General features: G+C 37.7%; 1 protein-coding gene across 2 annotated transcripts; it reads right to left on the minus strand.

Moving 5' to 3' along the window:
- Positions 1-14,026: 14,026 nt before the first annotated feature.
- ALCAM (activated leukocyte cell adhesion molecule) lies at positions 14,027-47,618 on the minus strand. Of its 2 annotated transcripts, XM_053454989.1 has the most exons (16): positions 47,066-47,618; positions 30,830-30,930; positions 28,777-28,996; positions 27,141-27,205; positions 26,581-26,668; positions 25,394-25,576; positions 24,393-24,520; positions 23,013-23,142; positions 22,395-22,507; positions 21,488-21,620; positions 20,839-20,972; positions 20,202-20,334; positions 19,683-19,721; positions 18,988-19,093; positions 16,559-16,675; positions 14,027-15,817 (listed from the first exon to the last, which is right to left on the minus strand). In XM_053454989.1, exons 1-15 carry the CDS (start codon positions 47,127-47,129, stop codon positions 16,588-16,590), a joined length of 1,725 nt encoding a protein of 574 aa, XP_053310964.1. In that variant the 5' UTR covers positions 47,130-47,618; the 3' UTR covers positions 14,027-15,817; positions 16,559-16,587. The 2 variants fall into 2 exon arrangements, with proteins under 2 accessions (XP_053310964.1, XP_053310965.1); XM_053454990.1 differs by lacking the exon at positions 19,683-19,721.
- Between the last annotated feature and the right edge of the window lie 24,471 nt (positions 47,619-72,089).

Genomic DNA, 72,089 nt, shown 5'->3' on the forward strand with positions numbered 1-72,089 from the left:
TGGTCACTGTCATCCAGTGCTGATAATCAATTTGTATGTAGAAAACCATCAATGTTAATGCAGTTTTATATTCTGCAGAATCATAACCATAATCATAACTTCCAATCTCATGCCCACACCAGATACCACATGGTATTGGGCGTACCTTTTCTGCTTAATCCTGTGTTGGTACTTGGCAGGGTGACCACATCGGCCATGTTTTCCAGGCCACCGATACGTATTTCATATTGCTGACCAGCAAAGTACTTCCCAGCAGTATGTATAAAGCAATGGAAGGGAACTAATTAGTCAGTTATACATCCACCATACTGCAGGGCAGCACTTTATCTGGGCTTGTCTGCAATATGTAAAAATTATATGCATCCTGGAAAACATGGCTGATGTGGTCGCCCTAGTACTTAGTACACCACAATATAATAACCATTGAGAAAGCTTGTTGTTTATTGTCCTCCTTTAACTCCACATAATAAGCAAAATAAGTGTGAAAGCCACAGTTGTATGCAAAACTTTGTCCGACGGTATCATGTTAGACATTTTGTGGAGAACAGGACGCGACAACAATCTATTAAGTTGTTTTCTGGCTAATTAAGATCAAACGTGTTATTTTTAGCTTAGGTTTGAAAAAACACAAGTATTATGTGCTGTCACTATGTGCAAAGGCATGTCACTTGTCACTGAACAACTTAGACATCCAAATAACTTTCATACACAGACCTCAACAAAAGCTGGATGTCTTCGACATAAGTCCATCATTAATGTCATGTAAAACCGATTTATTTTTCAAGACAACTATTGTTTTTTTCCTAGCCAGTTAATTTCGTGTTTTTGATCCACGCTGTAAATTACGTACAGGTTATTTCACTGTGAATAGGGAGTTGCTTCTATCTTTTTGCAGCAAAATAGAGACAAATAACCAAGAATGGTGTCCTCTGTCATATCCTGCACAGACCTGTATTTTGTCACTCTAGAAAACTGACAAATGAGATTTTTATAGAAGATGGGAAATGTAAGCTTGTACCTAGCAGTCTACTTTGGTAAATGTGGGGTTTTTCTGCCTCTGCAGACAACTTATTCTCTCTACCTGATGCACAGTGTGAATTATAAGCAGCTGACATTTTTAATTTACAGATTTCACTGTGTATTATGAAGGGGAAATTCTTGAAAGAAGGAGCTTAATTGTCCCCTGTGACCTATTCTAAACACTGGAGAAGCAGGGCCAGCTGCGGCAGTCCAGTCCACCACAGATGAGGACTGCAGTGGTGAGAGCATGAAGTCTCTGTCTCACTGCTCCCTCGCAGCGCAGGCAATTGTTGCTGAGCGCCGTAATATGAAGTCATATTGACTGAAGGCCAGACTCGCCCATCAAACTGCCAGACAGAGAAGCGTGATTCGTCACTTCACAGAACACATTTCCAATGCTTTTGAGTCCAGTGGTTTACAGCATTCGATCTGACTCTTGGCATTGTACTTGGTGATGTGAGGCTTGTACGCTGCTTTTCAGCCATGGAAACACATTCCATGAATCTCCTGCTGCACAGTTTCTGTGCTGATTTTAATGCCAGTGGAAGTTTGGAACTCTTCAGCTATGGTAGCTGCAGAGTGTTGGCAACTTTTGCGCACCATGTGCCTCAGCACTCAGTGACCCTGCTTTGTGGCTGACTTGCTGCTGTTCCTGAGTTGCTGCTGTGTGTGTGTGTTTGCATATAGTGTTGGAATGTATGAGCCAGGGAGGTGGTACAGACATCAGAGTACTGAACAGAGAACAAGCTGTATAGAGTAGGGGGCAGAGCAATTATTTCCTGTGCTGAGGTGTGATGCACCCTGTGAACCTGGCTCAGTTGCATTAAAATTGTAGAGCTTTTTCAGTGCCCAATCCTGCTTGGCTTTAAAAACATTTCCATCTATGTAAAAGAATGTGGGTGCAAGGGAATATTCCTGCCTGTGGTGCAACTTGGTCTAGGACCAGCCCTGGGCACCACTTAAACGAAGGCCACCAAAACAAAGTTGAATCCAGGTGTATGTAAGGTTGATTGTAGAGCGGCTACACTGAAGAATGTAGGTTATGTTAATGTAGACATATGTTATCTTAGTTAGTGTATGTGTGGGGTTTGTGAGTGTGTGTCTGGGTATGTTATTGTGTGTGTGTTTGACAGGCTTTTGATCCGTTCCTGTCTGCAAAGCCATCACGTGATGTCTCATGACCACGAGGTTGGCGTTGTCAGGAGCCTTAGACGGTGCCTTCAAGAATCATAGATATTTACGTTATATATATAAAATGGTTCATGGCAATGGAAAGTCCTGTAGGTACCATGGCATGTCCTGTGGGAGTGCAATAGCAAGTCACTGGGTGCAGGGGCAGGTCTTGCGGTTGTAATGGCAAGTAAGTTTGTGAACTTGGTGATAAAATCTGCACCATAATAACTAGGTGGATCAAACAAATTATGTGGGTTTGGCAGAGTGGGTGTGGAAAATTTTCAAGTAAGTGTTTGATAGCTGTTTTGCAAAATGTCCCTGGATTATTTTTTTTCCAAATGTTGGCAACTATGTAACTCTTTTTCACACGACTGTAGGTTTGTTGAAATGAAGTACACCCTCTTTGAATTTGTTATATGATATAATAGCAATCATCTGTTCCTTAGCAGGTCTAAAATGTAGGTAAATACAACCTTAGATGAACAACAACACAGTGTCATGATTTTTTCAACAAAAATAAAGCCAAAATGGAAAAGCAACCAAAGAAAAACTAAATACACTTTATGATTCCTTACATCATAGAACCACCTTTAGCACCAAGTAATCATTTCTGTATGTCTTTATTAGTCTCTTACATTATTATTGTCCCACTTTTTTACAATGTTGCTTTAGTTCATTGAGGTTTTAAGGCATTTGTTTATACACAGCTCTTTTAACCCCTTCAATCCCAGGGGTTTTTGGTACCTCAGTGCCCGGAGCAATTTTGCCATTTTTGCTCTGTCGGTTCAGAGATGATTCCAAAGGACATTGTTCCAGAAGTCTTGTGGATTGTTCAGATGAACTATAACATTTAACATGCTAACCGAGGCCTGTAGAGTCTGAGACGGAACTCTTGGATTTTTGCACGTTTGGGGTGAATTTGCTGGGACGTCCACTCTTGGGAACATTGGCAACTGTCTTTGAATAATCTTTCTCACTGTAGCATGATTGACTCTCAGTTTATTAGAAATGGCCTTATAACCCTTCACAGATTATTATTATTATTTATTGTTTTATATAGCGCCATCAAATTCTGTAGCGCTGTACAATGGGTAGACAGGACATAACAACTAGCATGTAATATAACAAACTGACTAACAGAGACAACAGGTGAGGAGGACAGCAACAATTGCTTCTCTAAGATCATTGCTGATGTCTTTCTTCCTTGACATTGTGTTAACACACACATGAATGCTCCAGACTATCAAACTGCTAAACGTTTGGATTTTATAGAGGTGGCCACATTTGCTGATGATCAATTAATCAAGGAGATTTGGTTAGCAGCACCTGTCTGCTACTAAGCATCTTTAGTCCTATGGAAGCGGTAAGGGTATACTTAGTTTTTCACACGTCTTTTCCATTTTGGCTTTAGTTTTGTGGAATAAATCATGACACGGTGTAATACGTCATGTGTTGTTGTTCATCAGATAATTGTATTTAATTTTTAGACCTGCTAAGGAACAGATGATTGTTATGTCCTGATGCGTAAAAATTCAAAGAGGGTGTGTGTTTTTCCCCACACGTATATATGCAGACAGCTTAGAAGACTAAACTGCAAAATGTAGATAACAATATATCATCTATTCACTGCTCACAATCACAATGTGGGTATGCTATCATATCAATGTACTCATTTCATATTTTTATTTAGTACACATTCCATACTTCAATTTTTTAAAATTCAGATATTTAGTGGGAGGTTCTTTACAACCTTTTACACTGTACCAAAGAAATACTTCTGGTTGTTGCAAAATGTAATAGTTTTTGTTTTTTATCACTATAGCATATTTGTTTCTATAGGTCTGTGTATGATGTTTTTTTTCTAGAAGAATACCCATTTAACAAGGTGTGCTGATCTGTCACTCTGATACTGCAAAATTGGAGAAATATGCAGGTTTGTTGGAAGACAGGCAGAGCAGGGTCTCGGTTCAGTAATGCAGTTGATGGAATGAAAGGCAATAACTTTTTATACCTTCGTGCACAGCACCTACCCAAGGGAGCCAGAGTTCTTCTACACTCCTGAACCTAGGTGAAAAGTGGCAAAAATTCTGATTGCCAAGCAGTCAGTCCTAATCTTTTCTTACTTAGAGTTTGCAGCATGTCTAATGCACCGAGCTGGAAAACTGTAAATGTTACAGCAAGCTATTAACCTTACTAGTCAACCACAACCTTTCGTTTCCTATGATACTCTGCTTTTTCTTTCTTTGAAAATAATCTGTTCCCATATTTTTCCCTTTGGAGCAATTTTAGTGGAACAGGAGAGCTTTACAGATTTTAAGTGTTTACTAAAAAGCTGAAGTCATCTCCCTCTTTCCTGAGACTTTGAGAATGCTATAAACATGTTTGCGTATAATAATAATTACTACAAGTACTCAAGTTATTTGAACTTTAAATACTTTATGGCTCAATTAAACAGAAGTACAGGTACCAGCGACATTTACAAATATATGTGTGGCTTTGTGAAAATGAATTCAACTAAATATGTACTTTGGTGTATTATAAAATACACGCCACTTATATAACACACCGAATGTTCTGCAGTCAGTTTCAATTATAGTAAGCCAGCTTGTCTAATTCAATATTATTAAAGTCATCAACATTATGCTAATGTTACCATTTGAACACTAACATTGAATGCTTTCATTTCTGCACAGCGACTCTAGGGTTTTTAAAGAAGCTTGTAGTGTACAGTAAAATGTAGAGTTACATAAGCTTTTAAGACCTTAGAGATGTGTTCCTCCCAAACTTTCTCTATAAAAACTGGGAGTCTGAAGTGGACAGCCATATTGAAAAACTAATAATAAACTGTCATACTCTTATAAGCTGACATAGACTTTCATGGATTTGTGGTCTGTAAGGTATTACTGCTTCCTTCTGCTAGACCATCAACTTGATGCCAACAATCCTTTATAGTCTCTTGGCCTGGTTTAAGCTGGATCCTTGTGATTACCATTGTTCTGCTAATACAGACACTAGGGATCTGAGTCTTCCATAGACCCTAATTTCAAAAGCCGCAAGCACTAGAAATGCTGTACTCATAGGTTTCTACTCCTTATAAATAACTGCACAATTTATAAGGAAGAAAATACACAGGGGTTCAAATACATGTCAAGGCATGCAATGTAGTAAGCCAAAAGTATGACTAGCATAGTCATTATGCAGCAGTGGTAGGGGTCTACCTAACAGCCTGCTTTATTCTAGATGGGAAATACTATTTAGAATTACACTTTTGGTAGTTTGATGTTCTGGCCTCACAGGTAAACTTTTTAACCAACAAATACTTTTTCTTACTAGCTGTTTGTAAGTAGGTAAATGACTTGAGACAGTTATCTAGCAGCCATGACAGATGCACCCTAGATGTCTGGACCAGCCCCACCCAACCAATTTAACTAATGAACTAATAATAATAGTTAATACTTAACACGGCACCAATAGTGGGGTTGAAAAGGCCACAGCCAATGTATTTATTTAACCAAGCTGTTGCCACACAACCTAAACCAAAACTAGGTGCATTAACAGGGCAATGACTACCAAACTGAACACAATAAATAACATAAATAATTAACATGAAAAACCAAAAACACCCATAAGCTAACCAGGTACCAGCAACACAGGGTAGGACATACCTGGATGCCCAACAACAATCACCACGAGCTAGGAACCTACCACCAAAATGACACCAAATGCCCTCCCCCACAGCATTCACCCCTAGATGCCTGGTAAGCTTCCACCCCTGACAGTGACAAAATTAACCGCCCAACCAACATCACAAACAAACTATACGAGGTAGGGTCACACACAAAATGGCCCCTAACCTAATGACACCTACCCTTAAATAACATCCCAAAACTTAAAAAAATGCTGTCAGGCCTAGCCCTACTCGGCATCAATATGTTTTGTGCTATTTTGTGTTTCCAGTGTGACATGGCAGGCTGTATATAAACAACATGTAGTACGTTTTAGTACGGTCCTTTATTGTGTATCTGTGCAAGGGGTTATAGAGATGAGTAGTAGGGAAAATAGGGTTGACTGTTTTAACATATGAATCTGTATTGTAACCATGTTTAAGCAAGGGCCTACTTAATATGTCCTGTTTATCCTTATGTAAAGTTGTGGCCTGCCTTACCCTGCTAAAAAGTTTGTTTTTGTTCTGTCAGCAACAGACCACAGGCCATGAAGACCAGAACCTGATTAGTTTTTTTTAGATACCCCACCATGAGCACCAGCAGCTCATTTCAAATAGTTTTAACTGATTACATAATTTGTGTTCACACCAACCTATGACTAACCTAAATCAATTTTTCTTTTGTAGCTCTTGAAGCCTAGAGTCTGACACTACTGGACTACACAATGTATTATAGGAGTAGCAGGCTTTGCAGTCAGGGTCCCAACTTTTATATTCCACAATTATCCAATGAAAATGGCTTAGCTGGTCCTGTATAATGCATAATGCAATAGTGGAGGATAGTTCACTGACGATGGTTCTTCATAATGTATAGTGACATCAAAATGGTCAAACTCAACTCTCTTTTTAGTCACGTTTTCATTGTGTTCTGAGAGCTTTGGTTAACCATGAGACAGACAATGGCGTTAGACAAATTTTTTGGTTACCAAGGGGCTTCATCTGCTGTTTGCTAATATGTTAATATTATTAATTTAGGAATTTTTGGTGTTTTAGTTATAATTGAGACAGGTAAGAAACAATGATTGTTTCACTTTAAAATAGCATGGATTACAACTAGATAAAATAAAACCAAATTTAGGATGTGTGTTGGTTGATATCCCTTGTGGACTGTGCATGGTAATTTTGCTTTTTGTCAGTGAACTCATGTCATTTTGCAATGCAATGCTCACGGTTGGCACAGGAGACCAGTATTGCAATATGTAAGAAAAAAAGAGGAATTCTAATTTGTTTCTCTGTCTACCCGAAAGTTCCTCTTAAAGGGATAGAAATGTGGGGGGAAATTAAAATTAAATAATTATACAAAATTTTTGTGTTTATTTGAAACGTTTCAGTTTTGTTTTCTCAGCTTAGTCTAACTCTTCTAATTCTAAACATATAGAAACCAAAACCTGTCACAATTTGTAGCAAAGGTGTCCCTTAACAATGTTTCATAAATAAGCACTGAAGTGTATATGCTAGGGAATAAGAAAAGTAAAACACAAGACGTTATTAAAATAAACAAGTCTGTAAAGGATTTAAATGCAATAAATCACAAATCTAAAGCTTTAGTTGAAAATGAATCTCTAAACTAGTATAAAGAATTTTGCAAACATAATAAAATTGCTAGAAAAGTCTGAAAATTAAGGGGGATTACAAAGAAAGATAAGTAAATTTTCAAGTCCCCCATTTTTGGCAAATGCCAAGTAATATAATTGCCCTTGCTTTCCCACATTTTGAAATCAAATTGCAAGTTTATCCAGGGCAAAAGAGGGTTCTCTCTTGCCTTGCTTGTTTACTTCAATGGGTTTCAACTAGGAGTGGCTAGCTGAGTTTGAAGATGGCCACATAGACCTGGAGTTCTAGCTCTCGTCTCTCATAGCCCTCATTCTCTCTTTACTCCTCTCACAGTCCTTAATATCCCTGTCTCATTTCTCCTCTCACAGTTCTCATTCTCCCTATTTCCTTCCACCTCTCACAGTCTACATTCTCCCTATATCTCTCTCCCTTTCATATTCCTCATTCTCACTGTCTCTCACCCTTAACCTTTAGCACCCATCATTATCCCTACCTTGCTTCCTCAAAGCCCTCATTCTCCCTATCTCTCTCTCCCTCACTCTCTTACATCCCTTATTTTCCATATATATCTCCCCCTCTCACAGTCCTCATTCTTCTTATTTCTCGCTTTATGTCTCTCCCCTTTGCACAACCTTTACTCTCCCTCCTTCCTAATTCATGACAGATATTGTGAGAGCTTGTGAGAGTGGATACTAATTCATACAAATTGAGGATTTTAACAAAATAAATTAAAACTTGTAGGAATCTGAATGCACAAGTATATTAAACACTGAAGAATTCCATTGGGACCTGGAAAAACCTGGTAGCCTCCCCTACACTACAGAGAGTAATGGTGGAGAATGGATCCTGCGTTGTTACCTCCTATTAGTTACCGGCCTGTCCTGTTGTGTGTGTTTGGGTGTCGGTGTGGCGGAGCCTGTCCTGGTGTGTGTGTGTGTGTGTGTTTGGGTGTCGGTGTGGCAGAGCCTCTCCTGGAGTGTGTATTTGGTCATCTGTTTCTTGGCACTTTACTTACTGTAGTAATAAATTGAACTATTTAATTTTTACTTATCCAGAGATAAAACATCCTCCTGAATTTGTAATCACATCAGAGGACACAACTGTCTAGGCCCAGAAATCAGTGAGAGGAAAAGTATTATGTGTTATTTAATCTATTTCAATCCGCATATTTTATTAGAAGGGATCAGTAGCACTAAATTGTGGCTTTAGGTGTCCCATGTATGATGACTTTTTTTAGTGTACTGATGTAATCCCAATCTCTTTAGGTCCCTTTATAGTGTACTATCTGTATTTATTTCCATTAAAAGGCCAACCAAAATCCTCAGCACCAGGCCCATGATGCTCTTAATCCGTTCCCTGGAGATGACACTTTCACTCAATAGATAAAATCATGCATTTAGCATTTCAACCAAGTCAAAATACATGCATAATAATCAGCAATGAAAGAGGAATGAAACAGATTATGCTTGCATCCCTTTTTGCACTGGGAGACCCTCAAAGCTATATATTGTTTCACAGTGTGAAGTGGGCTGTGAGGCTAAACGCTAGGCATCACAAACTGATCTGTGGCATAGTCTCTTAATTGCTGGAAGGATCCCACTTTAATATCTCGAAGAAATACGTACAAGCCTATGTAAATATCTGTCTACGTGATCATGATCATTCACTATTGGTTACCAATTTTGTGGTTAGTTAAAGAACAGGATTCTTATGCCATACTCCCTATCCTATTCTCAAGCTCCCAACGTCCCAGGTTCAAGGACATGTTCAACCCTTATACCAATATGACTCAAACTATTACCCCCCCCTTTGCATCACAATTCTTTTACACACACTACACACATGGTTGACACCAAAAAGGTTAAAAGCATTACTTGGTGCTGTGGTTTAAGACAGATCTGGGTACAGCTGGTTAGAGAACAAGTATTTTGGTAGCCTCATCCTGGGGTATAATGTTTTCAAATCTTTCAAAATCTGACTCAGACCTACTCTTAGTGACAAAGTCCCTCAGGTTAGTATTTTAAACTTCTATGGAGAATGTGTTCTCAAATCTCTCCTCTTCTTCTCACTTCTTGTCTTTTTGCACTTCAGAATGTTCTTGTTCTTTAAACTCTATTTCGGCTTCCCGATCATGCTGTGCTCCTTTCTTATCCTGCAATCTTCCTGTTCGGTGAGCACAGCAGCAAGTATTGTAGTTACCACGATGAATAGAGTATAAAATAGAACTGTGAAGTACACTCAAAAAATAATTTATTAGAAAAAGCCAATAAAATGCTAACATTTAAAACATTTTAACATGTTTTCATCAAAATGTATCTAGCTTGCTTTCACCACAGATGGCTGGCGTTAACAAAGTTTTACTTTCCTACGGGATTCTCAAAATGAATTTGTTAACTCACTTCATTAAACCTTTAAAGTCCTATTGAAATAAAATCTTTTAAATTATACCTTCTAAGTTGTTCTAAATAATAATAATTTACCTGTTAATAATAGTAATAAAATATAGCACAATAAGCTATTTAATATCTTAACCCTGAAATTCAGAACTTAATCTACTTGTTTTAACCTTTGTTGAGTTCCTTAGATGTTTAGTCACCTTAGGGAGAGTTGACAGTAGAGTCTGCAGGAGAGTTCCTTCACTAGTGAACAATAGTGAGCTTTTTTTTTTGCAGGAGGAGCCTAGTTGGCCCTATATAATGTATGGCTAAAGAAGTGAGATTATACATTGAATTATGAATTATACAGGGCCAGGTATGCCCTTCATACTGGAGATACTTGCTAGATATGGCTCTTAATTAATAGTGATGTGTTTTAAAAACACAACTAATCCCTTTGCGTCACTGCAGGTACTTCATGTAAATTGCAAGCTGACAGTTTGCTAGAACCTTTTACCTAAAGTAAAATGACCGATCTAATGTGACATCACCCATCTCAGGAAATATTTGATGATACAAGTGTCCATCTATAAACTGTATGTCCTACTACGCATTCCAGTGCATAGAATTTTGCTCATTCAATTAAGCAATGTTATCCAGATTGTGCTACTAAATCGTCTGGATGAAAAAAGATGAAGAACAGAAGCCTGAAAGTTTTGGCCCTGTATGAATCTGCTCTTCATGAATTGTTGCTGTTCCCCATGTATAAGACGCACCTTAATTTTGGGGCCCGAAATGTGAAAAAAAATTTATTACATGGTTATTGAACTCAAGTTTTATTTATCATAAAATTCATACTCATCATCCTCATCACTCCCATACATTAACTGCCCCTTAATTAACCATAAAAACCCCATCAACCATAACGGCCCTTAAATTAACCCTAAAGACCCCATCAACCATAATGACCCCTAAAGACCCCATCAACCATAATGGCCCCTAAATTAACCCTAAACACCCCATTAACCATAACTGCCCCTAAATTAACCCTAAACACATCCCCTAACTTTCAGCAGCCCAAATATTATTTATTTTTTTTACTTACTGTTAGATGAGCTGCTGGGCCATGTGGATGCTATCAGGAAAGGGGCGGGTCCGATTTTTTAGTTCTCCAGACCCTTTTTAAATTGTTATATTTTGTATCATGTAATCACAGCTAATATGAGAATTTGTGTGTACGAAACAGATTTTTTAAACTTAAATCTAAGTTTGCTTGTAGCGTCAAAAAGCTCTCCAGCGGTTTGCTGAATTACCACTCCCTTTATCCTTAGAAGTTAAAAAGAAAAACACTGAACACTCTTTGTTGCTCCAAATTAAAAAAAAATTGTTGGTGGATTGTAAAAGAAAATGAAATAAAAGCTTTAGTAAGCTCCTTTGAGCATGGTACTTATCGCCTTTTAAGTCAATCGTTAGCAATGTGTTATTTCTTAAGCCCTTTTTAACCACTGTATAGTGCTGTAGAACATGATGGAGCTTTATAAACCAATTTATAAAACAATATAAAGGGAAAACATTGGCAAAGCAACTAGCTCAAAATCCACAGAGCAAACTAAGCCTCACAGCGCAGGACATTTTCCTGAACCCAGAGTGTATTAGGAGGTTACGTTTGGAATGGATATAAATAGAGGGGGAAAAAAAATATTGCTTGAGATGCCATCAAGTATTTTTCAACCGGCTTGAAGTAACACTATATTACAATACAACAATAAAATGCACTCATGTATGAAAGTGAAAAGAGGAGGACTTTAAAAAAACATTGATGTCCCCATGACATTATAACATCTAGTTACAAGTAGGGCTGCAACAACTAATCGATAAAATCGATTAGTTGAATCAATTTTATCGAATATAAGATGAGGGTTTTTTCAGAGCAAATGCCAGACAGGAGGATCCGCCGCAGTGCTGCAGGGGACCTGGATCCTCCTCTCTGGCAGCCGATGGGCTTCACATGACCTTCCGGTGCTCAGTCATAGAAGCTACCGCGAAAGTGCCGGCCAGCAGCAGAGGTTGTCTACGCACATCACGCAGACTAAATCGGCCAACTAATCGATCATGAAAATAATAGTTAGTTGCAGCCCTAGTTACAAGTGAAATCCTTGAGGTCAATAAAGACCCCAAAGTGATTCAAAACCAAAAAAGAACCCCCAATAAAATAAAAAGGGGCAAAAATGTAAAAAAAAAAAGAAAAAAAAGGCTAGTATATGTTTTTCATATGGAGTATTATTCTACCTCGGGGATGTTGCTGATCCTATATAAGTTTGTTTTTTTCTTCCTCAACAGTGACACCTAACTTGTGGAAGCAACCCCAAGAAAGATTGCAAAAATGTTTATGTTCTGCTTCAATTTTTACTATTTCACATGAACTATACATAAACAAATAGCATCAATTAAAGTCCCTTGGGTCACTGGAAAACAACGTATAATATATGTGGCCACGGTAAACATACAAAAGGTGTGGTCTTTAGCAGTAGGTTGGGGAAATCCTGACCACAACAGGGTTAATACACATTGTTCATTAATGGGGTTGTGTGAGAGACTAAACAGTGCCTATAAGGTACTACCATTCAATAAGCATCTGTTTAGAGAGCTTGAAAATCAAACATCTTCCTGCATAATTGAAGAGGCTGCTGATTAGGAGGCTACATTCAATTACAAAGTTTACACTTAAAGTGAAACCTATCATGCCTTTCGTTGATTAGTAGGGTTTCCAGAAAAAAATATCAAATTTTAAATTGCAAAACCTGAAACGCTCCTTTAACTGCAAAAATTAATGTTTTAATTAGCATAACTCTTTAGTTGCACAGGTCAAAGGAAGGAAATTGTCGTTTTAGTTGCTGTTAGTGTTCAGGTTTATTAAAAAAAAAAATAGATTTGAAAAATGTAGTTCTGTATGATATAATATTTGGGAAAAGAAAGTTAAATATTTACATAAAATGAACTAAGCAAAGCAAATAACTGTTTTTTCATTTTAACGTGTTTAAATGTATTCTTTAACCATGTCTAGCATTGATGATACAAAGACTGCTTAAATTTAACAGATCATACCATTATAATGCAGTGGAAAATGTCATTTGTTTAATCCATGTCAGTACTCTGCAGTGGGTTGATATTAAAAAAATCTGTAATTACTGCCCAGACACTACAGCATTCACACATTTCTAAGTAACAGTTTTTTAACCACTTCAGTAATATTGGTAGCTGTAATTTGCACCACACTTAGAATTAATTTAGTAGGAGTGATTTTCTCTCATTTCTCTGTAACAGAGACAGTGAAGGCAAAATTATACAGGCAAACACCCATTATTCCAGCATCTGATTAGACTCAAATGTGAAAACATTTTTATATGCGCTCTTTTTCATGATATATTAACCGTGTAGCTACAACACAAATATGGCTGAACATGGACTTGGGCATTCCCTTCTTTGATACGGATTTAACAAATCTCTTTATTTCAGCATAACCTGGAGAGGGTGATTTGCAAGCTTCTGGATTTTTGTTTCCTTAGTTTCTTTTTGCAGCTTCACAATTCTTTTCTAGCTTAAACTCTTTTTAGAGCATGTTGATAGTCGGCTATGACCAGATACATACCACAAAACGTTGCAGAGCAGGAATCAACAGCTCTTAGCTCTAACCTTCCAAACCACTTTAGCATTAGAATGTTAAACCCCGGTGGCCCAATAGATACTCTTAAATTCAACAAACCTTTTGTTATCCTACATATACACACCGGTGGCCCAATAGATACTCTTAAATTCAACAAACCTTTTGTTATTCTACATATACACACACACACATATATATCTATAATATATATATATATATATATATATATATATATATATATATATATATATTCCACAGTAAGGACAGCAGGTTTTACCTGAATTGACTCCATTGCAAACACACACACACACATATATATATACATATAGACACATGCATACACACACACACACACACACACACACACACTGCTGCCTACACTTTTAGTGACAGTTCATTTTAAATAGCTAAAAGTGCACGTTGTGTTTTGTAATGTTCATCACCTAAATCACTAAATGTACAATACACATAAAAAGCAGTAACATTGAAATAAAAACGCAGTTGCAAAAGAGAAAATTCTTTTTTTTTGTTTGTTTTTAAATCCAAAAAGTAATCTGTGACAATCGTTCAACATTTCTGCTTTGCATTTCCTGAGACCACCACACACGCGCACACATTGACTTTTTTTTTTTTGCAGTAAATACATATTTTACATTCTTTGAAAACAAAGTGGATTTGCAAGAACTAATAAACCTCACAATACTGTATTTACTCATGATGCTGTTGCCAAGCACTTGTAATACCAAGTTTAGGCATATGGAATCTATATTTTATAAAGTTACAAATTTCAAATATAACAAAAAATACTTCGGTATTTTATTGTTTGTTTCATGGTCGATAAATTATGTACCAATTAACACAAAATGTTGTGAAGGTGCATACATTATCTGTAGTGGTTAATACAAAAAATTAAATAAAATAAAACTTCATTCTTGCTACGCACTGCGAAGCAGATGCCACAATAATGAAAGTGGTTAAGGTCAGAGTGTTTAACTGTTTTGTGCTGCCAGTTGTTAACATGTATTTATTTACATGGGCTTATGGAAGCAGCTGAAAAACAGCCCAACAGTCTTCTCTAGGGAGTCAGAATGCATTCTATTGCCTCCAATAAGGGGATGTAGATAAAACTAGATATACTTTCTAGGGGTGCTGAAATATTCATATTTAATGACCCAATGCTTCCTACTAAATTCCTGAATATGAAGGAATGTGGTGCCCAGATAAACATGTTGCTGCCCATGGATTTCTAGATGCACCACTTAGTTTTAATTTATAGGTAAACATATGGGCAACACAGGTCTTTATAGCAGCAACGTAACTTGCAGACTATTACAAATCATTTATAGCATAAGCGTTCAGCTACAAAACAACTTTACTACTGCCTTTTTTTTTTTTTTTTTTTACACAAATACTTATTTGTGATTTGGCCAATTACTGTTGTAGATTGTCATGGAGACTTTCAATTAGTGATTTTGCCATATTTTTAGAAAATATGAAATACAAAGACAAAACAATTAAAGATAAAGAATGGAAAATGACATTCACTTAATTTACCCTTAAAATATAATTTTATGTAAATAACTTTCAATGTACCATTTACTGATGACAAGGAAATAATGAGGGTAATAAATTAGACGGGAAAAGCTGCAAAGGCTATAGGACAAAATGTTACTTTTGTAGTTATGTGTATATTTTTGCAATTGATATCTGCCAAACAATGTCTCTGTAAGGCAGTAGGAAAAAACCCAAAAGGCAAAAACCTAATGGTTTCATCTGGTTCTAGGAACCCACTTCTAATTAACTTGATTAACTGAAGCTTAGATTTTAGTAAATGCAATTAAAAGCGTCCCTTCAATGATCACAAAACAACATTTTTTTTATACATTGCAACTCATTCCCTTTGCAAAGTTTTACTGGTAGCAAACAGAATTAGAAATGTATCTGCATATTGAACAGCATCATAAAAAATAATAACATTATGCTATACATTAGAGTAACAGCATCTCTCAGAACAAAGCCTTACAGTGTATAAAAATAGCTACGTAAAAAAAAAAAAATACATAAAAGGCAAACAAAACAAATCCTCAGTGCAGACATTTACATAAAAAATAACAGAACACAACATGGTAAGCTATCATGGCTGTTGGAACAGTTTTTGTTGATCCATTACGGAGATATTTTTCCTTGTAATCCTGTGATGACTTGGTACAAATATATATATTACTCGAACCATGGATAGTCCCAGCTTCTTCCTATAATCCATAATTACAATCCACATTCATGCTTCAAACTGGTCATTATGGTTCCCTGCAAAACATAATATTTTTAACAGACATATTATTTCAGTTATAGGAGGCTTACAACAGCCGTGCAAATCATTTGTAAAGTTGCCTATTTAAAAATCATACCATATGGTTAGCAAAAATAAAGGAAATTTCCACTGATTAGTAAAATAACTCATTTATTTTTACACTTCACAGCACATCTTGGTCATATCTACATCAAAACAGAATTTTGTGCACACTGCCCATATTGAATATGGGCAGCAACTAGGCCTTACTTAGAAGGCCAGCGAGTTTTCAAAAATACTGGGCATACTGCTTCGTGTTAAATACCAGTTTGGTATTTGGAGAAATGAAAACTGTGGCAGGTTTAGAGCCCTTGGGAATAAATTTCACACTGTGAACCATTGAAATATTATACATATGTATACTGCTATATTTGTACATGTATGCCAAATCTGGTTTAGCCACACACCTTATCAGAGCCACAATCTTAACAGAGAAACCAAACAGCAAGACTGGAAATTTTCAGCAATCTTGTGATTTTTTAACAAATTCTTTTACCATTAGAAGTTAAATTGTTTGCCCCTACATGCAAAAAAAGCAATAACCCCACAAATGCATCCAAGTTAAAAACAATGTTTAAATGCTGAGGTATGTCTTGGTTGTGGATTTTCACGATCACCCCGGTTGTCTGGCATGTAAAGTTTGCCATTACGTACTACGAAGATGTCTGGATAGCAGCAACTTGACAATGCAAACTCACCTTCGGTACTTCACAACTGACGCTATATCTTAGGCTTCCGATTTGTGATTGTTTTCTTCCAGCTTTTTGTTTTCTTCAGTGTTACCAAGTTCTTTTCCTACATGTTTTGAAGCCGAGCTAAACAAAAAAATTGCAATGATCAGGATAAAGGGGAAAAAAAAAAACACACAGACTTGTAAAGCAAATCAATTTAACCCAGAAGCGAGATAAACATTCCCTCATGACTCCATTGGCAGTCATAATAATCCCACATCATTCCAATGTAAAACATGACGCTTTAGCGACAAGGAAAAGTTCTCTTTATACATTCATCAATATCAACATCCCTCTATAGCTACCTCTCTGTCATTGTTTCGGGCATAGAAACCGCAGTATAAGCAGGTGACAAATACGGCAAACATATAGGAACAAATCTTTTAAATGTGATGACAGATCAATAATCCACACTTCCACGCAATTTGAAGGAAAGAGGTTTGCTCCAACGAGGTAGGCCATGCTTTATTAAGTCATCACATACTATAAGCAATCTACAGTGTTTGAACGAATAAAAAGTAGATTTTCATGCGTTCATTTTTATTTGCTAAACACTTTATCACTTCTGAATTCAAGCTTTACATAAAAGAAACCATTAAAACCGTGCATGCTGACAGCGGGAGGGTTTTTAGTAGACATATGTTATTAAAAGTCAAGAAGGTAATTGCTTTGAATCAATGTGTGCTGCTGGCTTTGGCAAGGTTCAGCACTATTCCTAGGACGCTTGCCTACTGCTATGCGATTCTTTTTATAGGCTACCATACATAGAGCTAAGAAGGACTTTAGCCAAGCCAGCAGTTGGTCTCGGAAAAGGGCTACTGTGTTATCGATGGGACTCTAAACCATTTGTGTTAACACCTCCCTCAAAATTGACCGTGCAGTCCAAAAACTACTGAAGATCAGTGTATATTCAAGTATTCATGCCAGATTAAAAAAAAATGCAGGCACAGAATAAAAGGCATCATTTCAAGAATATTAGACAAAAGGATACCATTGAGAGAATGTGATGAAAATTCCACACTCCAATGTTTCTTTTTGGCTTGAGAGAGCATGAAAAAACGGTATTGTTTTGAACATGAAATTTTACTTGGCATGTGCATAAAATACAAGCAAGACACCACGTAATAATGTGTCCCATGGGGCAGAAAATGAGAAAGCCTGCTACAAGTATATGACAAAAGCTCTAAAACACTCCAACAGGCAACTGAAAGGTAACAGCTAATGCATGGAAGTGATTTTAACAAAGGGCAACATACATTTTCTACAATTGTTCTTGCTTTTTTGGCTGCCTATTAGGACTTTAGCAGAGTGTACTAGTAATGATAAAAGCAACTATATATTCAGTATAAACCCCGTCAGTAACAAAAAGGTGCACAATGCAATCGTTGCAAATGCCAAAGACCTTGAAGCAGCCAGAAATCATCAAGCCAGGAATGTCTGAAGTGCTGCTTGGAATTTCAGGTTCAACAGGAAAATCTGCTTTGCTGTACATTATACAGACATTAAACGTTAAATTGTATTTAATTGTGCCATCTTGTTCCAGTTTAGATATAGCAAACTAGTGTTAATCACATGTTAAGTGATTTTATATACCGTAACATCTAGACTGAGGATAGTCTTTAAATTAGCCAAGTAGAGCACTTGAGGTCCATTATTGCCCTCAGGAATGAAATCACATATGTTGGATCAGTACACAAAAACAAGGCAGCCCCACGAACAATACAACAGATGCATTTTTCCAGCAGTAAAGTATTAAAAGGGACACATTATACATGTTGTATTGTCAGCGTGATTCTTGAAAGGGAAAGAGAGCTGACTATGTATTAATACATTTTCTTCTACCTGATGGGATTTCTAATCTGGTTATTGTCCTACTGTAATACAATTTATCCTCACAATGATCAAGATTTCCAAACTAGAACTGACCCAGATTCAAAATAATTTTAATACAAATACCAATTGATATAAAAACCATTACGTTCCTCTTGTAAGTGACAGACATGTAATACTAGCATATAAACATCCACCTTCTCCCAACATCAAATACTTAACGCAGTAAGGGAAATTGAACATGCATGTGATATACGTACAGCGATCCTGAATCTAAAGTAAGACCAAAGACTGATTGCGGTTTCAGTCTTTACCTAGGAAAAATGGGCAGACTAGATTGCTCATATAGTTCTTATCTGCTGTAAAATTCTATGTTTCAAACCATCACCTCCATTATAAAATAGATTTTCCCTCTTGACCCCGTGAACAAAGATGTTAGCGATCTGTTGATCTTTTCTTTTTTCCTACTGCCCTCACTTTGGTTGCCTAGTGTTAATTCAAGCACAAATTTCTACTGAACAAAAGAAAAATCCTAATTTAAAACATCAAACTGAATTTCAATTTACCTTGATCTCTTCATGTAAAGCCAATAAGCTAATCCAGCCACAAGTGCAGCCAGCAGCAGGCCAACGACAATTCCCACAATGAGTTTTGCATGGTCGTTATTGTCTTCTATAAAACAAATGTTTTTGTAAGTAATAAACCTATAGACGCCGTGGATTCCTTTGCATTTATCACATACATAATGGCTTGTACATTACTTCAACACATATGCGCAACCGAAATGAATGAAATGAGATGAGGAGGACTGACATTTGCTTCATGTCACTATTGCATACAGTTGATTCCCTATGACTTCTCAATATTGTAAGCCACCAATTAGAAATAATATTGGAATCAAAGCAATCTTAGCCCCAAGTTCTCTAGGTTTTAGGTTTCTTTTTTGTTTTTTGCTTCTGGGCCAAAGATGCCACAGCTGTTTTGCAGAAAAGCTTGGTTTAGACATGGCTCCTTCTGTTACATTTTAACTTCCAAACATTGGTTTCTTCAGTTTAAGAGATGTAATAGTATTTTGCTTAAGCTTCCAAAGATGGTATTGCATAAACATAATAGCTAATAAATTATGTATTGCTTAAGACAACCCTAAATCATAATGTTCTTCATAAGATTCCTGTTGTTCCCAGGGGAAAACCCATAGAAAAATTGCTTAGAGGAAAAGAGAGCTGGAGAGGCCAGTTGAAAACCTTACTCTACTACTTACCACTTCTACCATTAGGCTCATCTCGATCTACGATGTTGACTGAAATGAAAAATTGAAAATGGAAATTAAACACTATTTTTGGTGATGTGTGCATTAGAAAATCCTTCACCGTATACCTCAGAGCAAAGGTGGAATTTAGAGTTTTGGTCTAATTTTGGATTATGTATATTAAGGTTTGCTTTCCCTAAATTACCACAACACCTAAAAATGTTCACCACCAGGCAAATCAATAAAAACCTCTCCAGTATCCATAGCCTGGGGTAAGGCAGTATGCAAGTAGTTACTGTGCGACAGTGAATGAAGCATTGCCTTCCTACAGCTCTACGACGCTGAGGCAGGACAACGTTTGACAAAAGCACCAATGGAACTGCGTATGGGGCAACGGCAAAAATACAGACAAAGGAGCACAGCACAATTTGCAAGGTAAAATACAGGGCGTAGTGGTTTCAGTGATATATCCATGATATGATGAACACGTATTATGGTTTCAGACCAGACCTCTGTGTATAATTCACTTACTAGCTGAGACATTCAAAAAGCGGACTTCTTTTCCAAGCTTGTTTTCTGCACTGCAAACTACAGTTACATTCTCCTCTGGTGAGATGATAATTTTGGCCGAATACTTCCCGTTACTCAAAGTTGTTTCTTCTGTCTATCGGAGATGAGAAATTGAGAAATACATTTTGTATGCCATCTTGTATTACTCCTGTTCAAAAAATACTCAAGTGCTTTTGCCTCGTTAGTACTTTCTACATATATAATTACAACACACAGCCGGTTTTTGCCGTCCTTTATACCACAAAAGAGAAAAACATTTCAAACTGAGAAATCCGTAGGGTTATAACCAATTTTTTCTATACTTGCCACAGAAATGGACAGAATAGCAAAGCAAAACATGCATGCAAAACACAATTTACATGTCCCTGTAAACTGCCACTAAACTAGCTATGCTTGTACAATACAGAAACACTTTTCCCTATGCAAAGCAGACAATTGCGATTGCAAGATTACAACTGTAGAACCTTTGTGCTCTAGTAGCTTGTGGCTTTGTTGAGTGGAAAGCCTAAAGATTATTCCAACAGCTATGTATAACTTGGCAAAGAGTAAAAGGAAAATACATGTTTTTCTAGGACACATATATAAGAAAGGAACTTACTTTGTTTAAGAAGCCTCCGTTGCCATTACTGGTACACTGCACTTCTGGTTTTGGAAAGCCTTCTACCTCGTATGTGATAGTTTTAGTCTTCCCATCAGAGTTGGCTTTCTTTGACAATTTAAGACGTGGATTTCCTTAAAAGGAAAAAAAAATATGTCAATATGAACTGTTTGAAGTTTCTACGAGTTCCAGTCCTCACTGATTTTGGACAGCACTCTGCTACGTGATAGAGGATGAAATCAAGTAGAGGGGCAATAAAGCTGTTGTGCTGTGAGTCTAATAAAAGGTTAAGAGACTTCAGAAATGTTTGATGTTGAATAAGGAATGGATGTGGAACTCTTATAAATGCTTGAAAATAAACCGAACATGTTCAATGCTTTTTGGTTATGCTAAAGTTTGAAGTATAATTAAAGAGATTACTGCACAAAATAAATTATTATTGTATAGCCCAACAGGACTATTGTCAGATTATAGTTTTTGAAGTAATATTGAAAAAATATTTGGATAATCCTCTTGTGCAGATGGGGCTTGCGCTTCATCACCATATGCAAAAATAGCTAGGACTAACAGCAACATATACCATAAGCCTTAACACTGAAAAATGGAGTGTGTAAAAACTAAAATACGGTAGATCAAGGACATTGCTCACCTTCAACAGTAAGTCTGAGGGTCTCTTTTTTCCTAAGACCATCAACTTCCAAAAGGTACGTTTCACATTCATACAACCCAGAATCTTGATACTGCAAGTTTTTAAATGACGGCTGAGGGAGGATTTTGTGATTCTGTTAAAAAGTAGCAAGGAAAAGAAGAGACGGGTTAAATAGTGATAAAATATTGTAAATACTATGTTGTGTGTCATTTTACATTACATTGGACACTTTGAACTAAACAAATTAAGCGGTAGTCACAGATACGAGGCTGGATTAAAGACCAAAGAGAAATCCCATGCAAATAACAATCCTCCCAAAATCTGGAATGGAATAAATTAGACGTAATAAAGATTAGCTAATTTACAGTAAGATTTATAACCTTTTTTTTTCATTGCAATTTACAGCAGATTTATCGCATTGAATCTAGCCCACTGCATAATTGTACAAAAGTGGCATGAAATGCAGCGCTTATAAATGCCAAAGAATCAAAAATAGAAATATAATTTCCCTGATATAAAAGTGTCTGCTTAGTAAGTAACAGATTGCCAGGAAAGTTGCACTTGTAGCTCACTGACTTCAAGATACATTAGGAAAAGCCAAGTCTAGTGATTTTCTCCTGCAAGAACATCTTGCCTGACCCTGCCTAAGACATGGTTACACCAGGGTGATTAAGTTAAATCACCAACTGAACTATGCATTATAGTTGAACAACTTGAACACTCTCCCTGACAACTTTGCTTTAGTAAATAAACCCCCGGGTGATTTTATACCTGAAAATGTATATTTAATATTTGTAAAAACCATGAAAGTGTTTAGGCGGACATATTTTTAGTAACAGACAACCATTTTTCAGAAATGTCATTTTCAGATCAACAGAACTTGGAAAAGGGCTAGTCAAACACTTACCTTCAACCAGGTGACAGAAACATTTTTGCTAGCAGATGGGATACACGATACAGAAAGTGCCTCTCCAACCTTTTTGGTGACCTCACCACTGGGTGTCAAAGACAAATCTAGATCTGGAAGGTAAAATACAGTATGTCAGGATTAGAAAAAGTAAAGATTTTTTGGCACATCAAAGGCTTTGAAAAAGCAGAAATCAGACAATAGTTAAGTAGTTAGACAGCAGATTTTTTTTTTCCTGTAAAAAATTTCTGTGACAATTGTTCCCGGCAAAAATTATGAACTAGACAAATTTTCCAAAATGAAGGAATTATTTCTGGGAGACATTTGGGCATTCATCGGTACTAGTGACTGTATTTCTAATGCTGCATTCGTTACCAGAAAAGTGTTAACCTTAGCAGATGTAAGTAGGGCTACTACTAATTAATCATATTGTTAAACCAAAGAGTGTTAAGCTGATACCACCTGAAGGTTGGCACCAATGTGAAAAGTGTTCCTTTTCATTATTTTCTTGACAGACTGAAATACATGCAATTAAATATACAGACAGCACATCATTAAGATTGAGAAAAGAGTGGATTGTATAGCAAGCCTCGTCAGAAACAATTGAAAGTTACTTACAGTGCACAGTTACTGTTGTTGATGCAATCATATTTTTATTTAACAAGGAACATTTATAATCCCCTGATGCATTTCTTCTTATGTCTATTATAGGGTACGCACTTGAACCAATTATTCCTTCATCATGGCCCTTTGTATGAGAAAAATACAAACATGGAAATAAGATAACATGGCATGAGACATAAAACTCAAACAGCTACGGATCCTTGGATAAAAACAGCTGGCAAAAATAAGCATAATTACTGTATTTGCTCAATTATAAGACAAGGTATTTTTAAGAGCAAATGCTCTGGTAGAAGTCTAGGGAAACACTGGTAAGTCAGGGGGAGGGTAAGAGTGGCATTTGCGGGGTATAAGGGCTTTCTGGAGGCAGAGTGGCATATAGGGGGTTAAAAGGAATACAAGGGAGGAGCGTGCCATATAGAGGGTTAAAAGGAATACCAGGGAGGCAGAGTGGCATATAGGGGGTATAAGGCATTGCGGGGGGGGCAGAATGGCATATAAGGGAGTAAAAGGCATATCTGGGGGGCTATGTGCATAACTGGGGGCAGGTTGGCAAATAAAAGGAAATAAAAAAATGCATTTTTCTCAATCATAGTTTTTATTAAATATGAAAAAATAGTTTACATGTGAATTAATATTTACTAGTAAAACTTTTTTTCTTATAGGGTAGTCTTATATTCAGGGTCTTTTTTTCCTAAATTAATATTCCAATTTTTTTTTTGGGGGGGGTCATCTTATAATCAGGGTCGCAGTTATGCATTTCAAATAACGTACAGATCACCAAGGGTGATGAAAGAGGACGCATTGTAAGTTAATTTGGTCATCCTACTTATATAGGTATTGTGTAACCATTGTGGGACCCACACGTATTGGTTCACAGACCTGGAAAACTATCTCCAACAAGTAGAAAAAGTTACCATAGAAGAAATTGTGCTATTCAAATTAAAACATTGAATTAAAGTACTCAATGCCCTCATTTAATTAATGCTAAATAGTCTGTTGCATAAAGGAACAGCACGTGCCTCCACTTCACTTACACTGGCACCCTAGGTAAAAGGCAAATGTCGATACCATGCACTTCTGACTTTGGTTCATTCACTGAAATAATGCCGTCAGGAATCAGCTGACTGGTAACCAATGAATGTTTCCCAAAGAATTCTAGTTTGAATCAAGGACTGCTGAGATAATAAAGCTGATAACTGCCGAAACAAGTACAGGAGGTCTGCAACATGTTGGAGTAGTCCTCAGATGTTTATAATGATCCTTAACACACCTAATAGAACTTATTTGGTGCATAAGGCAGCAATATTTTACAATTCATTGGGCACTGGCTCTTTGCAAGTAATGTATAAATGCACAACAATGCTTTAGACTTACAGGAGGGTAAAACAAAAACTCTTGCGGAGGAGGATTGCCATTTCCTATACATTTCAGAGTGATGTTATCACCTTCCTTTACTGTGTTTCTTGGCGAATGTACTTGAATTGTCACCTTCTCTGTAGGGTCTGTAAAAAGAATGGGGGGGGGGCAAAAAAAAAGTCAATTACACACTTATCTTGCACATACTATACAATTTAAACCAGTGAATTATACATGTTTTCACATTAAGTGGGGCAAGATAATTGCCTTAATGCATCCTTTATACATAGGTTGCAGTTAATGGGTGCTTACTATACCGAGAACTGTTCCTAATTAAAAGTGCTACAAAATAAACTCTATAATATAAAACCATATAACTTCAGCAAAATGTTTTAACGGAACATTTTCATCCAAACAGCAGAACCCATTACTATTTTCACTACAAAGGACCAGTAGGAACAATTAAACGGTGGGAGTTTCATCAAGCAGGATTTTAACAGCATTACTTTATATATAGATTAAAACCATCTACTGTTTACAGAACAAAAAAATACAAATAGACCACCATAGGGTCTTCAGGGCATGAACCTGCTTTCCTAATGGATTCTTACATGTTATGCCCTATGATGAACGTATGACTGCTGTAGTTACTGTAGATAGAACTGGACAACAATGCTTCAATGGGTACTTTACATGTGCGTTCAATTACAAAGGTGTCTAATACAGAAGAAAAAACGTCAAAAAAACAACAGCTCTAAGATAATTTTTTATCTAGGCTGTTACATTGCAAACAAAGTAATGATCCTGCCGAACAACTGCCCACAGTTAACATTGATACAAGCAGTAAACAATTAGAAAGACAAATAGACAAAAGCACAAAACAAAAGACATTTTAAATTAAAAAAATATCTGCATTTTGATGAAAAAAAGAACGTAAATTGTCTCAAATGAAACATGCTGAGCACACGTTGGATATTGCTTAGCTTTGTTGAAGTTACATAAATCAGTGTGTCACTTACAATAGATATCGAAAATTGCCAAGTCAGATTCAGTAGATATTTGTCCGTTTGGCATGTGATAGGTGACTGCACAGGTAAACTCTGCATCAATGTCGTCCTTTGTTGCCATGTACTGGAGTGATGACTGCACACTATGAAGTCCACTTGTTGCATTTCTCTCTTTTGTTGACTGTATAACCACAACTGATGGAAAAAAGAGGTTATTATAAGGTTGTTTTTTCCCCTTTTATTCATTAGTACACGTTTCATACAAAATTAGCCCTTTAAGGACAAGCTTTTTTTTTTTTTTTTTTTTTCACTCTTCGTGACCATGTCTGTTTTAACATTTTTGCAGTGCTCGTGGTGGAATTTTTTGTGTGTTTCCCCCCCCACACACATTCTGCTTTAGGTATGAGTTTACAGCTCTTGGTATAAGTCACTGGCAAACAAAACCCCAATACGTGTTCATCTCCTGAGTACAGTGATGCGACATGCATAGATTTGTTGAGTTGTTTGGGGGCTAAAAGGTAACGTTTGGGAGCTGCGCATTTTGTGTTTTTAAATTTTGACAGTTGGTCAGTCTGCACTAATGTCCTATTTTACATAACATTTTTATTTTTCTTTCAACTTTTTTTATATATATATTTTACTAATTGCATTGTGATTAGTAAGCTGGGCTCTATTGACCTGCATGATTGAATGCAGAGAACAGACCCTCTTGCATTTTAAATGCACAAAATTGTTAATCCTTGGCTTGCAGGAGATGTGTTCAACCAAATATGTCTCATGATTACTACTGCGCATTCATGGTGCATTCCTTGCCAGCTAGCAACATCTCTTGCAAACATGATACACCGCCTTATTCACACATGCAGAAAGCTTATCTTTTGATTTCAATGGGAGTGTTTTTCTGCCAGATTTAAGTAGCCAAAACTGATGCAAAACACTTAAGACAGCAGGTGCTTATTTTAAAGGGAAACTCCAAAAGCCCATACTTAATGTTAAATTACACAAAACAAGTATTCGCCAGTTTGTATGTATGTATCTATGTATGCATTATCAAAACCATAAACATGCTTTTTACAGGCTTTATAATATATATCTGAAGAGGGATATAGACTGATGCAAATAATGAAAAATAAGAATTATTAAAGAAGCTTGGGTAATTGACAAAAATGGGACAAAATGCTTAAAATCAATAACACTACCTCCATCCCGTGGTTCAAGGACTTTGCCATTTCTGTACCACGTAATATTGCCATCTGGATAGCTATCTTTTGAAACACATTCTCCAACCTGCAATACAAAAGAAATGTTTGTTTGGTATTCAGTGTATATTATAAGGATTCGGGTCTTGACCTGGAGAATGGGGCAAGCGGTGCTTCACCCGGAGATCTCCGGGTCAAACCCAGAGAGTTCACAGATATGAAAATATAGTATTACACAACTTATTCTTACATGCAATACATCTATAACAAATTTTCAGTTTTTCAATTTTAAGACTGTTTGCCATTAAATAAATTGGTATTAATTTTAGGCCTTTTACTTTATTGGCCTAAATATGCCCCTTGCCACAATGATTTATCATTAATAAAACAAATGGATGGTATAGGCAAACTTCACTGAAATCGGTGTAAAGCAGACCTTTACTTTAATTTGAGTGACTTCATTAAATATTTATTATAGATTCAAAAAATGTGGGCAGGAGCACCAACATTTCAATTGACAGATTTGTTTTTAGGGAAACTATTTAGTCCACTTGACTGACCTTGTTCAGTTTTCCTGTTTCCAAAAATATTGGTTGGTTTAGAATTTCAGGTTTGGAAGAAGGTTCTGTAAGAATGAAAAAGTAGAAAAGTTTCACATCATTCCTTACAGTACAGTATGAGTTTGTACACTGGGAATCACACCAATAGTTATTTTAGTTTATTTTAATGCACATTATATAGTAAACAGATCTACAGTGCTGTGAAAAAAAATTTGCCCTTTCCGGATTTCTCCTGTTTTTGCTAGTCGAATGTTTCAGATAAACGAATTTTAATATAAGACAAGGAGAACATGAGTAAACACAAAATGCAGCTTTTAAACGATGATTTCATTTATTGAAGACAAAACCTATATAACCCATGTAAAGTAGTAGCTGCCCCCTAAACATAACAACTGGTTGTGCCACCCTTGACGGGCAACAACTGCAATCAAAACTTTTTGTGTTTTTTTTTATTTTTTTTTTTTTGGTCAGTCGTGGTTCTTGCCTTTCAAATCTCCCATGGGTACCTTTTTCACATAGTGGAATGGTGAACACTGGGCTTAACTGAGGCCTGCAGTTCTTTACATGTTAGTCTGTGCTCTTTTGTGACCTCCTGGATGAGTCATTGACTGGTAGGCCAGCCACTCCTGTGAAGGTTCATCACTGTTTCAAGTTCATTTGTGGTTCACTGGAGTCCCAGAACCTTAGAACCCTTTGTAACCCTTTCCAGACTGATAGATATCAATGACTTGGTTTCTCATCTGTTGATTTTCTTTAGATTGTAGCATCATACACTGATTTTTGAGACCTTTTAGCCTTCCTTTACTTTGCAAGTTCTATATAACCGATGCTTAGATTCTACAGGGCTGGCAGTAATCACGCGTATAGTAAAATTTAACCCAATTATCAATTACATTTAGATAATTGGTTGATTTTTTTTTTTTACATAGGGCCAAGTAGGGTTGGGTTGCTATTTTTTCCTTCTATACATTAAATCATTTCGTGTTGACTCAGGTTATCTTTGCCTAATATTAAAATGAGTTTGATTATTTGAATCACTTAAGCGGGACAAATATTCAAGAATAGAAGAAATTGAGAAGGGGCAAATACATTTTCGTAGCACTTGACATTTTAGACATTGGATATATACTACTATAGCTAACAAGAACCAGCATCAACCTTTCAGTTTTAAACATTTTCTTTTTAACATTGCAAAATTTTCCACCAATCGACATTGGCATTTATTATGTAAAACACTAAACAGTGGGTAATATGAAAACCTCATGGTGTGTACCATGCAGTACAAAAGACAACCTTCATAAACGGCCCTTTTTCTGCTTTTGTCAATGCGAACTATTTCATTGACACAATTCACCCCATTGTCCCTGATGTACTATGAGAAACAAGCACTTGCATGTAGTTGAATACTAAAATAAATTGAAGATCTCTAACAGGATCTCTCAAAGTATTATAAAGTCATATAAAGTAACAGCTAATGAAATGGTTTGAATGATTCATTTTTGTAATTATGTGCCGGCATAATATATTTTACTATTTAGTAGGTTATGCTACTTAAGCAATGGTTCTTTAACATACAGCTGCACATGTAGTTAAGCTTTGAATAAAGAATCATAAATTTGGCATAATATATACTCACTGAATACTTTGACTACTGTTGGCTCTTCAAAAACATTGTCGGCTGTTATAAGCATGCATACAAATCTCTTTTCGTCACTGATTCTGGCACCAGAGATGAACAAGGTATAGTTCTCAGACAAGTTTAGACGTCCGTTGTACTCTGGAACATCATCAAAACTAAACTTGTTTTTTACAGCAGACCGAGAAGCTACAAATACAGCTGTTCCATCGTTTTTTTCCTAAAAAAACCCCAAATCAAACAAAAAAGGTTATTTTACAGAACACAGATTTAAGCTAGCTAGCTTTAACTAAACTAAACTCATAATAGCTCTAGGTCTGCTGAACTCTGTTGTGATAGCTACATTTTTATACGTTGCATTAAACAAATATTCTAGTTTCTTAGTCCACTAAATTTTGAAAGCTCTGAAAGTGGTGTGTGTCTTTTCCCCAAAATATAACATTTTACAGTTGAAATACTTTGCGACTGCGTGAAAAGTAGGAGATTGATGATTTTGAAGTAGCCTTGGTTCAGAAACACACTTTTGCCGATTGGTTTTGGAACACTAAAAACAGCTAAAAATCCCATATGTTGTGCTTGATACACAGGTGTGAGTGTGTGTGTGTGTGTATATATACACACATACATATGCACACACAGCAACTGACACTTACATTAACACTCAGTACATATTCAATACAAATGTTTCTTCAGTATCCATCTAAATCATAAAATGTCATACATAATGATGGAATCAGTAGTACGTTGTTCAAATCGGTGGAGTTGTTTTAATGTTGTTAAATATAGCATATAACTGCCACTGATGCTGGGCATGCGCTATTTATTTAACAATGTCAATCCCAAAGTATATACAACCCCCCGCCAAATAGGTCACATTGCCTTCCAGGATCACAAGTTTAAATAACCAACACAAGTTAAACAACCAAATTCTATGTAGATAAATTATATCTAAAATTTACAAAAAAAAATTACCACCAAGGGGATATTTGTTTCTTTATAAGACCACTAATCAACTGTGTTCACAGTTTAACCCAATTAAGTCAGATTATGGACTGTGTTATTTTCATTTTAAAGAAGTCCAAGCTTACTTCATGGCGCAGCCGGGCTGTATCCCTGTCTCTGTCCCGTCCCTGTATAGGTACTGCTTTTAAACCAAAAAACCTAAGGGAAGCTGGTGAAGCGGTGGCATTATTTTTCGCCTTGTCTCTGTCTATTTTTAACACATTATGTAAAAATTTGCACAAGAACACAAGCGTATATACAACAAAAGCCATGGAACAATTAATACATTTGTATAAGTCGCTCTTTCTATCTAACTACGAATGGTTAACCCATTTTGAAGCCAAGTTTCCTTTGGAGGCAAGGTTCTGTGATCACTGTGGAATAGCTGATCTCACAAATTAGTTTGTCTTTTAAATGCTTGACTAGGGCATAAAGGTAAATATTTTTGTTTTAGTTCTTCAGCATTACGCATACTGGCTTATGCGAGGGTTAGTTCGTGTTTATTATTACTTTGTTGCTCACCTATTTCTATATATAAACGTACAGAACTGCTTTCAGTATAAAAAAAAAGCCAACATGCTTAAGGGGTTAATGATTATTTCTGATTTGTTTGTTTGTTTTACTAGCATTAGTCCTCCTTGGTTACAAAAAGCAAAGATGCGCATTGTCATGCCTAGCTGAGCTCGGTTAAGCGTTACATTAGAAAGTTCCATAATCTGACTTAATTTTTGGTGCAGTCACAAAGGATTGCAGAATAATGCTAGCATGCCGAACGAAAGATACAATCAGAATGTTTTTCCAGCGCAGTTTGAATTCAATTTATCACAAAAGAAAAAAAAAGTGTCTGCGCAAAAATACCCTCCAAATGTATATGCCGACAACAGGGCAACGCTCAGTTAACATTGTACCTCTAAAGACAAAAAACAATGATAATCATGTAAAACAATATGAATAAGGTGTATGAATTGGGCTGTTGCAATTTATGCATTGGCTGTTTTACACCCAAAGGAAAATGTTAACGCGTGGATAAAAAAAAAAACCCAGTACTTACGTATTTCCATTTTCCAAACAGAAGACCTTCAACTATGTCTTGTCCGCAAGGTATAGCAATAGTTTCTCCATAAACCGCACTTGCCGTATGCAAGCCAAAACCTAAAAGACAAAACAATATAGAACATAAATGATAAAATACAAAAGCTCTTAGAGTACAACTGGTGAGTTGACTAAGGACGTTCTTTCATGCGTTTATCGTGATGCATATTAAAGTTTTACGTGTTTTCCTTTTGAAAACTAATATGAATTGTACATGCTGAAGGGCCCATCTGTAAGGCATCACTGAAGAAGTTCTATCAATACGGTTCTGAACATGTGAAATAGTCAATTTGGAAACCAAGTGTGCTGTAAGTGCTGCATTGTTAAATTCTCTTGGTGAATTCTAAGAAGGGCAATTGGTTTGATAAATGCTTCCCGCCATAAAGTGCCATGGCTGAAAGGGGAGATCATACTCAACTTTAGGGGAAGCTGCAGCTCCGGAGCTGCCCTCTCCATTTAAAACCAATGCACATGCTTTCTGCACATGGGTCTCAATAAACCCCCTGGAACCCTGGAGTGTTGCTTTAAATATTAGATTTTATTTTTGTTTGAACTTAATAAACCTTTAAAGATGTATCTGCAGATTGAAATAAATACACACTATGCCTATATTAATTATATATTTATTTCAACTTCTTCACGAACATTACCGAGCACCACCGTTTGACAAGCATTACTGTATTCGTGAATTGCGTGAGGAAAATACTATATTTAGTATATATATGTCCCAAAAAACTAGAGTTCTCCTGTCAAAACGCCTGTCTACATTTTGGTAATCACTATTCACTTGTCTGGGTTGAATTGTCAATGACAATAAGGTGCAGAAAAAAAAAATGTATAATAATGTATTTCTAAGCCTGTGATTAACTTAAATTTATTCAGATATTAGAAAATAATTATTTCTTGATCACGTAAATTCTTTAATTCATGCATATTTTGCCCCTAATTCTTGTACATTGCATAAAGTAAACACAACTACCACAGCGGTACAACTGAAATGCATGACCGATATGACCAGACACCTGATACACGGATATATACATATATACATACTAGGCCTAAGGTATAAATAAAATGATCTGAAGGATGTGGCAACCAAAACAATATTCAAATTGGCACCAACATAAAGAACTCATATATATATATGTATACGACGCGTAAACGCGACAAAGCTTGTTCCATATCCAGAAAATCAGCAAATCTTATTATTCCGTTCACTTTTTGTTCTATTAACTACGATGCATCCTTGCAACAATCCAGATAAACATTTTTTCTTGGCCACAGATCTACTTTTTTTTGGTTTCTTTTATGTCAAAAGTACGTAAAAGTAGGCATATAACACCGTTTATGTGTAAACTGATTGTAAAAGTAAATTCTTTTAGCATCAATGGCAACATTTCAAACATTGCACAAACACATTCATAATGATTTCAGATCACATTAAGTAAATGGGAAAAGCCAAAGAACAATTAATGGTCTAGTCACGTTATATCGGCACAACAATCTTTCAGTAAGGCAGGTGCTACTAAAACTTCATACCTGAAGGCAACCTTTTTAGTTAGCATCAAACTTCTAATTATAAGTTATTATAAATAAAAAAAAAAAAATCCTTCAAGTAATTTAGGGTTCGAGGTGTAAAGGCCTTCACTATAATCTGCATCAAACGAGACAAAACCATTAAACATGTATATACGCTGATCCAAGGGGTTTGTTTGCAAGTTAAAAGTCAGTCCTGTAATAAGGGTATACGGACTAGTTGTAGCTCCCAAGATATAAATACAACATATAAACTTTACACGTAAACAGAAGCTGCTTAACCCCTTCCGTACCGGGACGTACCTGGTACTTCCTGGTTAACAGTCACCGGTAGACCGGGACGTACCAGGTACGTCTCCTCCAAAAAACGCCCCCACATCACCACAATCGCGGTGATCGCGGGGGCGCTGCTGCTGCCGTCTGCCCAGGAGTCCTGGGCAGACAGCACAGCCTGTCTAAGCCCTCCCCCAAGCCTACGATCACTCCCACGGAGTGATTCTCTAGGCAGAAACAGCGATTGCAGACAAATCTGCAATCGCTGTTTCAGCTGCCACAGGCAGCTTCAGGGAAGGGGTGGGGGTGTTGAATGGGTCCCCACACAAGTGTGGGGGCCTGATCCAACACCCCCCTGCTGCCTGATCGCTCCATGAGAGCATCAGTGCAGCGTTAACCCCTTCAATGCCGCGATCGCTGCATTCAATGCCGCGATCGCGGCATTGAAGGGGTTAATTCCCGTTTTTTAGGGGGTTCTGCTACTGGTGGTCTGCCTGGAAGCCCAGGCAGACCTCCAGCAGCAAAAACGAACCCCCAGAAGTCCTCTGATCAGCCCTGTAGGGCTGATCAGAGAGACTCCTCTCCCACAATCTCCAGTCCACTGGAGATTGTGTCCCAGCTGCCAGAGGCAGCTTCAGGGACAGGGAGACAGGGCTCTTTGGTCTCCACATTAGTGTGGAGACCAGCCCCCCCACCCCCACCCCCCATAGTTAACCCCTACCCCCCCTCTTCCTCAATTAACCCCTTCAATGCTGCGATTGTTTATGACCCCCATCGCAGCATTGCAGGGGTTAATATTAGTCCCCACAAGCTTGTGGGGACTAAATATCAATCAATGCTGTGCTTCAATGGAGCATCAGCATTGAAAGAGTTAAAAAAAAAAAAAATTAAAAAATAATTTTTTTTAAAAAAAATAATAAAAAAAATAATAAAAAAAATAATAAAAAAAATACCAGCACTGACCTGAAAGTCCAGGGTGCTTCCAGGTCAAATGCTGGGCTGATCAGATCGCTCCTGGCCAATAGGAGTGATCGGATCATTATGGCAGCCCACGGATGACCCTGCTCTACAAAGAGAGAGGGGTCATCTAGGGTAATTATGAAAAAACACAAATTATTAATAAATGAAATAATCATAATTATTACCTGATCACTTGTCGGTGACATTTTAAGTCGCTGATTATTGATCGGTCTCCCTGATTGATGTCAGCGGCCTAAACCTGTCACTTACAAGCAATCTGATAAAAAAAATATTTAAAAAAATGTAAATGCACATGTTCCAGTTTTGCCCTCATAGCTTCCTCAAAAAATGCATGAACCATGCATGTGAGGTCTTGTTGGAATCAGGGGATCTTGGTGAACAAAATGTGGTGTTTTCTTCCACTGTTGCACTTATGGTGTGCAAGAAATTCAGTGCAACATTGAAATGTATGCGTTAAAAACGCAATAAAATAATTTCCCTGTGAAGTTTGGCAGAAACGAGTGAAGAAATGGCTAGCTGAAAACTGTCAAAACTACCCTAGTTGAACACCTTGACTTGTCTACTGTTCATAAATATATACTTTTATGGGGTAATTTACAGCGGGGGGCTTCCAAAATGTCCCAAATGGGATATGGGCCCAGGAAACCAATTTCTGAAAATTCCAAATGTGAAAACGAAAATGCGCATGTTCCAGTTTTGCCCTCATAGCTTCCTCAAAAAATGCATGAACCATGCATGTGAGGCCTTGTTGGAACCGGGGGATGTTGGTGAACACAATTTGGTGTTTTTTTCTGCAGTTGCACAAATTCTATACAAAATATAATATAAAATCTAAAGCAACATTGCAACATATGCAAAAAAACCCAAAAAAATATAAAAATACCTCAAAATTTGGCAGCAACTGGCGATAAAATCCCTGTTTGAAAAGTGTCAAAATGACCCTAGTTGTACACCTTGACTTATCTACTTTTCATAAACATATAATTTTGGGGGGATAATCAGTATCTGTGACAACTATTGCAGTTATTAGACTACCATGCCAAATTTGCAAAAAATTACATTTCAAAAACACGATGCATGCCTAGCAATATTTGCCCTATACTGGTCAAAATAGATGAAAATCCTGGCCATGTTGGGTGGTTTCCAAATCAGGACAACTCAATGAATATATTTGGGATAATTTTTTCCCATTGATTCAATGTGTGTACAATTTGTATGTATACAAAACTGTAAAAAAATGCGTTTTTTTCATTTTTTCACCACTTTTTCCAGTTTATTTCAAACAAAACAATGTACTACCCAGCTTAATATGGTTTCAAATGAAAGCCCTACTTGTCCTAAAAAAAACAATATATGATTTGTGTGGGTGCACCAATTAATAAGAGAGAAATTACAGTTGAAGAAAGACATGGCAAAAACACAAAAACGGCTCCGGTCCTTTAGCGACACGTTAGTATCAAAATCCCGGTCCTGAAGGGGTTAATACAACTCATAGCATATCTGTTTTGTAATATAGCTCGTTCTCTTATTCAAGAATATTTGGGAACGTTATCAATACACCGTTAGTAGAAGTGCCCCCTGCAAGATTTCCTTATTACAGCAAATACTATGATTTTAATGCCTTAAGGTTTTAATTGGCATGAAAACATGTTTACGTAGAGTTACATGTTACACATGCAGTTAACTGAATATGTAAGATTATCAAGAGATGTAATATTTGCAATAAATTACCATGTTTTATGAAATCTACCACAAGAACAAGCACATAGGGATTTTTATTAAAACCCTTAGCTCATGTCATGCGTATCCTATTATCAGGATATTATTATAGCATTTCTCTCCATTAATTGTTTGCAGTCATAGCTTTTGCTTCCAACTAAAGTTTGTATGTTTTCCCAATTACCAAAACTTTTAAGAAATCTGTTTACAAAAATTAACTGACCTTATGCATAATTATTTTTCCCTATATTGATGTTTTCTCCATTCGTCTTACAAAAGCTGCCTGAACCAATTAGAAACCTACCCAGCTGACACCCTTTGGACTGCTGTTCCTTGCATTTAGTAAAATATAATACATGATGCAGACAAATTTAAGATGAATGCCACCTGCTGGTCCAGCAACTCGAAGGGGACACTTTGTCTAGATTCTGAAATGTTAACACACATGCATAAGAGTATTGTCTCCTTAGAAATGCATTCTTTAGGGCATCAGTCTTGTTACTGTAGTTGTAAAACTCTGAATGCAGTGGGTTTTTTTTTATTATTATCACCTTCTGTATTTGTTGGCAGTGAGTTTAATTGGGGGAAAAGGGTCTTTCTGTTTACAGAAATTTCTGTTACAGAGTAGGAGATTAGGAAACCATTGTCTGTGCTTCTTTACCACGATGAGGCGATAGCTTAAAAAAAACAAAATGAGCATGTTCTTCCAAACATATATTTCTATGCTGATGTACAGTTTGTATAGTGCATAAGACAAGATGAGGTAAATTCCACATATTATCAGCATGTAAAAAGAGCCCCACAAAGCTTGAGGATATGATGATAGAGAAGAGTTGCAAATCAAGGACCAAGAACGTTGAGTGGTTCAGTACCTGGAGACAATTAAGAAGATGTAAGGGATGCAGTGTTGAGGGATCTGGAAGCTAGGGTTGGATGTTTGAATTCTGTGGTTAAAGGGGAACTATCACACTACAGCTTTTAGCATAGCTCGATGTATTAACGTTTATGGATTAGGTTGTTTTTTGTACGTTTGTTAATGCATTAGGTTTAAAACGGGGGATTTTACTTTATATAACATACTATATAAGTAAAGAGGTGGCAAATTAGCATAACAATGTACCGTCATTTATCTTGCTTCCCTAGCTCTTCAGCACAAAGTTGGCTTGAACCATTTTACAACCCTCAGCAACGACAGGACAGAGACAAACTCAGTGGGTAGGGGTAACCAGACATAAGACTTACACAGATTTTTTTTTAACCATAATGAACTACAACATTTCACATGTGACAAAAATAACAAATGCTTTACATAAAGTGGCACTCTTATGATTTAGGAAAAGATTATTTATATTATTCATCTGCACACTTAAAACAACCTTTTACTTGTCACAAGCACAATTGTGTGGAGTTTGAAGGAAAGACCTCTAGATAGTCTCTAAATGAAATGCTGAGGCAGATAAGTATAGTGGCTCTGAAGAAATTTATTTTGTCTTCCCAATTGGAAAACCATCGACTGTTTATCAACTGAAATTTATAAAACTGTAAAAAAAAAAAAAAAAAAAAAATGCTTCAAGTTATCACACATTGACAAAAAATATAAATCACTCTCTTACTTTCCAGTCAACCACAACAACTCTATCAACCCCCTCCGTGCCCAGCTTTCTTTTCCATTATAATATAAATAAGCTATTGGTATGGCGGGTGCCCAGTCTCTATGGGGCATATATTACTGTGCGGGAAAACGACTCGTCAAGGACAAACATTTTAGAAAATTCAATACCAGCTCCTAACCGTCAAATCATTTTTGCCGTATCCAATTTCAAACTGTATAATGTTCCCATCCACGATATTCTCACTGCTGTGGATAAATCAAATACTAAGTGTGTCTTAGAGTTCATTACTTTGTATCTGTTTAATTTCATCAGGAGTGAGTCAATGTTCTTGTCTCAAAATTCAACAGCAGCAGTGATTCAGCAGCGTGCTACACTGGAGATTGTCTATATACACGCTGACCAAATTATATATCAACATGGAAAGTGGTTGTGGGGAAAACTATCTGCCCCTGCGGTTTTTCTGCATTTTTACACAATGCTTTTGGTCGGATTATTTGGGGGTTTGCAGTAAAATAGAGAGAGTCTCAGAGAACAAAGCTTGTGCCCTTTGCTTGATGTGCCCCCTATAAGGGGAAGAGGTTTGAAGACCTTGCTAAACAATCAGGCCTGATTTGGGACATCACTGAATTTACAGTAAACCTGACTAATGATTGTCAAACCATTAGAACGAAGTTGTCAGTGCACAAGGCTCCAAACCCACACTATGCCACTTTCAAAAGACATTTTGAACACCTCTGTGAGATTGTGGATGCATTTCAGTGTGGGAAGGATTGCAAAGCCATTTCTAATTCTCTGGGGTGACATCAAAACCCCTGTCAAAGCAAACATTGACCAGATTGGGAAGATTTGGGAAAACACCTGATAAGAATCTCTAACAGCAAGGTATTAAATCATCCAGAAGTCATCCAGATCTGCAGACATCCCCCGCGTCATCTTTTTACAACTCCACCGCTAAGAAGATACTCGGCAAACACTGGATTCATGGCAGAACATCTTGAATGCTCAATCCAAAAAAAATTGTATTCTGGATTAATGTTTTATTGACAAAAGTACATTTTAGCATGGACAAATATTTAATTTTATGTGTTAAAATGATAATTTGTGCAGGTTACAGGAACATGGAAAGGAGGCATTAACAGCTGAGCAAACATATGGTAAAGAGAAAAAAGCCCTATATCCTGAAATAGCTTTAAGCCTGAAAACCAAAAAAGGGAAGGGAAGAGGTTAAGCAGTTCTCCATGGAGAAGTGGGCCAAATTGTCTCCATAATGCCACGAGAGTTATTGCTGCTAAGGATAAAAACTGCTTTAATTTGAAATTAAGCTAGCGTTGTTGTATAGTGCATAGAAAAATTAACAGCACCATTTAACACCGCCCATGCCTTTGGAATACAATTTCATTTAAAAATGCCATGAACATTTATGTCAAACACTTCTATTTCCGCTAGAAAACAACAATCAAATTTCATTAAGGTCCTCAAATATAAATTATGGAGGAACTATTAAAATAAATTCAAAATTCAAACAAAACCTGGCTATAGATTATGATTTTGTTTAGTACGAGGGGGTTCCATTACAGAGAAAACATGGCTATGTAACTCCCATGAGTGGCATTCCATTCATAACCCCGAGTAGCAGACTGCTTGGATACACACCAGCATCCACAGACTAGCCAGTATCTCACTTATCGTTAATAACACACAAGCACTTTACAAGAGACACGTAATGGAAGGCTGAGCACTTTACAAATGGCAAGGTGCAACTGGTAGTGCCTTTGGGGAAAAGGAAAAGAAAAGAAAAAAAGAACGTAATCACTCATAGAAGCAAGGTATATTTAAGTGCCCCTAGCCCATATACATTAGTTGAACATATGAAGCAACCGAAGCTTACACCTGAACTGCTTATCCTACATTTACAGTTTTAGATAAACCTATGGAATAGTGCAGATTAAAATGATAATAAAAAAACGATGCATTATAAATCTTTTGTGTATACCATGGGACCACAAATATCTGCATCATTACTTCGCCCCATTGTTATCCACCCCATCTACGCTGCTGTATTTAACCCTTTGATAACCAAACGCACCATTAGAAACATCATTCCTAGTTCTGTTAATGGCATGCGCTAATTGGATGTTGACATAGAAACTGAAAAGGTTTCTTGAAACATTTGTGTTGCTTTTAAGAATAAACAAAAGTTTGGTTGGACCAAACCACTTTCTTTAAGGAACATGTTTATATCCTGAAACTTCAGTTCTCGGGCAGCTCTGAGCAGACTAGGAAACACACCAGCGTTAGCTCACACCGAATCATCATTGTACCCAGACTCGGCCAAGTCTGAGGGGGTTTGTAGCATTGGCTTCAGTCAGCCATTGCTCAGAATTTTGAGTTGGATTGCAATTTTCATTATGACTTCTATAATTCAAACACCCCACAGTTAACACTATTATATATTAAGTAAAATAATCAATACAAATCAGACTCATTAAAAGGCAACCTTTCCAAGCATAGCTTCCTCATATATGTTTAAGGCACACACTTGATTTGTATTTCAGCTTCTTTCTTACCCCAGGTTATATGACTAATCATACCTTGCATCTAGGACAAACATTGAGGCATGAGAGAGAGAAAGCACTGTGGTGCCAAAAGAACACAAATCTCCTGAAAACCTCTTCGATTATTTGTTCCTTACCTTGGGTAAACACTGAAATTACATTATGAAACTGACATGCGAACAAAAGTAAATACGTAGACAGCGAAACCTACGATCAGACTAAGGGGGAGTCATAACACCCTCCCCCCTCAAAATCACATACGTTACTAATGCTAGATATGATTTATTTGTCCACAAAGGATTTACAAATAAGGTATAGCTCTTTTGTATGGAGTTAACAATGCATCCTTTACAAAACTGGAATATTTGGGAACAGACAAAGGTCAGCGGTGACCAGTATAGCAAAACAATGAAAGCATAAGCCAGGTCACCTATGAGTAGACGGGACTGTGTGTGGTACAGCCGTGGTAGGGCATTGTAGAGCTATGCTTTTTCCTTCCCAATATAAACCAGCTGTTTCTCTAGCAAACTGTATAAGTTATACTGTAAATGTCACCTGCTCCCTTTTTGCATCCATTTTTATTCTCTCTCTTAACTACCTGAGCCAGATAAAAACATTCAGCAAAACGAAGGGCAAACACAACAAAAAAGATCAGTTATATTTCTAACAGTTTTTTGAGCATTTTGCCTTTTTTTTTTTTAAACCCAAATGCTAGAGATCCCCTAAGGCTCTATCTCATAACTAAATGGTACCACCGATGATGTCATGGTGACACCTCTGGGTTCCTTAAAATATTTGTGTGTGATCAGCAGCAAAGAGATCATCGGAGAACCCAGCCGGTCTACCAACATCTTTTGCATGTCTTACTACAGCTTACTATACACCGTGACATAACGTTTAAAAATGTGGTTAATACAGAATTGTAGCATCATTAAGGTTACAAAACTCAAATACAGCTCATTTAACTGTGTCAAGTAAACATTCCAATTACTCATTTAATTATGGATGTTAAGGACCACAGAATCGTGTTAACTGCTTAAGAAGAGCAGCCTTTAATGTCTCCTCAGTTCCATGGCATCATAGCAGCACTATACATAATATGAAGCAGCTGTCAAGTCAACAAGTAAAACTAAATGAGATCTATTTATCACATTCAGTACTAGCACGACAGATATACTGTCAGGTTTAATTGTTAGAATACCTAATATTTTAAGTATAATGCGCTGTTGCTGTGTTTCTTAAGCCAATATCATCAGGCCCCAAATGTTTGGCACTTGGGGTAATTGTAGGGAAGACAAAGGAACAACAAAAAAACCAAAACACAAAAGCTGTGGAACGAAGCTGAAAAACAAACTTTCTACTAGGGGTACTTGATTAGAAAAGACAGAAACAATGAATAATGTAATTCGGAAATCGCATTTGTCTACTCGCTTGTCATGCTAATTGGATAATAAGCATGAATAAAGGTGAACATTCCAAGAAGCAACATGATCAGCAAAACTATTTTAATCCTTTCACCATTATCAAGGGTTTATTTTGGTTGCATATCATACGTTGAGTTTTAGTGTGTTCTTAACTGAACAAATTCCAGAACGCAGATAAACCTATCGTAACGCTGACATGATTGGCATAACTTCACATAGCACTCTTTGTCCTAATCAGTTTATGGCTAAAGATGTTAATAACGTAATAACAAAAAAAAACTAAAATCTGGGATGTCACCTTGACACGGTGCCTAATGTATTGTTTAATAGACCTTTGGAAGCATTCACTTATAGGACCACATGTGCCTAATGTTAACACTTTAGCATCGGACTTACTGTTACCAAAACAGTCAACGCAGGAGAACACAAGAAGTAAGATGATCAATTATATTTGTAACAGCTAGCTTCCATGCCTCGAGTTACACATTAAAGGCACTCTGAATCATTTTATGGAGCTGCACAATCCAGGTGGTCTTTTAGAAATAATACAGCACAGAAATAATGCAGAGCAGCTTTTTGCTTTAGATGTGAAGAGTCTACAAAAACATTTCAAACAGCGGTGTCCAACTTGTCCGGGGTGAGCTGAGAAGAGATATACGTTTGTTTGAACAAACCTATTAAAAACAATGATGTAACATGATAGACTGTTAGACCAGAGAAAGGCTTACAGACCGAAAGCATGTCCTTAAATGGGCCACACACAAGACCATGAAATGTCATAACGTATATAACTAATGTAAAACAAGGACGCACGTGAGAAAATTGATCATTCTATGGTTTGTGACTTTTACTAAGTTTGCATTACATCCATTTTAAAAAGATATTTTGACACGTACATAAGGCAGGAACCTCTTGTGGCATGAAAGATTTAAGTCTTATTGTAAAAATGTCCATTAAAGATAAACAAACTATTTATTAGTCATGTTGAGTTTTCTTCCGTATTTGATGTACTTCTTCCAGTGGAACAGACACTGAACATTTAAATGCAATTTATTTTAAGAAAAAGTATGAAAATATACTGGTGAATATACCTTAGTTTCTATGCCTCTTTTGCAAAATACTTTACATCACATAAGAGTATGTCCATATACATCTACTAATAGGCAAACCTGGGACTGTGGTTGTCTTATACATTGAAGTTCACCCATTACAACTTGTCCATTGCAGGAAATCAGAGCTGTGTAATGTTCTTCCTAATGTCTCGTCATCCGGCTAGGATTACTTTTATTGTGTGAAGAATGCGTGTTTCTAGAAAGTTGTTCACCCCAGTAGCAAACATCAGGACACGTAACACACAGTGTGGTTATCACCCAAACTCATTGCAGTGTTTTCACTATTAACACATGGGCTGCATGTACAGCTTTGGACAAATTCATCGTTTGTCATTGAAAAAGATTATGCAAGTTAACATCCGATCGCCACTACTGAAATAATAAGGAGAATAAAGGAACACTACAATATGCTTATTCATAAAGTATGATTCTGGTACATGTGCGTTCAAACTAGGTCAAGGTGAAACCAGGCCTGAAGAACAAGTAAACTTTAAAATATTGTATCAGCACTAAGGCAGAAAAAGTGATCCAAAATAAATACCGTAAATTGTATCGCTGCAGAAAATATATGCTAGTATATACTAAATACATGCAGAATTTTAAGTAGTATCAGACAAGATGCACACACACACACATTATATATATATGTATATATATATATATATATATATATATATATATATATATATATATATATATATATAGATGCATGTACACGGAAAAGCATAAAAAGCAAATAAAGAAAACTTGTGTGAGTTTCTAAGCAATGTTGACAAGAAAAATTTAATAAATAATAGTTCCTGGTTCCTACAAACTATTAATCCCCATTCAATCTCTCTCCATACATATCGATTCAATTACTCTGGTGTGACATGTATTAAAGCTAATTGACTAAATCATTCAAAACCTACACTATCTGTGAAGTAAAAATGTCAACAGACATGCCCTGGGTTCTGTCTTCACTCCAACAGACAGACATTCTCTTTTATCAGGGGAGGAAATGCCAGCCACACAGATGTGGAATTTATTTGCTTAAGTTAATCATTTATAATCCAGAACCAAGGACCATAGCGAGATTTTTCGTCATGCAGACACTAACAACACATAACACACTCGAACGCTTGGCGTGCGGAAATAGCCAAAAATATGTTGCTTATGCTGTCGAGCGGCACATAAGTCACAGCAAAATTATGCAATGTTTTCAGGACTAGAAATGACTGGTTTTACTGCATATATCCTGTACCGAGTGCCACATTTCATCAAATCTTTGGAAAGGAACCTTATTGCACTACTAGCTGTATATACCAACAAGCAGCACACAATTTCTGCAGATTGATAGGTTTATATATACTATATATAATTTATATTATGTCTGTGCACTTCTAAGATGCAGTAGGCCTGCCCAAAATCCAGAAATGGAATCAGGTCTACGTGACATTCTGTGTTTAACTTCAAAGTTGGTGGAGAGGTCTAATGTATATAGCTGACAAGGCACTGAAATAGTTTGCTCGTTATTGAGGGGGTCCCAATCAAACATTTTGAGTTAATTTAAAGGAAAATAACCCTGTCAAAATATTGAATAAATATTCTATATCCAAGATGCTCTACCCGGATTAGCGCCCTGGGTAATTTCTAATCATTTTCTCTCACTTGCAAAGACTTAACAAATTAAAGTCCCCGTCCATCTACTGATGTTTTAGTTAAATCTGCCACGTTACTACACAGTGTTGAATTTTAATCTCTACATTTCAGCTAAATTGTAGTGACATATTTGTCACAGTTAATTACCGAGGCATTGTAATAGAATACCTTTCCACCGCCAGAGCTTGACTGCTGCACGCACTTTAACTGCTCCCCTACTAAGGGATATGAAACATAAGCCGGCGAGAGACTCCATCTCAGAACCTGTTATGCTTCACTGGGCTTCAATAAAGGAAGATCTCGCCCTAAAATATAAATAGCCCTGAGACTTGTGTAAACCCAGCTAGCTCCTTTATGAAAAATAAAAGACGACAGTATTACGGATTAAATATTGACCACTGGACAATGGCATGGTCCCACATAGCTAGTCCTCTTCAAAGACCGGAGAATAGCAAGTAAATAATAATGTTCCATATGAACTGACAACAGAAACCCACAGCTCACACACTGTATACAAATACTGGTATATACAATAAAAATACATCATGTGGACAGAACTAGGCCGATGCTTTTTTTATGAGGCTAACTAGTGCCAAAGCTAAGAATGTATGATTTTAATATGACTTAGAATGGACAAATCACCGGCAAAGAGAAAGACATTCAGATATGCTTACATGTCATTGCTTGCATGGAAATACTTTCTTATCACAGTGACCTCAAATACAGCAAAAGCGCTCCAATCCAGCAGTCATGCTTTGAATTCTCTTTGATGGCACTGGACGGCTTTAATAGGTTTAATACAGCTTTAATATGTGACTGGATCTTTCAACAGATGTAAAAACGGAGACATCTTCATTTAGACTAAGCAGAATAGATTAATTTAACGTTGCAACACTGGAAACATATGAAGGCATGTTTAACAACCTTCACTGGTTTCCAACTGTAAAAGCACATGCCATGCTAGGAGCCTCCACAGGTTGGCACTGTTATAACAAGAACAATATTGCAGATTCTCACAATTCCTGTGTTCTTGTAATGGAGTTAAAACTGTTTTGACCAAAGAAAACTTCATGAAGTCAAGAGTTGTTGGTAGAACACATTTATCTTCATAAAAACAGCAAAGCACCCTTTTCTAGTTCTATATTGAACACAAGCTAAACTATATGGACAATTTTGTGTCGAATGGGTCATACATAGTTTTTATGGGACTGACTAAAAGCATCTGAAATAACCCATACAGACACTGGGCTAGTGCAAGGGAATACAGCTTGCAAATGGCTTTACGGTACTCTAGAGATGAATGCGGCTGTTACATTCTGAAATAAAATTGTTTTACGGCCCACTAGTACTGACAGTTGGAGACGTGGGAGGAGGGGGAAAGAGCAGCAACCATATAGCCCCAAATCTCATTGCTATTATGCATTCCGGGGGGGGGGGGTTACAGCCACACCCTTTAAAGAAATATGCTCGATCTGTAAATGACAGGTATAAGATAGGAGTTTTCTTTACTAATGTTACTACTTATTTTATATAGCGCCATCATACCCCGCAGTGCTGTACAACAGGTATATCAGTTTAGCTTAATCTATCAATTCTAATTTTGCCATACCCTTTGAGTGCAAGAAGCTCTGTAGAATTTATTGGCGCCCAAGAAAACATTGATAAAAATGATGATGTACATTTATATTAGCTTAAATTCACATCTTCCGGCTTGTGCCGCCATACATGAGCACTCACATTTGAAAATCAATATTCCGCCTTGACTTCAGGTGCTAGTTACTGAACCTGAAAAACAGCTTCAGCGAACAGTTTCTATTTCAGTTGGTCTTTTGTTTTAATAACTCTTGTGGTTTGGAACGACCAGGGAAAAGAAAGGTAAATAACTTACGTGGTGGGGAAAGCAAATGTTAGGGCTCAGGCAGCTAGAACAGAACATGGGAGAGAGAAAACAAATCTACAAAGCTATTACACCCAAAGAATGCTCATACACATTCATCTTAATATTACAATAGAACATGAGTATAATAAGTACAAACGGTGTTTCAGGTTCTTACAGAAAACTGAAGCCTCTATGAGATCACGCAAAAAAGCTGCCAATTTGATCTTGTTTTCTGATAAAGCTTTCTAATTCTCTCACATTCAGGACCAAATACAAACGTGAGCCACTTGCAGGCTGCGCTGAAAGCAAATTATTTTAGATCTATATCCACCACACACAGTCTACTCAGTTCTAACACATCCAATCAGTGACCATCCTTAGGGATCCAAAGCCTCACAAGAGTAATACATGAGCAGCTATCACTTGTAATGGAAAATAATAGAAAGAGGTTCCTTTAGCAGCCTTATCAGAAAAAGAAAAATCTCAATGGGTTCAAGTAGTGCAGACTATTTTGAAAGGGTTAAATCCAGACGCAGGAAACATTATAAAAGGAAATACTTATATACAAATATTAGCTGTTACCAAACTGACTCTAACAATACTAAAGAAACTGGGACTGATGTGCCCATAAGGGCCATACTTGAGCCTTTGTAACAAATGCAGATCTGCATTAATCATTAGTAGAGGGGACACACTGCACTTTGAAACAAAATTTTGGGGAAGGAGGGGCCATACTTGGGTGGTAACAGCAGAACAAAGGCTTCATATGTTGACTCCTCTTTGGGTGTCCTGGGAAGCCTTCTCATGTACATTGAAGTGAAACAGGATCCTGCTGGTATGTACAATTCATCACTCCTGCAGGATAGCAGCTTGAGGCTAGAGAAGCATTTCAATGACCTAGACTTCCAACAGGTTGTGTGCGCAGGGTAATACAAGTGGCTACACTGGGGGGCTCCACACTCTTAATTATCTGAAGATGAAACCCATGTAAAATAACACGCAGTTCTGCATCCATCAATACAAAATGGCATCTGCTGTTATGATCTCATAACTAAAGTGCAGAAAAAAACAAGTTATAATAAGAATAGTAAAATGAAAACGTGCGTATAGCAGTGGTCATAAACACAAATTAGCCTTTACACAACAGGTGGACTTCAGATCGAAAAACAAAAACGCCGGTGTATCCAATATAGCTTCACAGTAAGTCCAGTATCAGACAGATCCAAAAGGAAGCGATGCCTAGCAGCACAGACTGGCACGGGGACTGTCCACAGAGCCAACATTAACATTGCCCATACTATACAAAGTGTGGGCTACTAGATCCCATCCTCACTCAAAAGGCATCATTAATGTAAATGCACACTGGACACTGAGTACCGCCATGAGGCATAATCTACCTGCAAAGTGCAAGCACAGACCAGTCCAAACAGCCCCCGTCATTAAAGGCATGGAGGATACATACCTGTCCTCAGGATGGCCGCACACAGCACACACACGCTCAGGAGGCTCCCTGCACTTGCTGCCATGACCCAGCTTCTTCTTATTCCAGCCGAGAGGAGAGATGCCCGGTCCCGCCGGGGATTACAATAGGAGGAAAGGACAGTGGAGGGCACCAGCGGCTCCCGCCCGCGTATCACCTGGCTCCGTGCCCCGTGGTATCGCCTCAGACACGATGTACCCACCAGGCGCCCTTTTCCCGGGCTGTACGCGTTTAAAAAAAACCTCACAGAGGTACGTGATTAAAAACCAGAGCCACAAGGACAGAAACAAGTCCGGGGGATCCGATGGTAATGTGGGGGTGGAAGCCTTATCCCCGGTACACAAACTTGGAGTCGGGAGAAGTTAGCGGAGTCCCGCGTCTGAGCTCGTTTACTAACAGGACAAGTTAAAAGACTCTCCCGGGAGGATGGCTAACACGGACTCAAAGGCAGTCCTCGCAGGTGCTTCACAGCTGGGTGTCCACACAAGAAAGCTCCGTTCCCTTTGCCGCCGGTCCCTCAGACTGACTCTCCAATCTGTTGGCTCTGCTACTCCCCCCTCCTCTCTAACCAACAACTAAGTGAGCCAACCCTTGCGCGCTCACGAGCCAGGCGCGCACCACTGGCTACTGTTTTTGCGTGCGTGCACGCGCTCAAGTTAAAACAGAACACACCTGCCCAGGTGCCTTCACACACGCGCCACTAGAGATAAGGCTAGTTACATTGATTATTACATGCTTTTATATAACTAATGCAAAACGTATACCGTACATACGCTACGGACAGGTCTACAGGGTGACTTAATTAACACTTTAATTATAAGGGTCACTCCACTATTGCTATACAGATAGTGTTGGATATTTTTTCAGCATATTGCAAGTACATGTTCAGTATTGAGAGCCTCATGTGCAGGGCAGCTGGAGTGCACGCGCAATTCGAGCAGGTGCTTCCCGCTGTCCTCCTCGCGGCGCTGCAGGACCTCAAGTATATCGAAGCGCAATCTAGAGGGAAACGTGCACGAGCGCGCGGGCTAGCGCCAGCCACCTGCTTTCACAATGGGACAGTCCCGCGCGCGTCACGCCCACAGAAGGAGAGATAACTTTGTTTGGAGGGGAGGGGTAAATTCGGTTGGGTGTGAAATTCCAGTGATGGGTATGTGGATGGTACGGGAAGGCTGCGGTATGAGCGAGGAGAGGCTATTGGGTAGGGAGAGTATGCATAATGTGTAAACAAAGTGGTTGCATGGTGGGTTGTGTCCAAGTACACGGTGTGTGTTTGGAAGGATCGTATAGCTAAGCGATCTAGACAAGCACTGGGTTCATGTACAAGATAAAAGTGTGAAGGGCGCAGGGTTTAGCTGATGTTCACATACACTAACGTAACGCGGCTGCCCAGGGGTTAATCATGGCGCACTAGCCCGCAGTGAGCATATGATGTGACTGTGCCCCCAGGGTAGTAGCATGCTGATGCCCGATCTCCAGGTCATGTTGCCCGCCAGCTGCCCACTTAATGGCATATGAGCTGAAACACTAAACGGTCGCAACAGGTGCTTCGGCGGGAGAAGCCGGCGGGTTGGATTGTAAAGCAGCATATGCAGTTTCCGCGATCCGGCTGGGCTACATCTGGAGTCACCTTCCCCATGTGATGTGATGCGCCCACCTCCTGCCGCGCCGATCTCTCACTGGAGTCTCCGGAGACACCGGGCGGCCAAGCTCTCCTCCCTCCTGCGGTATAACAGTCTATGTTTATTTCACCGAACAAGGATGGGCACATTCCTGAGATCTGACACGCAGCCCAACGGCGAGATCACGATCGTTACTGCACCTCTGTAATTCCATGTTATTACTTTCCAGCAGGACACTGCAGCGGAGGCGGAACCTACCAGGCGTTTCACACCCGACATTGAACGCTGATTTCTATAGATTTTCTAAAAGAAAGTCCCTACCGCTTCACACGGAGATCTGTTCTTGTTAGAAAATTTGGTCTTTTGTGTCAAATTGCAATAATTGTGAACTTCCTGGTTGCTTATTTTACACATTCCTGATAAGTACATAAAATCAGTGCCTTCAAGTCTACATTCAGTAAATCACAAAATGTCTATTATTTTTGGATTTGTAAGAGTGATTGGGCATGACCTTGCTTCCAGTTCATTGAGGGTTTCTTCCATGGGTAGGTTTTACTGTATTGAGCCCAAAATAACAATCTTAAGAGTTATTATTATTATCATTTTTATAGCACCATCATATTCTGTAGCGCTGAACAATGGGTAAACAGGACATAACAAATAATTGGTAACATAACAATTTGACTTACAGAAACAACAGGTGAGGAGGGCCTTGCCCAAAGAGCTTACAATCTAGAGTTTCTCCCAATTATTGGTAACCCATCTTTCACTCCGAGGCAAGTTTGCTTAAGCTATTTTAAATGAATCCTGCGCCAGTCTCTATTACTGCCATACACGACTGGACCGGGGCCAATGATGTGGCCCTGGCACTTAAAGGCCAACTGCCATCTAATAACATAAATGTGGTCGACGGCTGCGCTTTACATTTTTATGCTTGTCTAGCACGCGGCTGGGCGTATCCAACCAGTGGCCTCCCAATCCAGTACCCTATTTGCCGCTGGAGTGGCAGATCTGGTGCGTTTACCGGTGTGTCAGATGGCCAGCGTGGGCCTGCTTCCCAATATGGAAGACATGAATCTGATCGATACACCTTTGTTCTTCGCTGCCATTCAACAGGTTGTTCACCAAAATCTAGCACAATGATTACACATAAATCCATACCTTCGGAGCATATACTGGAAGTTGTTTCATTGTTTATCATCAAGGCCCTTAGCAAAGGCCTACTCTCCACTCTTATGTACAAGTAGGGTAGACTTCCTCTTTACCTTATTACCTTTAATGTTAGTAGAGACTGGCTATTTTGGTATGGTATCTATGTCACTATAATTTCCCTGTGACTCACACACACGCGGCTGGGCCGATGATAAGCACACAGCCATCTAGTTTCACTTTCAGAAGGCTGGGGACAGGGAAATGAGATCATATGAAATTCTCATCAACATGGGACTTTTCCGTGATACATTTTGAGGGGAGGAAAAAATATGCCACATACAAATACCAAACCACTTAGCAGAATCGGGTTAAATATGAATGTCACTTTTGATCATTTGTTGTTTGTTGCTGCAGTCGTGCAACCATAACGCAATTAGTACGTTGAAATTATAGGCACTGTAGCATGGAAAAATCTCTGTTTTGTGAATTTCTAGGAAATGGTCCAATTCTGCCACACCTCTCTGTATCAGGCTGTGAGAGAGGAGAAGAATATGGCAAAGAACTGAATTCTATTTATAATGATGATAAAAATAATGACCCTGCTTGTAGACTGGGATGAAGTCTTAAGTATTCCACAGCTTCTAAATATACAAAGAATATCATCCATCTTCCCACGTGGGCAATATGTGTGGTCATTTATTGTTAAGAACATATTTTATGTATCAGCATTTTGGCCTGCTAGATCATCCCATAGTATAGCTTTGCGGGCATTGATTTGCTACCACTGTTGGTTGTTGTGGTGGTGCAGATCGAGCTAAAATTATCTCAAATATTGGATGTAGAAATTAGAAAACTAACTATATGTCCTCCATTGTCTTTTTGGTGAGTTTTTTTATGGGAACCATGGGGGTTGGCCGTGCTGTACCCCCGAGGGTATATACTGTTGGTTACACCGGTTTTGCTGGCTTTGGTATCTGATCACCGGGTTGGGCAAGTACATATATTTAGAGTATTGACTGATAAAGTGTTGTCTGGACAGTGGCCTGTTTTTTTGGTATGTAACTGAAACATCAGTAGTCTGTCACAAATAAAGCAGTGTACTCTGGAAAGTATTTGTCCAAGAGATTGCACCAGGGTATTTTTCGTCATTCTAAAGTCTTGCATTTGTGTTTTTGTATGTATAAATATCCCAGATCTGTATGTATGTATGTATATATGTATATATATATATATATATATATATATATGTATATATATTGGTTAATCTGTATTAGTCCGGTAGACACAATGTCAAAAATATAGGACTAACATAATATTTAAAAGAGAAGAAGCTTTCGAAAGATATCCTCTCTTCATCAGGTCTGAAGCAATCAGACCTGATGAAGAAAATATAACTCTCGAAAGGTATCACCGCATTTTTTTTGACATATAAATATATATAGCCTTTGTTCTACTCGTTTTAAAGCTTCACTTGTAAGTAGAATCTAAACCGCATTTCCAAGCTTCCGCAAATCGTTTTTCGCGTATAGCCCTGTTGAAAATTCAGCCATTTGTCTTGACTGTGTGTTTGATTTGATCCTATACAAACAATTGTGCTTTTTACTGCCACAAGCAGGGCAGGCCCTCTTCCCTAATTCAGACACAGAGCTGCAGGAATTTCCAGATATTCTTCCTGAATGATAAAGTGGTTTTAGCTCAAGCCACAGGGGAAGATATTTCACAGTGAAAATAATTTCCAGGGGAAATTACAGGACGGTAAGGGACAAAACATAGGTCCAGCATTGTATTGTTAACCTTAAAATAGCCATATTAAAAGTTCAACGTTAAACTCTTTGTAATGGTTTTTTTTTTTTCAAGTTTTCAATTTTACTCTTTTTAAAAGAACACACCAGCCACCATATGCATTTTAATGTCCTTTTATGTTAATGAATGCTTAAATCAGTGGCAGGAAAGCGCTCCCACTAAAATCAATATACCTCCTGCCAACAGTGTTCGCCGAGCCAGCACTGGAGCTGATTGGCCGTAAGTATACCACGTCCAGGGAGATATATTCGGCCAAACATATCTCCTGCACTGCAAACAGCTGGGAAGGTGGGGAAAGGGGCAAATGCATTTGCAAAATGGGCGCCCAAAAGTGTAAAGGGGCCAGACAGCTATCATATGAATTAAAGTGCATATAATAACTGGAGTGCCAATCTAATAACATATTTATTAAACACTATGTACTATTACAGCCATCTAAAAAGTGATAGGCATTGCAGAAAAAGGCACAGAGGGAACAGGGCATTGTAACCAATCAGGGGGGCCAGCAAAAATCAAGTCACCCTGGGACCTCCACCACACTAGGGATTGCCCTGATTACAATGTACTCTAATAGTCATTCTTTGTTGGTGGGATTGCGTGAGGCACTGGAACGTCTCTTTAACTGTATTGTTATCCTTTATATGTACTGTACTTGTTAGCCTATTTTCATAGAAGAAAACAAAATGGCAGTAAAAATTGTCCACTGATGATACTTTTAGTATTCACAGCATCCCTTTTGCCATTCTGTGTATCTTTAGGAGTTTCGTCAAGAATTGTAATCTAAAGTTTGAATGTTAGGCCACAAGCCCAGTCTGAACATATTCAAGCGTTTCACAATATCCTTAACTTTTTTTTTTGCAGTATAATGGTTTTGAAAAAAGGAGAACTGCAAGATGTTATATGTCTTTTGGTTGTTTTCCAAGTGATACAAAGCCCATCCTCGGCCACACATTTTTGTGGACATAAATAAGGTGTGACAAAGTAGTCTGAGAACATTCAGCGAAGGACAATTAATGAAAAGGCCTGTTACCACTGCATTTGTGAAACTATAGACCTATTATCATATTGCTGCATTTTTCATCTAGCATTATTTCCTCGTGGGTTTTATGATCAAACAATAGTGCTTTGAAGTTTGCCTGGTTACTGTGGCACTCGATTTCAGAAACGCCCTTTTTTCCACAGAAGCAGGACATATATTTTATTATGACATCTCCTGCAGGTGTGTTTGGTGGGAAAACCAAGGCTTTGTTTGAACCGTTACCAATAAGACCGTCACAAACCAGTACAGCGGGTATGCTGCTTTTCCTTTACACACATTGGAAACTTAAATATAAAGTACGATGTCTTTTATTATTTTGGGGATCTTTTATAGGGATATTAGTGCTTCCATAGGTAGTGAGGATAATATTATTAAATTCATATTTACTATGGTTTGATAAATCTGCAGATTTCCATATTACCCAACTGCCATATTTTTGTACCATGCCACAATGTACTTTTTTTTTCTTCAGAAAAACACATGCGCCTATAGCCATATTAAAATATATTCAAAGTAGCTAGTAACTGTAAAGGCAAATGCGTATACTAATCTATATAACACTTTTAGATTTTTAGGCTTTGTTTTAAATTCACGCTATAATGCTATGTATTGTAAAATAGGCAGACTATAGACTATAAATGGGCAGATTAGATAGCAGCCAGAATGGTAATTATCTGCCACCAAATTCTTCTTTCTTAATTGATCCTAAAGGCCGCCAACTTATTTTCCCGTACCACGTATGCGGGAAGATGTTTTCAAGTTTTGACCATCGTTACCACTAGCGACCAAAATTAAAATGGATAAAAAAGTAAATATTCATATAAATGCATGGTCCATTGAATAATTAGATATCATGTGTACAGCCTTCCAGAGAAGGAGTAATGAGTTAAGCATGCATGAGGTAGGCATAAGTCTATTTTTGAAGGTAAGACAAAGCCAAGGACAAACGTGGTTTTTAGTAGATAGTTTAGATGGGCAAACTGTTCTATTCTGCTGTCAAATTGCATGTTTCTTTGAATAAAAGGAACTATGTATGTAGTAGTTTCTGTAGCAGTACATATAAACACAATGTGAAGAATCACTTTGTATGATAATAGATGTATCTTTGTTTGTAGGTCTCTTGTTTTGGCGGAGGGGCAGAACGGGACTGTACAAAGCAATGCAGTTTATTCTGTCTTTATAGGGTTAAGTACAAATAGAAACAGTGTGAACAGCTGGATAGTGGGAATGAAGGATAACAATGCACTTTGCGAGTTTCCAACCCTTCTGGGGCAACTGAAAGGAATGCCTGATCAGATCGGTGCATTAATAGATAATAACAGAACACTATTGTGATGTATCATCAGCATTATTGTTTGTGGCTAAGGCCATGATAATTGTGTTCTGAATAGAGATTCACTTTGGCAGCATTCTTGTAAGTGCAAGGTAATGGTCTCAAACTGCAGGAGGTCACATCTTCCTTGATTGTAACTCATTATATGTACCTTACTGGTTTGTTTTTTTTGTTCTCTTCTTTTCTTTACGAAAAGGCATTTCTTCAAGAAGTAAATCCCAGCTGCACTAGCAGTTTTACAGTTTTGCAGTAGGCATAAAGCACAGATGAATGCAGCATTTAACGTGACTCTATGGGCCTGTTTGTATGGTAAATAAGAAGGTTGCATTACAAAGCCAAGCTTGCCAAGTGTCAGTTACATTTACGGAGCTAGAAGGACTAGTTGTGGATTCGAACGGGGGGGGGGGTGAGAAATGAGTAGTAATTTAAAACTCAATTCCTGAGAAACAGCAAAAGCACATTAATTGCTTTCCAGCTGATAATTGCATTTTATAAGCTATTTCTGAAATTGATAGAGTATTATGCAACAGATTTCTTGTCATGTTCACTCGAAAAAAAGAGAACAAAAAAAAAAAAAAAAGAAAATAACCATAGTCACATGACAAGTATATTTTTTAACAAATGAATGACATATAATTTTGGATAATTTAATATCTGCCTTTGGAATGTTATTAGAAAAGTGTCGAGTTGCAGGTGGATAATAACTCAGAATATAGAATGTGCTACTGCTTACACTGATTTAGTAACATCAGTTCATATATATTGTTTCGAGTGGTACCTATGTTCTCTTTATTACTAATAATTATAATTGTTTGAAAGATGCAGGGAGCTTAAATTAATACGGTCCTCTAAATCAGGGACATTCTGCCAACTTGGCACAGTTCTCCATAATATTAATGGGAGTTCTCAGTTTTAACTAGCTCATTGAACGGTGGAGCTATAGGGAACCTGAAGGCCAAGTAGGGCTAATTTAATAACTTGGGCTGTGTTATAGAGGGACTAATATGCTTCTATAAATGCATATGCAAGTCAAGCCTACAATCTTCTTGATCGGCTGATACCTGATAGACCAGGTTAGCTTCCGTAGGCAGTAGGGTGAACTTTATGGCTTGCTGTTCTCCATCTGTTGTGGCCTAAACATCCAGCACATCACTACATATTATGATGGCCAACCATAATGATTATCCTCATGCATTATTTATTTTGGGGATATTTCTTGAAACAATCTATGTCTGAATAACAGGGGTCCAAGCAGCTGCCCTGGTTTCCCCTGGAGAATCTTGGAATTAAGTAGTATGCATCACAGTTACCTGTATCCTGGTTTCTAAGTGCTCCTCGTGTGCGTGTACATAGTGCAACTTGATCTCTACAGTGAATTATGTTATTGCAGTATGCCAGGCGCTAATCGGAAGAAATACAGGACATTTTTAATGGATAAAAAGCAGTATTTAGGTAATACAGACTGCATATCTGAAAGACACAGTGCCTGTCTTCTTAGCACTAACCTTTTTCATTTTAAGGCCATAAAAGTCATTGATTTTAAGTGAAGCATGTTGCTAGGTAAAAAAAATAAAAGGAAAAGGAGTGCACCAGTTGGAATTCTTGCCTCGGTTCCTTGTGGTCTACGTCTGATCCTTCTTCTCATTGATTTAGTTATTGATTATCCAGGGCCAACCATGCTCTTCTTACAAGAGAAGTTCACAAGGTTGACCCTTCATAATGCATAATTCTCTTCAACCATCATTTTCTACACACAACATGCTCAACGTGATTATTCTTTAAGGACCAAATTTACTGAAAATAACCTTGGTTTACTAATTCCTTAAAAATATCATTATGGGGCTTTCACTGAGGACTTTTCTGTGCCATTGCAAGGTGGTTCACTGACTAGGGGCCAACTGGAAATTATTGCTCAATCAGTATATATAATTTACACACAAAAAATAATAAATGCAAGTAACTTCAAGTCTACATCATGTGGAAATGCTTTAATATGTTTAAGGGCCTGGTTTGCCTTTTAATTTATAAATGTGCTGCATTTTCACATTATGACAAAACACAGACACATTTTGGACAACAGTGACATTTTAAAAGTGAATATACAAAGCATGCATTGCATTAGCAAAGCTTAAAGTGGGACATTTATCAAATGAAGACAGTATCGACATTTCTTCATATGTGAAGATAGTGATAGTTGTTTTGAAAAATAATTGCGTTTTGATGAAGTTTATCACACTCTTATGATTTTAACCAACCAGTGCCAAGTTTAATTGTTTTCTATCTTCTACTCTGGGACCAATTGTGAATGTTGCCAAGGCCTTCTTTAGTTGTTATTAGAAAACAGGCCTCACCCTTTCTGTTATAGCGGCAATTTGTTTACCCCACATCGGTCCCACTTAGCATTAGAATAGCACGAGTACTGATTTTCTGTCGTACACACCCTAAAGAATTCAGAAGTGTCTGGCTGTGCCTTTCTATACAGCAAACTCAGACAGGAATTTAAACAGCTATGCATAGCTACGTTGCCCCTTGCTCTCACAAGTGGAGGCCCTTTCTTTTTTCCAAAGTTTTGTAGAATTTGCATCTCACAGTGCTCTTACCTTTGAACTTTTCGGGGGGAAAAAGCAAGTTTTTCTTGTAGCCATTCATCTGTTATTCTAAATTATTGAAAATGAACACTTGTGTAAAACTGCCTTTCCAAAAAAAAATCTTTATTACAGCATATAACCTATTGTCTAACATTTTTTTACTTGCCATAAAACGTCTTTGTCCTTGGACCTTGTCTTTTTCTCATGTCCAGGATAGCCTTATACCTATTTTATGCATACTTAAATTCTCTCACTGTGTTAACCACTACCGCTGTTGCAAGAAATTATCATCAGTAAACTTGGCCCTTAAAGAATAAATCTCCTTGCCATCAGGTCATGTATTCAATTGTTATTAAAAAAGTAAAAATTGATTATATACAAAAACTGAAAAAAATGTGCAACTCCTACTGTAGTCTGTTAGCGAGGGTGTGCTGTTACCGCAGGCAGGAATTTGCTCTGTTTGTTCTTATATATCAGAAGAATGAAACTGTATCAATAAATCAATGTGTTGTGGCAGGAAGCTGTACATTGTATAATATAATTCACTAAGCCCATTTTTGATTAATATTAGTTTTTCCAGGGCAATAGGTGGTTACATTGTATTGTAACCTAACTCTTGGTTGTAGAAACAGGTCCAGCTGGTGAAGGATTCTTAATTGTTATGGGAGATTGCCCATCTGCCTAAAATGGTTCTTAAACCAATTTAAAAGAGACATCTTAGGCAGTCTAGGCTTTTAGCTGATTTTCTCCAGTTCTACAATTTACACTGTATTGATCTGGCTTTTATCATAATTTTGGTGCCAGATGGCAGCCATATGTCAGACTAAATTGATATTTGGTATTTTTCTTTACGTTAGCCTTTTTTTGTAATCCTGTACCCCATATTTAGGTATATTAACAAAATAGTCCTTAATATACCATTTTTTACATTTTAATTGTATCCATAGGTGGTTCATGACCCATAATGCTGGTGTTGAGTTCTGGCATAAGGAGTCCTTTTAATTCATTATTAGTTTTAAAAACACCTACTTAGTTTGACCACTTAAAAACCTGCTGACTGGACTGTTTAGTTGATAAGATCACTTTTTAAACCGGAATCCTTTTTTTTTTTTACATATACAACCCCAATATACTATGAGACCACAAGCACATTTCCAGTCTAGAAAGGTGTCAGACTGGTTAAACAAAAAACTAATCCCATAGCTCCTGAGCCTATCATATAGGGGAGGTGGAAGGCCCTGTGAATGTACAAGGGAGAGAAAACTTAATTAAAATGGGACACTTCGCTATCAAATGCATTAAAGTACATACAATGACATACAATGTCCCTTTAAGCATAGATAATTTCCTTTAAAAATCAACTCTATCCATTTAAAACAAAAATCCACTCTTTACTACATTAGGATTTATCTAACACCTATGTTTTTCTATTGTGATGAAAATCCTATCAAGCAAACCCATTGCAGACCTGAAGAGCTTACTATCTAATCCGAAGCACTATGGTTTGAGTGCATTATTTATATAATTCGTGTTTGTTTTTTTTGGTATCTGTCTTGTCCTATTCATTTTTTCAAAGTGAAATGTGAGTCAGGATAAAAATAAGAAACACAAGAACAGCGCTGTGCAGGAGGTTATATAATATTTTTTGAAAGCATGCTTCATTTATTACAGTACTGCTGTGTACAATAAAGATCGTGAGGTAAACGCAAATACAGTGCGAAGTCTTTCAGAAACGTCGGTTGTAGGTATTTGAACACAATGAGGTAAACACATATCAGCCTCTCTGGTTTTCAACAGCCTCTGGCCCTGAGGTTTGGACACTTTGTCGCCTCATTGAAAAAGTGATGAAGAGAAGGAAATTACAAGTAAAATTTTATTAAGGACATAAGCTCTGCTCTCTCCACAGGAAATTGAATTCAGAGTAATCTTGCCCGAGACAAGCTGTCCTGTCCACTCCTTTTAATACATTACATTGCCTTCGTTTTTTCTTTTGTCTGGGATTGGGCATAGGTATACATATGTATATATATATATATATATATATATATATATATATATATATATATATAATGAAACCTTTAAAAAAAATAAATAAAAGGAATATACTATTGACATAACTGAATGCATGCTCCAGCATGTAAGAATACACACAGAGAATTCAGCTATGGGTCAGTGACTCTTTCTCCTGCTGCTTTGTTATTTCAATGCAAAACATACAGTTAATTCTTCCCTGCAGCAATATACAAGAGGGTATGTTTCATTCATGGAACTAGAAGGTCACGGTGAAAAGGTTTCAGGCTTCTTCACCAACCATTGTAACAAGTGTGTGAACTAATGCTGAGAAAGTGTGCCTCATGAGAGCCTCTAATTTGAAATGTAAGGACAGAAGGGCATTCAATAGGGAGCCATTGACCCATACTGAACCCTACACATCCTGGCTGTATCACTTGAATTATCATGAAGAAATATCAGCCGTCTGGATGCATGTAAGCAATTAAAGCACCCTAGCAAAATATTAACACAAGCCCTTTTCTACTTCATTTATATTTTATTTCCCCTTTGAAATGTACCATTACACAAGTGGAAGCACTTAGTAGTTCCCTAGAGACTAAGGGAGCCCTTGCTGGATATTAAGCAAAGAAAGACAAAGAATGTTTTGTACGTAAGATTAGATGATTAGAAAATGGTGTAATTTCAACTCAAATACATTTAACATCATTTGTGTACAATTTACAAAGTAAAATTGTCAGAATTAAATATGTTTTGTTTTGTTTTTTTTTTTAATTTCCACCTGTATCTTTTTATATTTATAGAAAATTTAGAAGCATGACATCCCCGAATCACATAAAAAGGAATAAGAAACAACACACCAAATTGTATGACAAAACAGTAAGCATTGCTGGTGATCATGTATGTAACCACAGCCCATTAAAAATGGCAAAGGAAACTTCATATACGAATATATTGTTAAAACAGAGCAAACAAAATAAAATGCAGTCCCAACAACAAAGTATTCATATTAATGTAGTTTGTGAGTACTTTAGTATGCATTCTTCAAAATGTAAAAGAAAAAAAAAACTTTTTGAACACAAACACCTCCTAGGTGGTCTGATGTTTTGAGCCACTGACTGGCTCCTTTTTTTCACATGGGGAGACTCACAACCCTAGCTGAGCCAGATTGAGTAAACCACGTGGCAGGAGATGAGTTCTACCATATCTCCTGTAAGCCAATTTGCAGTATAGTGTGGAAAAGGGGCAAATGCATATTGGGAGAGGGATTTACATGCGGAATCCATCCATCCATTTTAAAAAGGGACCACATGAAAATTTTAAAGGCCCACTCAACTATCATATACATTAAAATGTATATGAAGACTTGACTGTACCCTTAAATATTCTAGGCAGAGACACACCGATAAGGATACAAGAACAAACAGTAAAACAGAAGTTGCAAATAACCAAAGCTCACAGTATAATAAGATGAAGGGATACCACAGCTCTCAGGAGGAGGCAAAAGCTGGCACTGGCAAGGAGGACATGTGTTTGGGGGGGGCATAATTGAAATGGGACACTTAGCTATCATATGCATTAAAGTACATATGATGACCATAGAGTACCTTTAAGCACACGCCGTCTTGTTGATCCTATAGAGCGCTAATGACATCTGCTTGTTGGAATTTGTCGGCAATTATTACCAGGCATGTGCATAGTGTTTGTTATTACACCACTGGTTGTCCAAAATTGTTCTGTGCATTCCTGTGCTTTATAATAGAACACAAACTGAGCTATTACTAATTTCATACAATTTTATTTTTCCACAACCAGTCATTTCAATCAACATTTGGCTATATATAGAGAGTGGGCTGTTCAACGTGATAGTTCCCAGGAGAAACCAAGAATGTTACTGGGAGAGGTCTATCACAGATACACAGAGGCTGTTTTTTAACGATCGTTTTTTATTATAATTATAAAACAAAATCAACAGGCATCCTGGAGATGTATTAGGCGCAAACTTTTTTTTCATGCATGTTATTTAAGTTTATGTGTAGTCTTCTTGAAGGAAAAGATCACCATAGGGTTACATTTCTCAAATGTGTAGTGTAACATTTTTTGTAGAACCCTCATAGCCTGGGGTAAAACATCTGCAATAGGTCTTGCATTCTGTTCACAAACCATGCTTTATTTAGTATAGGCTATAATAAGGTATGTTGCAGCAGCAGTTTTATATTTGCTAAAAAGCAGATTAGGCATTTTCTTTGCCTCAGTATTTAGTCACTCTTAAACCGTTCAATGTCCCTTACAGGACAGTTATTGGAGCAGGCAGAAAACTATAAGAGAAATGACACAAGTAAACAGGCAAACAGCCTGAAATGCAATAGGAGCATTGAGAACAGAAGATAAAGGCGATACAAATGGAGGCCTCTGGAGTAGAGAGAATTAATATACTATCTCAAGACAGCTTAAGATAAGATATGTGTCTGCACTGGTGGTAAACACACCACAGATACAACAACCAGTAGCTTTTGTGTACTTAGCTCTTTTGACTCCTATGGTGTCTTTTTTTATATAGATAGCCCCCAGCATTGAGTATATAAAAAATAAATTGCATAATAATGAAATAAAAATTAGAAGGTAGGAATCAGCATAACACATGAATCACATAACATAGTTTACATAAAAACAAATAATGTGATAATGAACAAAATGGTCAATAACCCAACAGTCCACCCTCTTGGTTGCTTTAGGCCCCATAGCCAGTGCCATTGGATTTAATGCCAATTCTGGCTGCTTCAACACAAGTGCATTGTTAAGTAGAAAATAATGCTCAGAAGTCCATGTGAACAGAGCAGACTGCACACAGGCTATCAATGTATATGGTCCGTAGCCACAAATTGCTATTACTCAGCTGTTATCTCGTCCTTGAAGGGTCTGCTGTGAATCGTGTACACTTGTTCAAATAATGTAATATTCCATTCAAGCCAGGATATATGGTTAACAAAATATTTCACTTGACTCATCAGGAGTAAAAGTAATAAATATGTTTTTAAGAATCAATCATAAAAGTAACTTTTAATAATTTTAACAACAGTATCTTTAAAACATTGTTTTCAACTTCTATGGTTCCATTCCCATGGATCTTTTTTATATATATATTAAAAATGCTGAAAATAAAAAAGGTTACCTATTTTGGTCACATAAAACACATTCTTTGGCAGTCTCATAAGCAAAACTAAAATAATCTGTATTTGATGTTGTATATTAATACAGCATAGATATACACTGTTAGATAATTGAGTTAATTAACTTGTGATATTTTAATATAAATAGTTCATATCTGGTTCATTATCTAGTGTTATATGGATACATAAACCGGTGTACATAATATCTGTTTAATCTTGAATATTGTATCTCTGTTGACGTTTTCACTGGATATAGGAGGTCACTGTCACACCTAGTACATCAGCGCTACATTTGCACAGATGTCCTTAAGGGATTCAAATGTTACATTTTAATAAACCAACCCAAAGTTTATCCTTGCCAACAAAATACATGTGGGAGGTTTACATATTAACTAAGTTGTTCTGACCTTATTAATGAGGTCACCTTGTTGTATTCATCATGGGAATCTATGATAACCCACTCCCAAATGAATGAGCCTTGTCATTATGAGACTTGTTGGGCCATATTGTCTACCTTCTATTTAAGCGAAAATTAGCTGAGACTTTTTTTTTTGTTTACAGACCAAGCTCTTTGTGATTATTAAGCAAATATTTATTCTGCAGCTGAATGGAAATGTTGATCCCCTGACACAAAGGTAGCATTCAAAGTGTAATCACACCTCCAGTCAATGGAAGCGTTGTAATACATGCATGCAAGTCACAGCGTTCATTTTCAACCATTTGTGAAAGTCCTTAATGATTTAGAAATACTTAATAACTTAGTCCAATTTTGCTCCAAAACACTAATTGCAAAAAGCAGCAGAAATCCTGGAAACGAGCCCGTTTTATAAGCAGTACAATGAAATATGATAACTTTAGCACATGGTCTGTAAATATATATATATATATATATATATATATATATATATATATATATATATGTATATATTAAAAAAGGCTAATGCATTGCTTTAACATCTGTCTGTAATGTTCAACTTAAGACTCTTGAGTAGACATGAGAAAAACTGGTTTATATATAATAAAGCATATTTACATATCAAGTAGTAAATGGGCCACTGTGAATGCCATATTTTTCTCTTCATTTTTTTTCTAGCAGTAAAAAAGCCTTTATTAAAAACATTTGCCTAAAGTACTGTTCCATTAGCATATTCAAGGCATTCATCAGATAAAGAATGTCTCTGTGTAATGTATTCATTTTGGAAAAAAATGCTCTGTACTGCAGCGAGCCGTCCATAGGTGGTGTTTTACTGTTATGTATTAAGTAGTTTTGGAATACACAGAACTAAAATCGTATTACAGGTCTGGAAGTAGGAGTTCCAGTCATTAACCTGATACGTAAACAAGGAAAATATCATTAATCAAGTAGCACTGGGACAAAAAAAAACATGAAAGCCACTCAACTTTGTATATTTTTGTATGGTGTGGGAATGGAGCAGAGAGAACTATGTAAAACGTGGTTTATTCTTGGCAGAAAAGGTACCTGGTCATCAGGGCCGGCCCTACAATGGAGCCGACTGGGGCAATTGCCCCAGGCGGCACTTTAGAAGGGGCGGCACTTTGCCGCCCCAAGCGCTTTTTTTTTGTTTTTTTTTTTGAAGTGGAGGAGAGAGAGAGGGGCACCGAGTGGTTTTCGCTTACCCGCTCGGCGCCCCTCTCTCTCTCTCCTCTGCGGCGAGTCTCCCTGTTCGGTCTCGGTGCCGGCTTGTAATGCAGAGCGCCGGAAGTGACGTCAATTTCCGGCGCTCAGCATTACAAGCCGGCACCGTGGCAGAGCAGGGAGACTCGCCGCAGGACTGTTTAAAGGTAAGGGGGGGGTAGATTATGGCGTCGGCGAAGTTTAAAATGCCGCCGCCCCCCCGGCGTCGGCGGGGGGGGGCGGCATTTTAAACTTTGCCCCAGGCGGCGTTAAGTCTTCGGCCGGCCCTGCTGGTCATCCAAATCTGGGCTGCCTCCCAACACTGTCTGAGCCTCTGTCCCCCACTTTCTGTCTTCTGCAGCTAAGTATGTTTGATGTCACTAATATTCCATTTACTGTGACGCGTATATACTGATTCATCTATGCATAATTAACCAGCCAAGCACCAGAAACCTTCTATAAGCAGAGAAAGGAATTCAACTACTATCCTTGTCACTCTGCTAACTAAGAAGAGTTACTAGTAAAGCATGGGAAAAAAATAATAGTGGACCATTCCCACACACCACCATATATTAGGAGGTGTGATGGCCAATCAAAGTATTATATTGAAAACCGAGATTATTAAACACCAAGCCATGAGGACTTAAATAAACAATTCTTCTGCTAGATTCCGTAACAGAATTGTGATGGCAGCACCTATCCATCAGTTGCACAAGATTATCTGGCTTTGTGTGGACTTTGTGTGGCTTTTTTCATTAAACTCTGCATTTTCTTACCCCTATAAACTTAATCTGTTAAATCATCTAAATTTGAATCTAAGTATTACCAGTCTAGCTGGGTGAAGTCGTCTATGATGATTGCTGCTTGCATATGAATGGATTTTCAGTTGGTGGTGTATCATGCAGTCTCTCCACCGATGTGATTTTAGTGGCCCATGGTTGCTTCCACCTCTCAAGTGCCCCGTTTTAGGAGGGATAGTCTCTCTTTGGAACCCAAAACCCTCAACCATTTGTTTTGAGCAGTTTAGAATGTGTAAGAACCTATTACAGATCTACAGCCCTAAATGCTTGTAACAATGTGAATAAATACAACACTAAATGTGTTTATAAATCAGATTTTCTAAAAATGTTTTACATTTCAGGTCCCAAAGTCATATAGAAAGTCTTGTGGAAGTATCATGTACTTGGTACGTCTCTAAGCACATCCTAAAACAAAATTGTCACTTATCTGATGATATCCTTTACTAGATGCTATTATTCTGTCCTTTAATAAACTAAAAGAAACAAAAGATAAAACATTAAATTTAACTGAATTTTAAAATGCTTGTTTACAAATGATCTTCCAGTATTCTACAGAAAAAAATGAATACTTGTTTGTTTTATATAACCCTTTGCATGTTTGACTATTCCATATTCATAGCATTTAGTCTTACTTGTCACTAAATGAATTACTTCCGTAGGCCACACTAACAGTTTATATTACTCTAGAGAAAAAGCAGTACAAGGAACTAAAAATCACCAATAATCAATTAAAGGTAAGAAGGCATTGCTCTATTGATTTTTGCTGAGAAAGGCATACCATCAAGCACCATATCCCAAGATCGATACTTGTAAATATCATAAATTTAGTAGTTACTGTAAAACAAGACTGCATGACAATAGCATACATTTAAAGGTAGAAAGGTCAAAACGTATTTCTCATGATAGATAACTGTTCGGTTATAGTAGCGGTTTCATACATTTTTTTTTCCAGTGCGGAAAATTATATATAGAAAATATTTGTGGTACTGTGCAAAAATATGGAAACAAGAAATAAGAAAAATAGACAATTCTACTTCTTTCAGTTACATGAGTGGTGCGAAAAAAGATGTACAATATGGTAAAAATAGCAATGATAATATGATTTACATATTATGAGTGAACGGTTCAGTTACACTGAGAGAAAGTAATTGGTCTACTTTGGAAGGAAGATAAAGTGGAGTGCCTTTGTGCAAAGATAGGAAGATCACATAATAATACCACTAATTTGTTAAAATGTAACATTTACTGTAATAAGGTAAAAGTGTAACATGGTTATTGAAGATGGCATCTTTTCTGAAAGTAAAAATGTTTTATTCAGACTATTCGATTCTTTTCATTTAACTTAAGTAAATGTCCGAAAAGGTATGATATCTATATGCCTTCTATATGGGTTGCATGAGTACCACTGGCAGTGTTGCCCCCCAAGCTTTTGTGTATTATATTAATTGACTGTAGGCAGTGGTGTATTTATATGATGTCATGTCTGGCTCTCAGCACAGACCTCTATATTGTAAACGAACTGGTAACAAGGTAGATCAGACCAACTGGCCCACATAAGAACGAATTATCTAAAAAAGAACTATTGTTTTGATAACATATTTCAGGGGCTAGCATACAGATCTGTATACGTATTCTCATAAGACATTTAAGAATCTTTTTTACTGTAAATTGTGTGTCAAATAACAAAGAAACTTCTTATAGCATAATAGGCAAAACACAAGCATTTTAATAAAAACAAGAAATTACTCACAGAAATGGTTATCCAGCTCCCCAAAGATAGGGAGAGACAATCACTGTCAATGGGGCTAATTTGAGGTGTCTAGGAACAGAAACATGTATAATATTATCCGATGTGTTTTAGCTTGGATTTTTGTGGAGCTTTCACATCGAAAAATAGAATTTGATAAATCATTTGGCCCATCTAGTCAGGTTTTTCCTTGTGTAAAAACTCTGGTTCTCTCACTCTCAACGACTCCTTGTGCCTTTTTTATTCCACTGTTTCACTGTGGACATACTTCCACAAATGGGCGCAGCCTCTGGGCACACTCTCTCCCCAATTGGCAGAACGGGGAGGAGGCTGTCCCTGTGGTTCCACCTTTTTGCAGAAGTGCACAGAAAGGCCTGAATAATGCAGATAGATTTCTGGAATTTTTCTTCTTAGTGAATTTGTCTTCATTAATACAGCCTTCCAGTGAGCTTAACAAAATGGCGGCGCTTCTAGACACACCCTCTCTCCTGATTGGAGGAACATGACAGAGAATTAATGAGAGTGTAAAAAAACATGAGTGAGAGTGTGACATAGTGTGAAAGAGCGCTAGAGGGTGAATGATTGTCAGTGATAATGTATTTTGTTTCCGAATGTAAAATGCCCTCTGATTTTTGACGCAAACAAAATATGTTGTCTAACAACAAAGGGACCTAAAACAAAAGCAAAATTTTGTCTAAATTGTTGTGGGTGCATTTGCACCAGTCTAGTCTATAGTCTTGTCCAAGATTCAGGATAGTTTGATTCCTATCCCATGTATGTTTAAATTCTCTCATTGTATTAGCCTCCACCATTTCTGAAGGGAGACTGTTCCATTTATCTGCCACCCTCTCTGTAATGATCAAGCGTTACACATATATATATATTATATACATAGATAAACATAGGACTTTACATCATATGTTCACCTTCATCCTCATCTTTAACCATTTTTGTTTCAGTACCTAAATAACTTTACTTAATTCCTTATATCTTTTACCTGATAAAAAAGGCACATATTCACTTTTATCATTCAATACTTTGTTGGAACCATTCCATTTCCATTTCCTATTCTAATTACTGTCAAACCACATAATTCAACTTCACATTCTATAGTGTTTGATCTGTTGTGCCTGCAGCAGCAAGCTTCATGTTTCCTACTCATTGCACGCCTATTAACATCTTTCTACCACCATATATTGCATTCCTATGGTTTTAAAGTTTGGTTCTTTAGGACATCCATGTACTAACCTAACTGAATTTATCTGCATATTTATTATAACTTCCATTGTTTTAACCTCCTTATGTCTTTTACATGTTTTCTCCATACCATTACTTCCTTACTTCCCCATTGAGCTCATTCCTTTGGCCAAAATACATTTTACTCAATACACAAAATGCAACTATTCAGGAAAATGTCAGCTAACTCAATAAAGCTATTACTTTCCAAGCAAAATTACTCCCAATGAATGCTAAACATTTTGTGTATTGATCCATAATGCTACAAGTTGCTCTCAAAATCCCACATACATGACCCACCATTACCTGCGTTCCCTGTCTAGAACCAAGTATGCTGATAGAATTTAAGACTCTTAAAAAAAAATGGACCAATAGGTGGACACTTTTATTGTCAAAATATCAAAATATCAGATACAAAGAAAAGTACAGCAATTGCAGCAAAGATGCATAACCTCTTATTTAACCTCTTCAATCCCAGGGGTTTTTGGTACCTCAAGTCCCGAAGCAATTTTGCGATACGTCGGTTCAGCGATTATTCTCTTTTCCTGTGAATAGTGTACCCATGTAAACTATATATTGTTTTTTCAAGGAGAGATAGAGCTTTCTTTTGATACCATAGTTGGATGATTAGCTGAAAATTTAGAATGAGAAATTTAGTAAAAACTAGAGAAAATGAGAAAAAAAAACACCCCCACAGACTTGCATAGAGATCGCAGCGTCTGTGCCTCATCGGAGGACAGGATATCCCCTGATGAACTTCCGGGTAGCAGTGACGCAACCCGGAAGGGAATGCCCGACCTGCTTCTGCTGTCAGGGGGGAGTCCAAGCTGTGTCCCTGCCGCTGCAAGAAGGGCTGGACGTACCGGTATGTCCATAGGGGATTTTTGTGATGCATTTTTTGGACGTACCGGTACGTCCATAGGGGAGTGAAGGGGTTAAATATTACTTTTTTTTTCAAGAGATACTGTATACAAAAGTAATATTGTGTTTGTGTAACTGTAGATAAGTATACGTGCTTGGTGCCACAGTCCTATCAAAGTAATTGATACAAGATTAAGTGAAATAGTTTATAATAACGTAAATTGACTTTTTTGAATGGTACTTTTGTATTCAGTGATTGCTTGTTACTCTTCGCTGCCTTTATATATAATAAGAAAACCATACAGCTGAAATACAAGTGATTAAATGTGATTTTTTTTTATATGGTGGCATATTTTTCTGTGTGCAGAACAATGCGAACCCTGGGGTCTGAAATTAGTGTTTCCGTAGATAACTCTACTCCTGATCTTTGAACAGCGCAGGTGGAGCTGTAATCTTTCCTATCGGAAAAATGTTCTGTCACTCTAAAAATGTTCCTCTTTCTTCATTGACTTGTGACAGCCTGCCCATGGCTTCACATTGAGTCTTGCTAGGCCTATTAGGAGAGTTACCTTGAAATGAAGTCTTGTGCCCTGAGGTATAAAACATGGAAATAAATCGTGTGCGATAAAAATGCCATCATTGCAAGTTGGATGGAAATATTTGTGATAGAAGATGCAGATACTCAGATACAAAAATGTCAGATAATAAGAGATTCTTAATAATAATGTACCCTATAATCATAAAAACTGTTTATGATAGAAAATAGGATCTACTATAAAAATTCTGAAATGAAAACAGACCACAATAAACCTGTGTTTGGTGGTAAAAAATATGCAGTGACCAGCTACATTGATATTGGTAAAAATATATATTCTGAGCTTAAGATTTAAACTAATATGTAATATGAAACTATAGTTCATTTTTCCAGCATACTTTCTACAAGATGCTGGAAACATTCCTCTGAGATTTTGGTCCATATGTACTTGATAGCATCAAACAGTTGCAACAGATTTGTCGCCTACGCATCCATGATGGGAAACCCCCATTCCGCCACATCCAAAAAGTGCTCTATTGGATTCAGATCTGGTGACTGTAGAGGCCATTGGAGTACAGTGAACTTATTGTAATGTTCAAGAAACCAGTTTGAGATGATGTGAGCTTTGTGACATGGTGCATTATCCTGCTGCAAGTAACCATCAGAAGATGGGTACATTGTGGTAATTAAGGGATGGACATAGTCAGCAACAATACTCGGGTAGGCTGTCACATTTAAACGATGCTCAATTGGTATTAAGGGGCCCAAAGTGTGCCAAGAAAATGTCCCCCACACCATTATACCACCAACCACCAGCCAGAACCATTGACATTGGCAGGATGGATCTATGCGTTCATGTTGTTTACTCCAAACTCTGGCCCTGCCATCTGAATGTCACAACTGGAATCGAGACCAGGCAAGGTTCTTCTCATCTTCCATTGTCCAATTTTGGTGTGCTTCTGCTTCAAGGTTCGACGTGTTGCACATTTAGAGATGGTATTCTACATACCTTGGTTGTAAGGAGTAGTTATTTGAGTTACTGTTGCCCTTCTGTCATCTCGAACCAGTCTGCCCATTCTCCTCTGACCTCTGACATCAACAAGGCATTTTCATCCATACAACTGCCACTCATATTTTCTCTTTTTCAGACCATTCTCTGTAAACACTAGAGATGGTTGTGCGTGAAAATCCCAGTAGATCAGCAGTTTCTGAAAAACTCAGACCAGCCCTTCTGGCACCAATAACCATGCCACGTTCAAAGTCACTTATATCCCCTTCTTCACCATTCTGATGCTCAGTGTGAACTTCAGCAAGTTGTCTGCGTTGAGCTGCTGCCATGTGATTGGCTGATTAGCTATTTGTGTCAACCAGCAATTGAACAGGTGTACCTAATAAAGTCCAGAATATATACCGTATTTGCTCGATTATAAGACGACCCTGATTATAAGACGACCCCCAAAATCTGAATATTAATTTATGAAAAAAAGAAAACGCCTGAATATAAGACGACCCTATAGGAAAAAAGTTTTACCAGTAAATGTTAATTAATGTAAACTATGTGAACAATTGTTTGTTAATAAAAGCTATGATTGAGAAAAATATTCTGTTTTTATTTCCTTATTTCCTTATTATGCACATCTGCCCCAGGCTTGCCACTCTGCCCCAGAAATGCCTTATACCCCCTATATGTCACCGTGCCCCATGATATGCCTTTTAACCCTCTAAATGCCACAATTCCCCATGTCCCATGATACACCTTTTAACCCTCTATATGCCACTGTGCCCCATGATATGCCTTTTGACCCCCCTAAGTGCCACTCTGCCTCCAGAAATACCCTATGCCCCTATATGCCACTCTGGCATTTAGGGGGTTAAAAGGCATATTATGGGGCAGAGTGGCATATAGGGAGGTATAGGGCATTTCAGGAGGCAGAGTGGCGTACAGTGGGTTAAAAGGCATTTCTGGAGGCAGAGTGGCATTAAGGGGGTTAAAAGGCATTTCACAGAGCACTCTGGCTCCAGAAATGCCTTATGCCCCCCATTTAACACTCCCCCCCTCGAAACTTACCGGAGCTTCTGAGTCCCCCGGTGCTTAGTCCGGGCAGCGTGTAGAGCTCTACGCGATTCGCGTAGACAACTTCCGCTCTACGCGAATCGCGTAGAGCTCTACACGCTGGCCGGACTAAGCGCCGGGGACTCAGATCCACCGGTAAGTTGAGGGGGGCATAGCACAGGAAGATCCAGGTCCCCTGCATCTGAGTCCCCGGTGCTTAGTCCGGGCAGCATGTAGAGCTCTACGCGAATCGCTGCCCGGACTAAGCACCAGGGACTCAGAAGCACCGGTAAGTTGAGGGGGGGCATAGCACAGGAGGACCAGGTCCCCTGCATCTGAGTCCCCGATGCTTAGTCCGGGCAGCGTGTAGAGCTCTACACGAATCGCGTAGAGCTCTACACGCTGCCCGGACTAAGCACCGGGACTCAGAAGCACCGGTAAGTTGGGGGGGGCATACACAGGAGGATCCAGATCTGGATCTTAGTCTCATAGTCAGACCTATTTGAGGTCTGATTATAAGACGAGGGGTATTTTTCAGAGCATTTGCTCTGGAAAAAACCTTGTCTTATAATCGAGCAAAATATATTCCTTTCATGCACATCAGAACAGGGTTGTTTTTAGACATGCCCATATGCTTCCAGTTCCATTCATGATTAATAACCTACTGTGTTGAAATATGATAAAATTGTTATATTGTAAAGGCCCCTGAGTGCTGTATCTTTATCTATTGCTGCTTGTAAAACCTGCTCTTCTCAATATAGGTTTAGTGACTATATACATCATATCACAACCTTTCCACATACACTACAAGTGATTGTTTGCATGTGATTTGTTAACTTTAACCCCTTAACGACAATCCCCGTACATGTACGGGGTTGCCGTGCAACGTGTTAACGACAATGCCCGTACATGTACGGGCTGCCGTTAAATAGCTGCATCGCCGCGATCGCGGCTTTGCAGCATCCACGGAAGCCTCACAAGTGGCAGCCCTCCCCAGAAGAAAAATGGCCGCCGCCGCACCGATCAGCAAAAAGCGGCGCCCGGCTAAAACTGATTAGGAAGCGATCGGAATCGCTTCCTAAGCATAAACTGTGTTGCTGACATGCCTCAGTATCGAGGCATGCCAGCAACACTACCCCCCTACCCCGATCGCCTTGTGATTGCTCCGAGGAGCAACCACAAGTGCCATCCTGTGAATGACGTTGCCGTCATTCACATGATGGCATTAACAATAGATCTTAGTTCACAGAGGGTCTATCCAGACCCTCTTGAGAACTCTCGAGCTCCTCCTGCAGGTTGAATGCAGGTACTGCATCCAACCATGCAAGGTCAATGGAGCCCAGCTCACTAATGAGAGTGACTAGTAATAAAAAAAAAATAAAAAAATTTAAAAAAAAACATAAAAAAAAAATTGGGGTCAA

Source organism: Spea bombifrons, chromosome 2 (assembly GCF_027358695.1).
Source record: "Spea bombifrons isolate aSpeBom1 chromosome 2, aSpeBom1.2.pri, whole genome shotgun sequence".
NCBI lineage: Eukaryota > Metazoa > Chordata > Amphibia > Anura > Pelobatidae > Spea > Spea bombifrons.

Excerpts from the sequence above, each read along its gene's own strand:
- ALCAM (XM_053454989.1), bottom strand. The coding sequence starts at position 47,129 with ATGGCAGCAAGTGCAGGGAGCCTCCTGAGCGTGTGTGTGCTGTGTGCG. Across the intron at positions 30,931-47,065 it reads TGCGGCCATCCTGAGGACAG|GTTTTGGCTTGCATACGGCA; the intron begins GTATGTATCCTC and ends TTTGTCTTTTAG. Across the intron at positions 19,722-20,201 it reads CTTTTTGAATGTCTCAGCTA|TCAACATCGTAGATCGAGAT; the intron begins GTAAGTGAATTA and ends TTTTCATTTCAG.